The 65752-nt window shown below is 34.1% G+C and overlaps 6 protein-coding genes and 1 long non-coding RNA gene across 15 annotated transcripts; 3 read left to right on the forward strand and 4 right to left on the reverse strand.

The window, feature by feature from the left end:
* Window positions 1-14435: 14435 nt before the first annotated feature.
* On the forward strand, window positions 14436-20135 carry LOC123909787 (putative pentatricopeptide repeat-containing protein At1g12700, mitochondrial). 4 transcript variants are annotated; one of them, XM_045960688.1, is made up of 5 exons: window positions 14436-16692; window positions 17180-17370; window positions 17471-17609; window positions 18743-19190; window positions 19509-20135. In XM_045960688.1, the coding sequence occupies exon 1, from the start codon at window positions 14789-14791 to the stop codon at window positions 16673-16675; it is 1887 nt and encodes a 628-aa protein (XP_045816644.1). In that variant the 5' UTR covers window positions 14436-14788; the 3' UTR covers window positions 16676-16692; window positions 17180-17370; window positions 17471-17609; window positions 18743-19190; window positions 19509-20135. The 4 variants fall into 4 exon arrangements, with proteins under 4 accessions (XP_045816644.1, XP_045816645.1, XP_045816642.1 ...); XM_045960689.1 differs by having other exon boundaries at window positions 18743-18964; XM_045960686.1 differs by having other exon boundaries at window positions 14436-14598; window positions 14762-16692; window positions 18743-20135.
* Window positions 20136-21654: 1519 nt separating this feature from the next.
* Window positions 21655-26983, forward strand: LOC123909142 (protein SEH1). Of its 4 annotated transcripts, none has more exons than XM_045959915.1 (9): window positions 21672-22005; window positions 23279-23390; window positions 23509-23609; window positions 23765-23842; window positions 23946-24101; window positions 24840-24952; window positions 25975-26101; window positions 26213-26379; window positions 26887-26983. In XM_045959915.1, exons 1-8 carry the CDS (start codon window positions 21838-21840, stop codon window positions 26342-26344), a joined length of 987 nt encoding a protein of 328 aa, XP_045815871.1. In that variant the 5' UTR covers window positions 21672-21837; the 3' UTR covers window positions 26345-26379; window positions 26887-26983. The 4 variants fall into 4 exon arrangements, with proteins under 4 accessions (XP_045815869.1, XP_045815872.1, XP_045815871.1 ...); XM_045959914.1 differs by having other exon boundaries at window positions 26808-26946; XM_045959913.1 differs by lacking the exon at window positions 26887-26983 and having other exon boundaries at window positions 21655-22005; window positions 26213-26613.
* Window positions 26966-30185, reverse strand: LOC123909143 (type IV inositol polyphosphate 5-phosphatase 9-like). The gene is made up of 7 exons (XM_045959917.1): window positions 30046-30185; window positions 29823-29930; window positions 28903-29242; window positions 28237-28421; window positions 27593-27701; window positions 27289-27440; window positions 26966-27104 (listed from the first exon to the last, which is right to left on the reverse strand). Exons 1-7 carry the CDS (start codon window positions 30183-30185, stop codon window positions 26966-26968), a joined length of 1173 nt encoding a protein of 390 aa, XP_045815873.1.
* A 6914-nt stretch (window positions 30186-37099) lies between these two features.
* Window positions 37100-40911, reverse strand: LOC123909748 (purple acid phosphatase 17-like). Of its 2 annotated transcripts, none has more exons than XM_045960632.1 (8): window positions 40489-40911; window positions 40033-40278; window positions 39410-39566; window positions 38955-39062; window positions 38729-38856; window positions 38383-38511; window positions 38178-38245; window positions 37100-37714 (listed from the first exon to the last, which is right to left on the reverse strand). In XM_045960632.1, the coding sequence occupies exons 1-8, from the start codon at window positions 40489-40491 to the stop codon at window positions 37498-37500; spliced, it is 1056 nt and encodes a 351-aa protein (XP_045816588.1). In that variant the 5' UTR covers window positions 40492-40911; the 3' UTR covers window positions 37100-37497. The 2 variants fall into 2 exon arrangements, with proteins under 2 accessions (XP_045816588.1, XP_045816589.1); XM_045960633.1 differs by having other exon boundaries at window positions 40562-40739.
* A 1649-nt stretch (window positions 40912-42560) lies between these two features.
* Window positions 42561-45358, reverse strand: LOC123909749. The gene is made up of 4 exons (XR_006810003.1): window positions 45205-45358; window positions 43979-44102; window positions 43639-43747; window positions 42561-42722 (listed from the first exon to the last, which is right to left on the reverse strand). It is a non-coding gene; the product is annotated as an uncharacterized LOC123909749 (long non-coding RNA).
* Window positions 45359-45656: 298 nt separating this feature from the next.
* On the forward strand, window positions 45657-48397 carry LOC123911310 (protein MAINTENANCE OF MERISTEMS-like). Of its 2 annotated transcripts, XM_045962712.1 has the most exons (4): window positions 45657-45751; window positions 46173-46651; window positions 46736-47452; window positions 47532-48397. In XM_045962712.1, the coding sequence occupies exons 2-4, from the start codon at window positions 46175-46177 to the stop codon at window positions 48309-48311; spliced, it is 1974 nt and encodes a 657-aa protein (XP_045818668.1). In that variant the 5' UTR covers window positions 45657-45751; window positions 46173-46174; the 3' UTR covers window positions 48312-48397. The 2 variants fall into 2 exon arrangements, with proteins under 2 accessions (XP_045818668.1, XP_045818669.1); XM_045962713.1 differs by lacking the exon at window positions 45657-45751 and having other exon boundaries at window positions 46116-46651.
* Window positions 48398-49736: 1339 nt separating this feature from the next.
* Window positions 49737-53404, reverse strand: LOC123911311 (PKS-NRPS hybrid synthetase cheA-like). Its single transcript, XM_045962714.1, has 3 exons — window positions 53088-53404; window positions 50955-52804; window positions 49737-50874 (listed from the first exon to the last, which is right to left on the reverse strand). Exons 2-3 carry the CDS (start codon window positions 52800-52802, stop codon window positions 49915-49917), a joined length of 2808 nt encoding a protein of 935 aa, XP_045818670.1. The 5' UTR covers window positions 52803-52804; window positions 53088-53404; the 3' UTR covers window positions 49737-49914.
* Window positions 53405-65752: the final 12348 nt, after the last annotated feature.

Here is a 65752-nt window from a genome sequence, read left to right on the forward strand (position 1 = left end):
CACTGCAATAGAGGAAGCTCAAAATCTCAAGACTCTGAGTCTTGAAGCTCTGATAAGCAATCTCAGAAGCCATGAGATGGTTCTGGATGCTGACTCAGAAACTAAGAAGAAGTCCAAGTCAGTGGCTTTACAGTCAACTAGGACTACTTCTAAGGCTCTTAAGACTCAGCTTCTTGATATTGAAGAAGAATCTTCTGCTGATGGTCAAGAGGATGAGATGAATGAGGATGAGTTTGCTTTATTCACCAAGTTTCAGCAATGGAACAGATTTAACAAAAGAAATTTCAGAGGTAACAGCTCCAGAAATTTTGTCAGCAAAAAGGATGATCAGAAGAACTGCTTCAACTGTAAGAAGTCAGGACACTTTATTGCTGATTGTCCAGAAATGTCTGCTAAAGACAAAAGCAAAAGATACAGCTCAAAGAAGCAACAATTCAAGAGTAAATTGAGAAAGAGTCTGATGGCTACCTTTGAAGAGCTATCATCTGAGGAAGAAGTTGAGGAAGAAGAAGAGGCAAATCTAGCCCTGATGGCTTCAACTGACTCAGATGCAGACTCAGACGATGAATCAGAATCAGATTCAGAAGTAACTGATGAGGTATTTTCTGACTGTTCTAAATCTCAACTTATAATTGCACTTAACAAGGTCATTGAGAAACATCTCAGAGTGTTAAGTAAACAAAAAGTTTTACAAGAAAAGCTTAACACTCTGACTGAACAAGCAGAACATTTTCAAGGTCTATATCAAGAAACTCTGAATAGAGTAAATGACTTTGAAAAGGGTTGTGCTGTTTGTCACAAACCTATTGATGAGCAGGAAATAGCTCTTCAACAGTTTGTGCATCTCAACCTTGGGAAGAGCAAAGCTGCTAATAGAATTTATAATGTTTTGAGACATAGAGGAGAAGGACTTGGCTATGAATATGGTAGAACATATTCAAAGCTGAAGACCTTTGCCAAAAAGGTTGGAAAATCTTGGGTTTATTATGTTGTTCCACCAAGTGAAGAGGGAAAGAATCCTGGTATTGTTGAAAATGACAATGATGATCTGAGTGATTTAGAAGCTGACAGCTCAGAGGAACCCAGTTCCTCAGGATCTGGAAAGAAAAGTTCAGAAGATAGAAGTTGTTCAGAACCTGAGAACATCAGTTCAGAAGTTCTGAAAGCTTCAACATCTGAGACTTCAAATTCTGGATCCAAAGGAACTTCAGTACCTGAAGCTAGTCAATCTAAAAAATCAGAAGTTTTTAAAAGAAAAAATTCTAAATCTCAGATGAAGTACAGGACTCAGATTATTTATGATTCTAGAGTCAGTAGATATAATCAATCAGAACATGGGATTGATGATAAATACAAACCCTGGAATCATAAACAATCCAAATCTTGGAACAATAACAGATTTCAAACAAAGAAAAGATTTCAAAAAAGTTATTATTCCAAACCAAGATCTTTCTCTAACACTAGACAACATAGTAAGCATGTGTGGACTAACAAGCGTGGACCCAGAAGATGGGTACCAAAAGCTGAAATAATGTTTCATTCAGATTTACCAACTAGGAAAGGATATGTCCTACCTAAAGTATGGAAACAAGTCCTATGCAAAGGAAGAAGGGCTTATGTCCTAGACAAATGGTTGACAAGTTCTCAAGTTAACAATCAGAACTTGAAAAATGAAGAGGAAGAATACTGGGACGACTTTATCATTAACCTTGATGAAGAGTTCTATCGCAATGATTAAAGTTGTTTCTCATATAGCCTGCCACTCAAAGAAGTATCATGAATCATTCATGGTATCTGGATAGTGGATGTTCAAGGCATATGACTGGTGACAAACAACTATTTTCTAAGCTGACTATGAAAGAAGGAGGATCTGTTGGCTTTGGAGGTAATCAAAAAGGAAAGATAATAGGTACAGGTACAGTAGGTAATTCTTCTCTATCTATTAATGATGTTTGGTTAGTTGATGGACTTAAGCATAATCTATTGAGCATAAGTCAATTTTGCGACAATGGTTATGTAGTCATTTTTAATAAGGAATCATGTACTGTAACCAAACAATCTGATAATTCCATTATATTCAAAGGTCTTAGAAAGAACAATGTTTATAAAATTAATCTTTCTGATTTGAATGAACAAAAAGTGATGTGTCTTTTGACTTTGAGTGAAGAAAAATGGGTCTGGCATAAGAGGTTAGGCCATGCTAACTGGAGATTAATCTCTAAGCTTAGCAAGCTTGACCTTGTCAGAGGTTTACCAAAAATCAAATATCACTCAAACACACTTTGTGGTTCTTGTCAAAAAGGAAAAATTACAAAATCTTCTTTTAAACCTAAAAACATTGTTTCTACCTCAAGACCATTGGAACTTCTTCACATTGATCTTTTTGGGCCAGTTCACACTGCCTCTATCAATGGAAAGAAGTATGGATTAGTAATTGTTGATGATTACAGTAGATGGACTTGGGTAAAATTCCTAAGAACAAAAGATGAAGCTTATGATGAGTTTAGCATCTTCTGCAAACAAATTCAAAATGAAAAAGGCTACACTATTTTAAAAGTTAGAAGTGATCATGGTGGAGAATTTGAAAATGAACCTTTTGAAAACTTTTGTGAAAAATATGGCATCCTGCATGAATTCTCTTCTCCTAGAACTCCTCAACAAAATGGGGTTGTAGAAAGGAAGAATAGAACTCTGCAAGAAATGGCCAGAACCATGATGCATGAAACTAATGTAGCAAAATTTTTATGGGCAGAAGCTGTAAACACAGCATGTTATGTTCAAAATAGAATCTATATCAGATCTAAATTGAACAAAACTGCTTATGAATTGTTCAAAGGAAGAAAACCTGACATTTCTTATTTTCATCAGTTTGGATGTACATGTTATATCTTAAACAACAAAGTCCATCTAAAGAAATTTGATGCTAGAGGTTATAAGGGTATCTTTATAGGATACTCTGAACGCTCAAAAGCATACAGACTGTATATTTCTGAAACACACACTGTGGAAGAAAGTATGCATGTCAAATTTGATGACAAAGAGCCTGACCAAGTGTCAGAGCTTGTGGAAGGTTTGTCTAGATTTCAGGTATCAGAGGATCAATATTCAGACATTCCAAACTACTCAGAACATCCATTCTCTGAAGAACCTCTGAACATAACAGTTCCTACAGACTCTGAACAACAAAGAGCTGAAGCAACTGCTGAACCTGATGTTGATGAGTCTGAAGATGATGAGCCCCCAAGAAATACCTTCAAATACAAATCATCACATCCAGAGGAACTGATCTTAGGCAACAAAGATAGTCCAAGGAAGACAAGATCTCAACTGAGAAATGAGGAATCTTTAGTTGGTCTTATCTCAATGATGGAACCTTCAAAGATTGATGAAGCTCTGAAGGATGATGCTTGGATTGTAGCAATGCAAGAAGAGCTGAATCAATTTCAAAGGAATGATGTATGGACTCTAGTGCCCAAACCTTCACACAAGAACATTATTGGAACAAAATGGGTATTCAGAAACAAGCTGAATGACCAAGGTGAAGTGGTAAGAAACAAGGCTAGATTGGTTGCACAAGGTTATAGTCAACAAGAGGGGATTGACTATACTGAAACCTTTGCACCAGTTGCTAGACTTGAAGCAATCAGGTTACTTCTATCCTATGCTGTTAATCATGGAATAACCTTGTATCAGATGGATGTTAAAAGTGCCTTCTTAAATGGTTTTATTTCTGAAGAAGTGTATGTTAAGCAACCTCCTGGTTTTGAAGATGTCTCAAACCCAGAACATGTTTTTAAATTGAAGAAATCACTGTATGCTCTGAAACAAGCTCCAAGAGCTTGGTATGATAGACTCAGTAATTTTCTTCTTGAAAAGGGTTTTGAGAAAGGGAAGGTTGACTGCACACTCTTTAGAAAAACAACCAAAGAAGACATTTTAATCATTCAAATTTATGTTGATGATATTATTTTTGGTTCAACTAATGCTTCCTTGTGCAAGAATTTTTCTAAGATAATGCAGGATGAATTTGAAATGAGCATGATGGGAGAATTGAAATTCTTTCTTGGAATTCAAATCAATCAGAAGAAGGAAGGAACTTATGTTCATCAATCAAAATATACCAAGGAACTTCTGAAGAAGTTCAATCTAGATGACTGCAAGATAATGAACACTCCTATGCATTCAACTACCAACATGAGCAAGTCAGATGATGAAGGAAAAGTAGATCAAAAGGTCTACAGAGGTATGATTGGTTCCTTACTCTATCTGACAGCCTCTAGACCAGATATTTTATTCAGTGTATGCTTATGTGCAAGATTCCAGTCAGATCCTAGAGAATCTCATCTTACTGCTGTAAAGAGAATCTTTAGGTATCTGAAAGGAACAACTAATCTTGGACTTCTCTATAAGAAATCCAATGATTATGTGCTAAATGGATTCTGTGATGCTGACTATGCTGGAGATAAAATTGAAAGAAAATCCACAAGTGGCAATTGTCAATTTGTTGGTGAAAACCTTATCTCCTGGGCTAGTAAGAGACAAACTACTATAGCTTTGTCTACAACAGAAGCAGAATACATTTCAGCAGCTAAGTGTTGTACACAACTACTCTGGTTAAAATATCAGTTAGAAGATTATCAGGTAAGCAGTAACAATATTCCTTTATATTGTGACAATACTGCAGCCATTCATTTATCTAAAAATCCTATCCTACACTCTAGAGCCAAACATATTGAAATTAAACACCATTTTATCAGAGATTATGTTCAGAGAGGCATTATAGATATTAAGTTTGTTGATACTGAAAATCAATGGGCTGACATATTTACTAAAGCCTTACCTGTTGAAAGATTTGATTTTATAAAGAAACATCTGAACATGTTTTCAATCTCTGAATAAAATTTTTTTTTGGCTTTTAAAGTGTAAGAGGTTATGTATATCAGAACTTATGATTCAGATCATCTGAAACACAAGCTCTGAAGTACCTAACTCTGATAGAGAATTTTAAATATCTCAGAGGCTCTGAACTATTTAAGTGGGAAACGTTTAGTATTCACTGCTGAACAGTTGTCCATTAAAATAGCAGTTACCGAGTAAATTTCTGCACGTGGTCTACGTGTGTCAGGTAGTGGGTGGTTAATGATGACTTTTGGTATTCAATTTTCTGTCAATTAGCGTAACTTCCCAAATTTGCTATTTTCGTGTTAACTGTGTGCATTTAAATAAAACTTACACAATACACTTGCACACTTCTCACTCTCACAACCTACACTTTCTTTTTCTCTCTAAACCTCCAACAAACTTTCTTTCTCTCTCGTTAGTTTTCAAACCCTATCCTAATCTCCAACAATGGCCGGACCTTCATCTTCTTCGTCAACTAAGATTCCACCATTTTTGTTCAAGAACCTTCAGATTGTTGGGAACGAGATGGAATTCCCAGAATCTGAACTCACGTTTCTGTCAGAGAAGATAGTAGATTTCGACGGCTTGAAAGCTAATGGTTTCGACGTTAAGCCGTACTTTATCACTCAAGGTTGGGATAAGTACTTCGACATGCTTAACGGTCCTATCTACCCAGATTTGCTGAAGAAATTCTGGATGAAAGCAAAGGTGTTTGACAAGCATGAAGCTAAGAAGGAAGAGCTTGCTGCAATAGAAAGGGATCCTAGTCTGAAGGGTAAAACTAGGAAGGAAATGGGTCTGCTGGAATATACAGGTGTACAGATTAGGTCTAACATCTGTGGAATGAATATGAGTCTCTCGCCCATTCATTTCAATGCTCTTCTTGGTCTGCCTAACTCTGGGATAGAGTTAGATGTTTTTGAAAAGGATACAAGATACAGAGATGATCTTCTGCATCTCATCTGCACAGACTTCTCCTTGAAAGGGAAAGTAAAGGGATTGACTGATGAATGTAGAGTTCTCTTCAAAATCATCTTAGCAGCTATCAGTCCAAGAGTTGGTGGGACTGATACAATCTCCTTGACTCATCGTCATCTGCTGTATTTCCTTCTGACAGGAAAGAAGGTAAATCTTGGAGATTATTTCTTTGAAAGGATATGTGAAGCCATTTTTGCAAGTAAATCTCAGAGGAAAACTACTATAGTTTATCCCAGGTTGTTGTCAGACCTTCTGCATCAAGGTCATGTTGTTCAGAACTTAAAGAAATTTCACCCAGAACTTGTAGAGAAGAAGTTCACACCTGAAATTCTACATGCTAGTTTCCTTTCTAAGATGCGTCTTATTGCATCTAAGCCTGTTGCACCTCCACAAGAGCTATCTGCTAAACTTGAAGATCGTCTGTATGTGGATGGATATCCAGTTATTTCAGAAGCTGATGCTGAGCACATCATTCAGGACTATTTGGAAGTGCTCAGAGAAGAAGGATTCGTTGTTGATAGAAGTATGGTTCCTCCTGCTCCTGCAAATTTGTATAATCCTACAAGGAGACCTAAGAGAAAGGCTGTTGCTCAAGCTGATCAACCTAAGCCAGATCTCTTGGCTCAGAAGAGGATTAAGGTGGAGCAAGCTGATGCTGAAAAGAGAACAAAGAAGAAGCATGAAGAAACTGCAACCACGGCTGCTGAAGGAGCTTCCAAAGAGCCTATAGTTGTTGAAGTTGACAGTTCATCTGAGGAATCTGAATCTGAAGATGAGACTGAGTCTGATGAAGAGACACTGGCTGAACGACTTCGTAGAAGACCTGTTCCTGTTCCTAAAGGTAAAGGTAAGTCTTCTAAGTTTGTCTTTAATGAAGCTGAAATTGGGATAGGTTATACCAAACCTCTTAGGACTATACTTCCTGAACCCACTATTATTCCAACCTCTGATAACCCTCTGTCTGAACTAGAAAAACATCTTAGTCCAGACCCTCTGAATAATCAAACCTTCACCCAGAAATCTTCATCACCCCCTAAACCACATTCACCTCAACCCCAATCACAAAAAGAAACACCTACCACTCCATCATCTGAACCAAAATCACATATTCCAATCACTGAACCAACCTCTCCCACAAAACAAACCTCTCCACATAAATCTCCTGAACCAACAGCTGAACATAAATCTCCTGAACCATCCCCTGAACACATTTATCCTGAATCAACCTCTGACATCTCATCATCTGAAGCAACCCCTGAACCCAATCCTAACCCAAGTGCTGAACATGCTTCTCCTGAGCGTATTCACACGTGTGCTCCCAAGCCTTCAGAGGCAGAAGTTGTTATTGACAACCCTGCTACTGAAACACCAAACCTCTCTACCATTCCCAATCCTTCACCCTCATCATCTAACCCTTTTAGTAATCTATCCACTCAGTTTCTTGATGACTTACTTAGATTATCTAAGATAAAGGACAGATTCTTAGTTTGTCCTTCTGATGTGGACCTAGAAGTGTCAAGCATTAAGGCAAGGATTTGCAATGCTTTGGATGATGCTGCTGAAGAGATTAAGGCTGTTGTTGGTAAGAGGGATCTGGATATGATAAGCTTCATGAAGGACAGTTTGGCTAGGGCTGAGTTGAAGAGGTTAACGTCTTTCAATCATGAAGAATCTGAGCGTGCTAAGCTTGCTGCTGTATCTGCTGCTGTGAGGCGTCTGTCTGCCTTCAAGGATTGCTGGGTTGACTCTACACTTTTGCAAAGTCTTGAGGTTCAACGAATTGAGAAGGAACGTCTGGAAGAAGCTGCTGCTAGAGTTGCCCAGTTGGCAAATGAGCTACATCATGAGGATGCCACAGAAGAGGATGTACTGAATGTACTGAACCAGGATGATGTTCTGATGATCGATTATCCAGAGGAAGGTGAACCCTCTGATAAAGGCAAGGCACCTTTGGTTGAAGAACAAGCACCTTTGGTTCAAGATCAAGCTCCTGTTGTTGTTGATCAGTTGCAGATCTTTCAAGAAGCTCTGAGGGAACAGCAGGAAGGTTTGGAAAGGCAAAGAGCTGCTCAACAAACATTGGAAACCAAGGTGGATGGTTTAGTTTCCAATGTGGGATCGCTGAATGACAAATTTGATCAACTCTTAGCTTTCCTTAAGAAACCCTAGGATTTTATGCACTTGTTTTAAGTTTTTGTTTTCTTATTATCTTCTGAACAATTTTATTTTAAGCTGTTTTTTGTTTTCTTGTTATGTGGTTTGTTTATGTTTTGCTTATGCTAATTTTCCTTGATAAATAAGAACATAAGAACACAAGATGTTTTTAAAATGAAAATTTTTATTAATGATCTAACAATGTTGAGTACATTGGTAAAAAGAAAAAGAAAAAGACAACCTAATCCTAATCAGATGGATAATACTCAGAAGAAATCTCCGATTTCTCCTCAGCATCATCTGATGAAATTTCTATGGGATCTGGGTTTTGCTCTTCTTCTTCTTCTTCTTGTTCTTCTTCTGGAACATAGCCAGCCAAGAACTCAACATAGTCAGCATCATCTTCATTCTCTTCAGCTTCAGAATCTGATGAGATGATTATTATCTCAGCATCTTGTGGTTTCTTGTTGTCTTCTTTATCTTTCTCATCTTTTTCGCGTTGTTCGTCTTCTTTCTTTCTCCTAAACTCTGCAATGCGTGAACTAAACCTTCTCATTATTCCTAATCTCTCTTGTTTTACTCGTTTATTCTTGTTTTTACGTGAAGCAGGCATGTTAACTCGTTCACCTTTTATAAACCTTTGAGCGCGTTGGTTTTTTGTTTTTGAAATTAATTCACCTTTGTAACAACCACTCTTCTTCTTTGACTGTCTTGGTTATATAATTTTTTTTTACTTTTTGATAATGACAAAAGGGGGAGTAGTTACGCATTAATTGATAAGTGATACGTTCAAAAACTGAAACCACACTTTTATCTCGCTTTTATCCGTTAAGTTAAAAGTTGTTACTTTTAAGTTGTTTTACGTATTTCAATGCGGAGACTAAGTTAGTTGAAACTAAAATAAATTTCATAAGTAAGGATAAGTTAAGAGTGCAACTTTAACTTAGCCTTATGAGACTTAGGGGGAGAGCTTGCAAACCTCTCACTCTGAAGAAAGATATGAAACTTGTTTTATTTCAAATTATCTTAATCTTATACTAAATTAAAATATCATGGATATAACTTAAAGCTTTGGCTTTAAGGAGTATCAATCTTAGGGGGAGCTTGCAAACCTCATAAATCTAAGAGAAACATGATAAGTTAATTTAACAACAATTGTCAATTAATACTTAGGCCCCTCAAGTTTCACAATTGCTTGATTTTGGCCCCCCACATTTCAATTGCTTGATTTTAACCCTCTAAGTTTCACAATTGCTTGATTTTAGCCCTCCAAGTTTCAATTGCTCGATTTTGGCCCCCCAAGTTTACCCCCTTTTGCATTTGCTAGTCCCCCGTTGATTTTTTTGACTATAAATTGCTTATGTGACATTTGAAAAAAATTAAAAATATGTTTTAATTAAAAAATAATAATATTTGCTTTTATAAAAATGTATTAAAAATTGTTTTTTTTAATAAAAAGTTTAATAATTATTTTTTATTTAAAAAAAAGTTTACAAAGTTTTTAAAAAATAATTCATAAAATGTTTTTTTTACTTTTTTATATAACAAAATTATTTTACAAACTACATATAATAAAAAAAAAATTTATAATTTAGTTTTTAAAAAACAATTCGTAATTTATTTATTTATTTTTAAATACTTATTTAATTTTAAAATGCCACATAACTAATTTTTAATTAAAATATTCAACGGGGCCGGGGGGCTAGCAAATGCAAAAGGGGGTAAACTTGGGGGGCCAAAATCGAGCAATTGAAACTTAGAGGGCTAAAATCAAGCAATTGTGAAACTTAGGGGGTTAAAATCAAGCAATTAAAATGTGGGGGACCAAAATCAAGCAATTGTGAAACTTGGGGGGCCAAAACTGCATTTAAGCCTAATACTTATGTTTGTCATCATCAAAAAGGGGGAGATTGTTGGAACAAAATTGATTTAAGAATGTTAGCCCCTAAATCTATAAAGGTTTTGATGATAACAAAGTATTAATAAACAATTGGAAGGACTAAAAATTTATTTTAAGTGCACAGATATAAGCATCAGATAAGCTCTGAATGAAGCTCAGAGGATGTGTATTCAGAAGTTCACAAGCGCTCAGAAGATGTTGGACTTCAGAAGTTACAACCTTCAGAGGATGAAGTCTTCAGAACTTCTTGAGTGACTAAAGACTCATCAACCTCTGAAGATCTTTTTGATATCTGTGAAGATTCTCTTTGCAAGTCAACTCTTCTACCAATGAAGAAAAGGACCCTTCAAGCCTGATCAGTTCAGCTACCCTCTGTTTGTCTGTCCTCACTTGAGAACGTGGGTCTTCAGACTTGTTAGCTGAATAAGGAAAGTCCACTCTGCACTAGTCAAAGTATCTGAAACTCTTACTCAGTTTAGATACAAACAAACTGCATCAAGACAGACTGCTTGAAGACAAAAGATTATCAACTCCAACGGTTCTTTTTACAACGTCACTTTTTCTAGTGGTATATATACTAGAAGAATCAGCTACAACATATATACAATTATTAAGGATTGAACGTGCGCTGAACAAAACTCTGAATTCTGTGTATACAAGCTCTGAACCTCTTATCAAGTGTTTTTGCACTTTAGTCAAATACTCTGTACTATTTGTATTTGCTCTCTTTAGGTTCATCTAAGAGCATTTGTATATTTTCATATACTTTACTATTACTTGAGGAAACTTAAGCTTGTGTGCTTAAGTGTGAAGTCTTAAGCTTGTGTGCTTGAGCATTGTTGAGAAGTCTCTTGCTTGTGTGCTTGAGCAGGTGTAATCTTGTGTGATTATAGTGAAATCCCTTGGAAGTGCAAGGGGACTGTACTACTCTCGTTTTGTGAGAGGAACCAGTATAAATTGCTTGTGTGATCTCTCTCTCTCTCTTAACTTGTTTATTGTGTTATTTTCCGCTGCCGTTGTAGTTAAGTTAAGAACTTGAAAAAGTTTTAAACTTGACTAAAACACAATTCAACCCCCCCTTCTTGTGTTTTCACACCTTCAGATGCAACTATAACTGCAAAATTATTATTATTATTATATTATACAATTAACCTTCATGATTGTTGGAGTTCCTTTCAATAATTATATATATAAAAAAAACTGTATGTTTTACCACAATGGTCTTTATAAATATTGATACTCACACATCACTACTTGCTCATGGTCTCATATTTTGTAATCTTATTTTTTTCTTTTTTGTGTTTTCTAACCTTCTTTGTAGTAATTTCATCAAGTCATGTCGACTCTTGAGTAAATCAACTACACTATCTTATTGTTTCAAGGAAAAGTGTAATTCTATTTTCAAATGTATTTTCCTCATTGTTTTTGGGATAGGTTCTTTTTTTTTCTTTCAAATATAGCAATGAAATGTATATTCAAGAATAACATTGCGACAATGAAATATATATATAACTGCAATTTCTTAACCTTTTTTTTAGTGGTACTTGGTTTTAATAGAGAAGATTTAGAAATGTAATACAAGTTGGTCGTATGAAGCAAATTTGGAAGAATTTAATCTCTACTTGGTTAGAGGTGTTTTCATATGCTTAATCATCTTGGTTATGATTCAAATTAGTGGATTGGGCTGGTACGAAGGTTTTCAAGTTTGCAATTGAGCTAAGTTGTATTTTAATTTCTTTATTACTTTTAGAATAAACTCATTTAAGTCACTAAGAAAAATCGTAAGATTCCATTTAGTTTCTAAGACAAATATTAAAAGTATCTCACTATCTACCTTAAATTTTGTTTGATTGATGAAGGAAAAGTGGCGTAGCAATTTAGTCACTACTTTACAATTTATACTTTTTTATTACACCAACATTTTAACTACTAATTTTGATATTCCATTGCTTAAAAAGACACATAAAATTAAAGATGCAAACAAATTAAAGAGAGGATAGTGGCATAAACCTCACTAAGAAAAATAAAATTAAACCAAAATAGAAAAGAAAAAGAATTAAGCATATGGTGAAAATGATAAACGAAACCACTAGCTAAATAATTCTGACAAATAAAAGGCAAAGAAATCTTAATAAGTAATATAAAATGTTATATTATATTTATCTATTTTATTATTTAAATTACTCTCTAAGCATAATAGTATTTAGGAGATAAGATATTATAGTTATGAGTGAGTACATAGTGAGATAGTCTTAAGAATAAGATGACATGTTGAATGTTAAATTCTTATAATATCATGCAAACTAAAAAAAGAAGAATAGCATTTCTTAATCTTTGTACTATCGAACAAGTGGAGGGTGTTGAAAAAACTGTTATACTAAAAAAATGACCAACCAAAAAAAATGTAAAAAAACGATAGACTAAAAAAATTGGGAATAATAAAGTCTGGATAAAATTCCACCAAGTCAATATGTGAGAAGAAACTTCAAAAGAACGAGAGAGAAGTAAGTAGAAAAGCTACTTGATACCTTGAATTGCATAGAAGGAAATAAACAGTTACGCTATTCGATATGTAATTTTCAAAAAACGAGATCACGCGTTAAATAAAAGTATTTATATATGCATGCCTCCAACTCTATTGAAATAAAAGTATTTATATTCGCGAGGCATTTTTATTTAATTTATTTTTTATATTGTTCTAATTGTTTAAAGAATTTATTTATGAATAAAAAAACAAATAGAATACATGACTTATTTCAAACAAAAATTATTGTACTATACCATAATATAAAAGGAGAATACCAAATTAAACTATAGATTTTAGTTGAATATACCTTTTCAACAAAGTTGTTCTTAAATATGAAAATTATGAAGCCGAAACAAAAAAATTAAACGGTTAAAAAAGTTTTCAGTCGTCATAAATACCTTAAATTTCATTTTAGTTCATATAAAAAATTTCAGTAAGTTTTGGTCCTTCGAATAATTTTCGTCACGATTTTTAGTCCATACTCTTAAGTCAACTCATATGTATTATTGAATATTTTGAAATTTTTTTCCGCTATCATATTTCAACATGTTATAAAAAATTATAAATTTTTGTGAGTGAATAAATTTTGAAATGTTTATAAGGACCAAAACTTGTTGAAATATTTTATAGAGACTAAAAATAAAATTTAAAATATTTATAGGGACTACTAAGAACTTATTTAACCCTAAATTAAATTAAAATGAACAAAAAAATATTATACAATAAAAATCATATATTTTTATTTATTTTGTTCATATTATAGAAAAAAGATTCTAATAGTATATTTTATTTCTTACAAGTAATAAATTTTAATTTTATTACAAATATAATAAATACATTTTTAGCTTTATACGAAAAAAATGCTTATTTCATTTTTTGTAAATATAAATTTTACGTTATTTTTTTTGTTGGGCCTCATGTTAAAATCCGCTTTAGGCCCCACATTATGTTGGGCCGGCTCTGACACATATACTAATATAATCATATTTTTAATTAGTATCTATCATTTAACTATATAGGACTATATTATACTTATCATAATTGCACGGTGTTTATCCCTAGTATCATATTAAACAAAACCATGTCACGCTTGAAACCAAGGTTTTAAATTGCGGACCGCATCAGGTGATGCGGTCGCAATATTGCGGATGCGGTAGGCACTGCAACCGCATCGGACCGCAATTGCGGTGTGAACTCAAATCACACGTGATGCCGCAACGCAACCGCAACGCAACAGCATTTTACCGCAACGACCGCAACGGTTCTATCCAATATTCCTTTTCGTAAAAATTCAGAGAATCTCACCTTTATTTTTTCCTGTATGTCATTTCATTTTAGAGTTTCTGTCTTCTTATGTCTCAATGAGTTGTCGAGGAGATGACTAGATGTGTTGTTGTGTGAGTTCAATTAGTTGTTTCACCGAATATCAATATTCATCAATTTCAGCTTCCTTTGATCTTTTCTCTTTGCATCATTGTGCTCTGCTGCTCTATGCTAATGTATGTATTATGTAACTCTTCCCTTCCCTTCACTCATATTGTGCTTCGCTATGTGAAGATGAAAATGGGGTAGAAAGTTGGGATCTAGATCAACAAGAAGGTATTGCTACATAAATTCTAAGAACTTAAAACAGGGGAAAGAAGAAGATTTGTGAATCTTGGCTAAGAACATAAATTCTATAACAATTATAAATGTTATATATGTTAATGTTTCTTCCATTGGAGTCAAAGTTATATTATTCATAAACATGATACCATGTCTTAAAAATGAATTAAAATTTATATAGAATTATAAGTAAAAGATATATAAGGAATTACAATAATTATAGTATTTTTTCTGTGTTTATGTGGATAAAAAATTATTTCACGCCGCAACGGCCGCAGTTGCATCGCAGTGTCCGCGTTAGCCGCAATCGCAACATCTGCAACCGCAACCGCATCCACGACCGCAACCGCAATTTAAAACCTTGCTTGAAACTACTTGCTGTGCACCGCCGTCCTGCATCCCTACGTGGTTCTGCTGCAAGTTCACTTTTGATATGAAAATAGTGATGCAATAGCAACCAGAAACAGAGAATTCCAAAAACTGGAAAATTTAATTTGAGCTGCTTGCTTCTTCCATATCTTCTTCTCTGCAGGTAAGAAGTAAAACCACACCATAGCGAATCGAAGAGAAACAACACGTAACTGTTTCTGATTCATAATCTGCATTACATCCAAAACCTCTTTTACTGGATTGTTATATTAAACTTTTCTTGCATCCTCTCACTAATCTCAAATATTGGATTCCCATAATTACAGAAACCTCAATTTCTTGCACCACAAAGCATGAAGAGAATGTTGTTACGTCATACAAAAACAATCTTCACTCATCATCATTCCCCTAAATTTACCACCTCCGCAATAACATCTCCATTCAAACGTTGCCTCACCTATTCATCGTCCCCGGCACACATACATTTCAACAAACACCTTACGTTCCTTGCAAAAAAGAAAAAACACTCAACCGCCATTTATCTTTTCAACCAAATTGAGTTCAATAGATTCATTACTCCTTGTATCATCACTCTTACTATCATTATCACGTGTTTTTGTCAAATGGGTCGTGTCTCTTTAGGTTTTTCAGTTTTTGGGAAGATTATGAAACATGGGTATCATGTAGATACTGTGACATTGAATGTGCTTATGAAAGGTTTGTGTGTTAGTGGTAATGTTTCGAAGGCGTTGGAGTTTCATGAAGAGGTTGTTAGTAAAGGGTTTAGATGGAATGAGGTTAGTTATAGGATTTTGATTAATGGGTTGTGTAAAGATGGGTATGTTAATTGGGCTATTCATATGTTGAGAATGATGGAGAAAGGTTGTTTTTGTGTGAAGGGTGATGTTGTTATGTATAGTACTGTTATTGATTGTTTGTGTAGAAATGGATTTGTGAATGAGGCTTGTGTTTTTTATCGTGAAATGGTGGGGAATGGTGTTTGTCCGAATGGGTTTACGTATGGATCGTTGATTCATGGATTGTGCGGTGTGGGGAGGGTTTGGGAAGGTTTTGAATTGTTGGAATGGATGGTTAGGAAGGGTTTATATGTAAGTGTTCATTTGTTTACTGTTTTGATTAATGGGTTGTGTAAAAAAGGTATGTTATATGAAGCACAGGGGGTATTCGATGAAATGGTTAAGAGAGGGCATAAACCTAATATTGTTACTTGTACTGTTTTGATGGGTGGGTATTGTTTGAATGGTAATGTGGATGTGGCAAGGGAGTTGTTTGATGCGGTTGTTAATTGGGGTTTTGCGCGTGACGTTTGGACTTATAACATCTTGATTCATGGATATTGTAAGGTTAAGAGATTGGATGATGCTATGAGAGTTTTTAATGAAATGCATCGTGAGGGTTTGGTTCCGAACCTTGTTACATACAATTCTCTGATTGATTGCTATTGCAAAGCTGGTGATGTCTGGCGTGCTTCGGAGGTTTTTGAGACAATGCATTATAGTGGTTTGACACCTGATATTGTTACGTGTTGTATTATTTTAGATGCTTTGTGCAAAAGGCAGGATCTTAAACATGCAATTTTTTTGTTTAATCAACTGGTTGAAAAGGGTTTGGAACCTGATGTTTGGAGTTATACCATTTTGATTAATGGGTGTTGCACGAATCAAAGGATGGGTGAGGCCATGAATCTAGAGAAAGAAATGCGTCTTAAGAATTTGGTTCCTCATACTGTAACTTACACTAGTCTTATTGATGGCTTGTGCAGATGTGGGAGAATCTCATGTGCATGGAATCTTCTTAAAGAGATGCATGCTAATGGTCCTCCCCCAGATAATATAACGTATAGTATCTTGTTAAATGCTTTATGCAAAAACCAATATCTTGACGAGGCAATTTTTTTATTTAACCAAATGATTAAAAGTGGTTTGGAACCTGACGTTTTCTGTTATACTATCATGATTGGTGGATATTGCAAGAGTAAAAGGATAGACGAAGCAACAAATCTTTTCAAAGAAATGCTTATGAAAAATGTGGTTCCTGATATTGCAACTTGCACAATACTTTTTGATGGCTTGTTCCAATCTGGGAAAATCTCGTATGCATGGCAGCTTGTTAATATGATTCGTGACACTGATCCACCTCCTGATGTTCTCAATTACCTGGATGCACTTTTCACAAGTGAGCATGATGACAACAAGTGCTTTGCTTCAGCCTATTGTTAGCAGGGGAAATTGTTATTGTGAGTACAGTTAACTAAACTTACTGATTGTTTGTATGAAGCTGGAATAAATAGTGCTCAAGATTTTCCATGCATCTTTTCATTAAAGGATGTTATCATACTATATTCCATAATGAGATTTTCCATACATGCTAAATTTAGTTATTTAGTTAACAAAACGTGTAAAGGCACATAAATTTATTCCAGTTATAGTTGATGTCAAATGACATGTAATGTACCTGTCAATTGTAGAGTTTAATTATAAGTCCCTCCTTTGCATTTGATTATTTTTTTTGTAATAATACTATACATTTCATGATAGGATCCAATGACTTCTGTTTTATGATGTTTAAGCTACATGCTATTTTCTTTGCATGCGGACCCTTCCTTTTTTCTTAAATAATTTTTTATATATTAATTTGGCTCTATCACTCCTTTTCTGGTATGATTCAAGCATCCTGCTTTTCTGCTATGTTCAATTCTGAGAGCAACCTGTTGTCAAATGTAGGTGATTCTTCCAGCTCTAGATAAATGTGTGACGAATGCAACACAGAATGAACACAAGGGAAAACATAAAATTTTTTATCATCTATTTGAGCTGTTAAAGTCTTCCATTTTTAAATGATGAAAGTTTTCCGAAGGAGTTAGCATCCTGTGCAGGAGCTCTGCAGACGTCAGTTAGTCAACACATGGCTTGGGGTTCGATAGACTACATCTAATTTCAGATCGCCATTTCTTTTGAGAACTCTTAATCTTTTATGATGGCTTGTATTTCTAATTATTTGTTGGACAATTGCAGAAAAGCAACAATGGAAATGATGTACAAGCACTGCTTGGCTATTGAGCCAATTGGGCTTATATGGATATCACCTTAATGTAATGGACTTTCAATGGCATAGTACTAGTGCAACACATCCAAAAAAAATTGTCAATGAAAGGTACTTTTTGGTTCTTACTTTAGAGTTCAAAATATTTAGTATTAAAACTGTTGTTTCCTTTTCCTTTTATTATGTAAGAAGTCTTATAGATCTAGGAAGAGGGAATGGCATTGGCAGGGATATAATCGATGATATTCAAGCATAGTAGCATATTATGGTAAATACCATGTTTGGTGAGCTATCAGCCCCATGGCTGCTATTTCCTTCTTTCGGTAATGAGATCATGTAAATGAAAGTTTATGATATATTTCAGTTTCTTCTTACTATGCTCATATACCTGTGTCTGAAGATCTGAGTCTCACTTTACGCTAAATTATGGTCAATCTATAGTGTTGAATCCACCATTCAAACGGACAAAGTTAGGTGATATAAGTATAATAATATTGACAAAAGCAGTTGTCAGTGTATAATAATAATGACAATTGGTGTCAATGGATCTGTCGGTGGACCGTGTGTGTGTCTTGTGTTCTGGAGGAACTAGGATGTTTATAAATTCCTGACTCTGTCCAAAAATATGCCACCACAGCCAATGGTCTTTGTGAGAAGAGAGATTGTTTGATGAAGCAATTTGCATGCTTTAAAAGGTGAAAAAAAATGTCTGCTTCTGAAATGCTAATAAATTTTGAAAAATTGTTTTGTTTTCAATTACATCTTGTTTTGATTTCAATTGTAGTTATTAATGTTGAATGTTTGGAAAATGCTTTTTTTTTTTTTTCTGTCTGTCAGAGAAATTGGATTGCAATGGATTTGATATTGTTAAAGTGTCTTTTTGACTTTTTGTTTTTATTGACGGTTAACATTTTTATTCCCACCTTGACACAGCTTTGATCCTTCTTCATTTGCAGTGTTACTGTCACTGACTTTTAGTTTTAACTCTACGGTATAAAAGAAATAGGAAAAGATCATATAAAACTTTTTTAAATTTAAAAAGGATCGGTACACCAAGTCTACAAATCTATTCTAACTATAAAGTGTTTTTGCAATCTGAATAGGGTGTAATTAACCTTATGTTAGTTTAGTCCAATAAAATAATTAATTAATAATGCAACAGGCCTAGTAGAAATTGACACTGTATGTCATCTTTGCCCTATTCTTTTTTCATGTTATCTAATGTTTACACATTTTACTACCAGGAAATATGTTAATCGCAGATATATCTTGATTGCACACTCGGAGAAATTGTTCCCCCTGATAAAAGTATCCAACATAACCAAGTATAATCTGTTCTCTTGCTACTCTGCGAGATTCAATTCTTAACTGATGACTGGCTATGTACCCCAAGACCCTCCAATGATGATTTGTCCAAGCAGTTTGAGCCACAATGCCTGGGAAGAGGCTGAAATGCAGTGAGACAGGTCCATCATTTCAGCTTTTGACCCCTGATTCCTGATCGTGGTTTTGGAACAAAATTAGGTCCATTTGGCAGGCAACCAGAAGAAAGCTATTAAAATTGTCAAAATGCAAGGACCATCTACCTTCTTTCCTACAGAAATGACAAGTGTTTTGGAGTGAAAGAGATGTCGATAATCCTATAATGCTTGGTTGATCTCTGTTTTATTCATATGCTTATTCATCGTGATTGTATGTTTAAAGTTTGAACTGCAGTGGATTAATTTTCTGATTCTCTTTATATTTTGTTTCATGCCTATATAAGTGGTGTTTGAGGAAGTGTATTTTGTTTGCATGGTCACTGCTATTCTCTAGAATTTCTTCTTCATGTGCACACATAACACATTTCAAAGTCCACTTCAGCTTAAACATTAGGCATATCGACTATAGCCCGTTAGATGTCAGTGTCTGCTGTCAAATTTGTGAATCAATGGATTTTTTTTGCTTTCTTATGCAAGTCTTTTTTTCTGTTTTTCCTTCTGACTTCAATCTTCTCAATTTGATTTGCAGAATTGAAAAATTTATGGACTATCCTATTCCCTGAGGAGACTCAGATTCTGCTTTTCGCGGGGGAACTTCACTTTTCACATTTTTCTTCAAAGGCGAGTCACAATTGATATTGCTAAGATTGTGAATATAGTTCGTAGTCTTTTCTAAGTAAGGGGACCTATCTCAAGATTTTGGAAGAAAAATTGTCTTCTCGTGATGGCTAACAGTATCTTATTGTTCTCATGGTCATTCTGGTATAACTGGCAAAAGCTATAGATTCAGCAACTTTGTCAATTTTGGGCTTTTATAAAGTTTGTAGCACAGAGTTGCATTTGAGGAACATCTAAGCATGTAACTTGTGAATTGTGATTTTCCTCACAATTTATTAAGGCAATGGGCTGTTTGAATATTGAGCATGATTATTTGCGCACAGTTGTTTCTTTCGTCTGATAGTATAATTCCAGACATGTGTGACTTTTTTTAGAAATCTGGAGGTAGGAAAATAAGCTCTCCGTTGTTTCTATGTATCAGTGAACATGCACTCAATAACTCGATGAAGTAGATTTTGATACCATAATTTATGGAATCGTTATCGTGGCTTAATAATGATCTCCCCCGTACGAAGTGTTGTAGAATGTTAGTTTCATTTTCATGGCTTAAAGAATTAGTTCGTCTCTTTTGATTTTCTTTCTTGCACTTTAAGGCTGTACCATAAAGATAGGCTTTTGTTTTGATTCTATATGATTTCATTTGAATTTGGTCTTATGCGTGTGCTAACTTAGCTGTAAGATATAATTAGATAATTAACTGTCATACAAGCCAACTTTAGGGTCCGTTTGGCCCAACTTTTTTTAGAGCTTATGCAAATAGCTTATACAGTATAAATTATGTTTTATGCTATTTTATAAGTTCACACTGGTGAAAATTGTAATTTTATAAGCTATTTTATTATAAACTACCTTGACAAACTTATAATAATATATAAAAATTGCATAAGCTGTTTGTATAAGCTCTAAAAAAGTGGGCCAAACGAGCCCTTAATGTCATTAATGGTTTAACATATTTTTCTTTGACAGTTTGGTTTAACACACTTTCAATCATGATATCGTGTCTTGTGTGATTTGATCACTTAACTAACAATCTACCATCTACTATGAAACCACATAGAAGAATTCCTAATGTATTTTTATCACAGGCTAACGAGATTGTCCCATATTTTGGCATAAACTGAGCCTTAATTAAAAAACACGACCTAACACAACCATATTTATTTGAGTAGCACCATATTTATTTGAGTGCTCTTCCCCTGCCCCCCATCATTCTTAAAAACAAAATCCCATCTAAATTTATCTATTTGAGTTGGGAAAAAAACATTATGTTTTTAATCAGAATGGTAAATATTACATAAAATTTACACACACAAATAATATTACATAAAACACCGTTTCAATCTGTCTGGACCGGGCCGAACAATTGAATTTAAAAAACAAGAGCGAATTTTTTTCCACACCTCCTGAATTTTCTAAAATACCTTGATTGAGTTCCCCTTTTAGGATGCGAATACCCCTATATATAAAATTTTAGAATTTTACACGTTCACTTTTTAAGAAATTAAGATGCAAACATCAATAACGATGTAAACACCCCTTATACATGAACTTTTAGGATTTTAAATGTTCCCCTTCTAGAAGGTGAAATCTGTTTTTGATTTTAAAACTTGAAACATTTTTTTTTACCGAAACAAATCTTTTTTTTTTTAAAGTTGTTTACGTTTTTAGATATTGATGTTCCTCATGATTCTTCCACTAATGAGAAGTCAGACATTGCATCAAAAGTTGTGGATGCTCACACTGGCGTGAAGTCAAACATTGCAATAATCCAATCATCGGGATGCTCCACAATTTTATGTGCAATGTTTGACTTCACATCTTCTTCAGAATCTTTTTTTTTTGTAGAGATAAAATCCTTATATTTCATATATAAGAGGTGTTCACATCCTAAAAGATGAACGAGCATCCTAAAAGGTGAATGTATAAAATCACAGATTTTGTATTTTTTTTTCAACTCTCACTTTCTAGAATGCAAAGGGGATATTTTTGGAAAATTGGAGGTGTACGAAAAGAAATTCACAAAACAGAAACAAATTGGTCTGGCCCATTTCTGTCCTACTTTTGTCAAATCTTGCCAACAAAAATTCAAACTAAAAAACCTAACTCAGAAAAATCACCACCGCAAAACAACCTCTGCAACCGCCACTACCACCCTAATTTTCTCTGAAAAATCTAATCCCAGAAATGTGTTCCAATTAACTTTATTTCAAAATTCTTTTTCTTCACTGAGAAAGAGTTCAATGGCGAAGGAATTGTTGAGCCTTGATAATGGCACAATCTGTTCTTCATGGAATTACTCTGACACAAGACTCGCTACAGGTTCCATCGATGGCACTCTTTCGATATTCGATTTGAGAGATTCAACTTCTTCTACTTCTAACTCTCTTCGCTCTACTTTCAAAACCAAGGTAGTCAATTTAATATTCAAATTGAATTTTTTTATATTTATTTTTGATAAAATTATCTTGCTTATCAATGCATTGATACTAGTGATTTTGAGACTGAGTTCATTTTAAGGGCCTGTTTGGATTTACATGTGTAATGTGTTTCTCTACTACCATAACCACTTGTGAGTTTGTTTAGGAGAGAGGAAACTACTTATGACATATCTATAAGTTGTTTTTTGCTTATTTAAGTTTCTATAAGCTCTGCCGGATAGTTTATGAAATTTTTTAGAGCTTATATGAAAATAGACTTTATTTTATGTTTTGTTATAGAAATAGCTTACATAAGTACTTAGGCCCTGTTTGGATTGGTTTATATGAGTTTATCTAATATAATATCCACTAGCATAAGCACTTATTAGACTATTTGGGGGAGTTTATGAAAACAACTTATGAAAGTCCATATCATAAACTCTTAAGGATAGTTTGTGAAAACAACTTATGTAAAAATAGTTTGATTTTAGTTTTTCTTTGTTTTAAAACTAGCCTATACATTATGATAAGCATTTATGCTATAAGCCCTTGATTAAGTTCTTTATCCAAACAGACCCTTGTATGATAAGCGCTTATGCTATAAGTGTTTAATTAAGTTGTTTGTTTATACAAACAATGCCTAAGTCTTTATCTGAGTTGCTCAGCTAGTGTTTCTCTAAGTGATTTTCTACAGTTATGTTCCTACCCCAGAAACTCTAAAAGTTCATGAAGGAAACCTTAGCCATGTTTACATTGTGAAAACGTTTTCTATTTTCATTTCTTAAAATATGTGTTCATTTTAACTTTACTAATAAGATGCGAGACTCTAGAATTGAATCACTGTGATGAAGAGAAGATGAAATGGTAGATAGCCTTGAGAGATTATGCATTTCTGGAAATAATGAAATTTTTTATTTTTTTTTGAGTATTCATTGTTTTCCTAAAATGCACAAAACTGTTCACTTCAAGAGTCTCTTAACTTCTTGGTAGCAAGTAAAAATAACACAAACTTTAATTTTTACAAAACTAACATAGAAAATAGTAAACTTGGCATTATAGTTTATATAAGAACAATTTGATTTATTTATGTTTTGTTATAGAAATTGCTTACATAAGTACTCATATGACAAACACATATGCTATAAGTGCTTAGGTAATCTGTTTAACGAAACACGGTCCAAGAATTTATTTAAGTTGCTCAGCTCTTGTGCTTCTCGTGGTGTATTTTAAATTTGTGTTTTCTATCCCCCCTGAAAATGTGAAGGTTCGTGAAGGAAACATTGTGAAGATAGTATGGCTTCTGCCGGAGTATGGTGATGCGGTTGCATGTATTTCCGCCGATGGAATTGTTTCTTTGTTGGAAGAGATTGTTGAAGGTATCATTGATTCGGTTTCTTCATTCTTGTCTTATTTTGTCACGTGTTTTACATTTTCTTCATAAATTTAAGTTAAAAGCTCCCAGCTTTTCATACGTTTTATAAATTGTCTATATAGATTCAAAGCCTCTTCAGTGGAAGCTATGCAAAACCTTCGGAAGCAGTGCGAGTAAAGTCCTTGATGTTCAATTTGGAATCTCTTTGTCTCGTTTGAAAATGGTTAGTTTTCTAAGTTTTAAAAAAACTGAATTTCAAGTCGCCATTAGTAATAACTGATTTGATTTATCGAAACATTTTATATCTATGTGCATGTTTTTCACTTGAAAGTAAATTCTATTGATTTACACCGTTTTACATTTTTATGAACACCAAAGGTTGCTGCATATTCAGATGGTCATGTGAGAGTTTTTGAGCTCTTGGATCCCTTGGAACTGACTAACTGGCAGCTTCAGGTGAAACTAGCTTGTTCCATCTTCTCTTGTTCATGAAATGTGATACTTAATATTTTTCTTACAATAAACCAACCTAAATTTTTATTCTGTTCTTTCTTTGTAGGCTGAATTTCAAAATGTTATTGAATCAGTGTCTTCGTTTGGAAAGGCGTTGTCCCTCTCTGCGTCGATATCTTTGAATCCACAAAAGGGCGGAAGCCAGGAATCCAGCTTCCTTGTAGGTTTCAATTCAAATACACCAGAGCTTAATTCTTCCAAGGTAACTAAATCTAGTCCAAATTCTCTCCCTGTTATTTCATTTTAATTTGAGCTGCATTGTCTTAAATTTCCATGTTATGGTTATTGTCTTCTAGAATTGTATCTCTGTATATGTTAAGTATGAGTGTATATAGCCTTGCAAATGTTACAGTCTGATATAATAGGGAAGACTTCAGTGTTTTAACACCCAAAAAATGTCCTTTACATATTTCTCATTTTGGGTTTTGGCGATTCTACACTATGTAGCACTGACATATCAGTTTGAAGGTGTGTTTTGTGCACGGCACATGTGGTTACATTCAATTTTCTATTATTATCAGTGTCGACGTTTCAGTTTCACGTTCGTCGCCGGGGTCTGTATCGGTGCTTCATAGATGATAGAAATCAACTTAGTATCTATGGAAATGAAGTAAGAAAAATATACTGATGTAGGTAGAAAACACTGTTATATTGAATATGTCATAGAATCAAGGTGATTCTATGGTGGAATTACAGTGTATAGAAGGAAAGTACAATGCAGAAAACTATAAAGGTGAATAGGCACTTCGAGAAGCCTATAGTTTCCCAGGAAATAACTAACCAAATTCAAGTCTGACCACTACACACACACATGCTTCTCTTTCATATACTATCAGATCTACATTCTCTCTCTTTGCACTACTACTATTTCTCTGTTTCCTCACATACAGCCTACCATAACTATCAATAGATTCTATAAAATTGCTGACTTTGTGTGCAGGTATGGGAGTTTGACCAGGCTCATCAAAGATGGCTTCCCGTGGCAGAATTAGCATTATCTGAAGACAAGGGTGATCAGGTGTATGCTGTCGCATGGGCACCAAATATTGGCAGGTAATATTTGCATAATTTTAGAAACATTTCCATCACATCTATTAGTTTTAATTCCTTGTGTAGTACTATTTTCTGCCAATGAAATGCAGTTATGCACTGCATAGGTTGTAATTAACTCTAGCACTATTTTCTTATGTAGTCAAAGAAATGTGATTTGTTACTTAGTGTCTGTTTGGTTAGGCGTTTGCAACCAACAGACGCACGTTTTTAGCTCTAAACGTGATTTTTCACTTTTTGAATATGTTTGGCTTTCTGTTTTCAAATTGATTCTGTGCTCCAAAATCAATTCTAGGAGAAGCTCCAAATCCTAGCTTCTGGAAATCGCGTCTCCACCACATGTATTACGTCACCGTTAATTTATAAATTTTGCCTCTTTTGCCCTTTTGAAGTCCATCGGTGATGGAAGAGAAAATAAGAGGCTGTTCACCCAAGATCAATAGATTTACTGAGAAGGATGAAACGACAAGGCAGAGGAGAGGGTGCTTGCGGCAAGGCGGCGATATTGTAACTTGAAATTAGAGAATTGTGAGAGTGAAAATGGTAATTTATTGAGAAAATTCATTGATTTGGAAAGGAGATTGAGGGTTTGTGGTGAAGAAAAAAGAAGTTGAGAAATTAATCATCGTTGAAGAATAGTTGTTTGATGAGAGTAATATTTTGTGATGGTGAGATATGAACAGAAGAATACTGAGAGATGAAGGAAGAAGAGAATGGAAATGGTAAAGGGAACGTTCTAGAGAAATGGAGATGGAGTATTTTTTATTTTTCATAATTATTTAATTGTGGTTTTTAACTATTAGTTGTCAGTTAAATTAAAACCCATTTTGGTAATTAGCCACCCCAAAAGTAATTTTGATCTAAACTATCCAAACAATATAAATTGGTGAAAATCACTTTTAGTAAATGTATCCAAACATAAATCAATTATGTTCAACTCACTTTTAGCCAAAATCAATTCTCTCAAACTCAATTCTCTTCGCCGCCAAACCAAACACACACTTAATAGTATGAAATTCTTGTAGACCATATGAGATCATTGCCGTTGCAACACACAAGGGACTTTCAATATGGCACCTAGGATTGAATCCAGATCATACTGGGAGACTTTCAGTAGAAAGAGTTGCACTGTTATCTGGTCATGAAGGCGCGGTATGATTCTGTCTCTATTTTTTAGTTTAGGTCTGCTTCCCATGTTGTCTTCTTTCAAACATCATGTAGAATGTTGATGCTTGAATTGAAGTTTTGTTAAATGTTGTGTAGGTGTGGCAAATGGAGTGGGATATGAGTGGAATGACGTTGGCTACTACTGGTGACGATGGAATGGTCCGATTATGGCAGTCTAATCTCAACGGCGTTTGGCATCAACAAGCTGCATTTGAACCTACTTCTTAGCCACATACTCTTGTTACATGCAGCCGTCGTATGTTGTAAGTAGTAAGCTGGCATGGATTTTCCCCACCACCAGTATTAATTATTGAATAGGACAACTTGTATTTTGTTGTAGGTTAGATAGACAACATTATCCTGTTATATGAAAGATATGATGATGATAACTTTTCAATGGTTGTGATTGTCGATAATTGCAAACCCTTACCATTCACACAAATCATACTTTCACTTTTTTAATGACATGCTAAGATTCACGCTTTGCTATGGCAACAGAAGGGAGCTATTGATATGGATCCATCTTATGTTCTGTGTATGGTGTCTAAATGTGCTAGCTCATCCTTCAGTTTAGCCAATTTTACGCTAATGCATACATATCTCATTTATAATGACTTCTAATAATCATATATTAAACATAGGTATATTGAATTTTATTGTTCTGATAACAGAACTTACATTTGAATACTAGGGAAGGATATTAAATTTGATGAAAGGCAAAAGAATCACATCTCTCAAAGATTTAAGCTACCATATGTATGCCTTTGTAGGATCCTAAAGCCTCTTTCAAGAGCGGTATACAATGAGAACTAAAATCTCTTGGATGAAATGCCTTTGTAAAGTTTTGAATCATTTACAATTTGTTGCTGCCACCTTGATATTAGCTGTGAACATTGCTTGTACTGGTCTATGATCAGAAAGTTTTGATTCACTCCTGTTGTATTGGATTTGATTCATTCCCTTTCCAAACCATATTATTCGATCACACCTGAAATACTTTCTTGTGGTTAGAGTATACACTTTTCAAATTAAAGCATTTAAAGTAAGAATTTGTTCGTTATGTGTGTGTGTGTGTGTTTGGTTTTGTGGTGGAGGGTAATAGATTTTACTTCTCCTTGGTTAATATATTCATAAGCAATACAAAATCCTTGGAAGTATGTTATTATGATTACCATGCCGGGGAACGTCTCTTTTTGCTCATGTCCTCGTCAACGCAACCTATGTAATCATCAGAATTTGGCAGGTATTTGTATGTAGGTGGAAACTCTACATCTCCTTCATGCCAACCTTCAAATACATGGCCCTCTTTCAACTCCATCTTCAGCTATATAATTTGGACACAGGTTTTAAATCACGAACTCAAGAATTATGGTAAATAAATAAATAAAAAATTAATTGCATTTTAGCCCCTCGTGCAATTTTTTAAAAATCGGACCACATATCGAATTAGTGAGACCTCTAGATTATGAATCTTACTTGATCATGTTTCAACAAGGTTTTCCATTCCTTTCTCTTGATCAATGATCGTGTTGCAGAGTATGGCATATCTATCCTGTAGTTCAAGTCTCCTAGCCACACAACTCGGCTGCAAGTTCCCAAGTACACATTTCATGTGAAGTTCTATGATCGTGTTGCAGAGTATGGCATATCTATCCTGTAGTTCAAGTCTCCTAGCCACACAACTCGGCTGCAAGTTCCCAAGTACACATTTCATGTGAAGTTCTATGAAATATTAAAATAAATAATTTATTAAATTTGTATAATGGTTTAAGCACATATTTTAATTGTCGCTGAGTTTAATAAAATCTCAACATCATGATTTTGTTGAACTCTAAAGTGAGTTTTATCAAAATTACAGCGACAAACTGTGATTTGGCTAAATTTACCTTACCATCAATAAGAATATTTACTGAGTATTATAATTTCATTGTTACCTAACAAGTGTCTTCTAAAGTGGAAAAGGAATGTCTATGCTGTCATATGATATGATGCCTCTGCATTCTATAGCTATTTTTGTTTATATGATATTTTCAAATGTTGCATAATCCAGTATATCAAACTGTGCATGATTTCAGTTCTACTTATAATTCAAATTGTTTTTATGATATGATGCCCCTTACTCATGGTCAATAATTTTTTGAGGCATATCATGCAGAGGACCAGCAGGGAAGCTTGTTTGGGACAAAATATCAGCTGCATTAATATTTCTTTGTCTCTTGTCTTCTTCTTTCCAACCTGAAGCTAGATGGCTACATATAAAGCAGAATCTTGTTTCTTGCAAGAAAAATCTAATTGATATTGAACCCTGTATTTTAAAATCAACAAAAGAAAATTAAAATTCATTTCAAATTTTAAAACTAACATCTAATTTTTCAAACATCTATTTGTTATAAAAAACTAAAAATTAGTTTTTTTAAAAAAATTATAAATATGTTTTCTATTTCTCTCAATGTTAAAATGCTTTAAAATGTTCAAACCAATGCCTAAAAACTTGGACTGAAAATTGAACCGGGATGTCAAGATCATGGTTCAATTGGTTGCGATATGGCTAATAAATAAATAAATAAAAATAGGTTGAACCGTGGTTGCACCCGGTTTGATCCGGTTCGATTTGGTTTTGTTAGACTAAGGACCATCGTGGTGGTCAAACCAGTTTTGAAAACATTGGTTCAAATTAGGATGAAATCACAAGCAAACTAATTAAATAACTAACTATAAACAGTGTCGGTTCATGATATAACCATTTAATCATCTGGTTCGGTTTTTAAAACATTGATTTAACTGACCTTGTTTGCCAAGCAACCCATAACTCCACAGCCAACAGATGAGACATTCAAGTGCTTGATAGATTGATAAAGGTCACATCTTGCCCAAATAGTAATGAACATACCCCCCATTTGTTTACTTATGATGCATTGGAAATCATCAACATTTTCAACCTCTTCATAAATTCTTTCCTTCAATGGATATATCTTTTGATGTTCTGCCTTTTTATTTTCTTCAACTACCTTCATAGGTCTTTTATTGTTAAGGGTTTCCCCAATAAGGGAGTTCCACTTCATGGAAATTTTCTTGTTCAGAGGTCCTAATACATTTGTTGCATTTAGAGGTACAATTTCTTGGAACCTGATATAGAAGTTTAGCACATCAAATACTACTAAGCTAGTCAATGAATTTGGATTTGTTTCGGCCACAAATTTAATTTCATGCATTCATGCCGTCAGCATATCCGTGACCGTTAGATCAAACTTCGATGGTATGGAAAATAAATAGATTTAGATTTTTTTTAACTCAACATTATGGAACTTGAATTATGGATATCCAATCTTGATCCAACAATCACCGATATACTGGTGGTGTGAATGCATGAGATTTGGGATTGCAGCAAATCCAAAATCTCTGGTCAATAATTTTAGTTAAAAAGATTGACTTTGATCCTTTCCGTCCCTCCAACCAAATCTCAATACTTAGATGAATCTAACAGCGAAGATTTATTGGAATCGGTTGAGTGTGCTGATCTCTCAACTTTTTCCTGTTAGTCCAATTGCTTAAGCAGTTAGATTAATCTAACAGTTGAGATTTGGTCAGAGAGACGAAAGTAGTTGTGGAGGATCCGATTGCCAAAAAAAATCCAAATTCTAACAATTATGTCCCTATGAAGTTGATTCTTAAACATAATCTAAAAAGTAATAGAAAAAGATTTTACCCCAAAACATAAATATCTGCAGAATCATTTTGTGTGTGAAGCCAATCTTCAATGTTCAAATTCTGAGGTGGTGCAATGCCTCCAATATTCCAGGAACCAACTAAGATCCTAATTCAAAATCATATCCATATCCGAGTTACTTTCATGGTAGTAAAAATATATTAGACAAAGCTACATAAAAAATTGTTCAAAAGAATGTATATACTATTATATGGTCTCTTACTTTTTGGTTTGGTGATAGAATTGTCTTGTTGAATTTTCAGATGCTTGATTCAAACTAGTAGGTTCCTGATTTTTCTCTGATGAATTCTTGCTTAATATCTTCCTTAGGATCTTGCTCTCTCTTAACTTGAAGCCCTGCATGATCTTTGAACAAAATATGCTCTCATGATGACCCATATATATAATAATGTTTTAAAAACCTGATTACAAAATGAACCAGAAATACTTTTGGTTCAATCGGTTTAACCAAAGTTGAACCAACTGAAATTAAAGAAAAATATCAAAAATTTTATATATACATAAGATAATTACACTTAAATGGAAAGCAAACAGACAACCAGCTGCGCCGCTACACCTGGTTCGGTTCAATCAGAATGCATATAACCAGGATCAAACAAACCGTGGAATTTGGCGGTTCTCAGTTCAACTTTCTTGTTTGTGCCGGATTTTAAAACATTGATTATTAAGAACATAAATAGAAAATGGAAGAAACTAACACTAAAAAGACGGATTTTGATCTTCTCCCACAATGCAACGGTACACCATTTTTGTTTTACATCGCTGCACCGTTAGAGAGGATCTAAGTAAAAAAAAAAAAAAAAAAACTACCTCAATGACACAGATAGAAGAAAAGAAATACCTACTTGTAATTGTTCCAAATTGCAATGTTTTCTTCTTGATCAAAAGTTTACTAGTATAGTACTAATAATTTCATATACCAAATTATAAAGAATGGCTAGGAAGAAAGTGACTTGCACAAGATATCAAGAGGAATGGATCATTGGAGGAGTAAAGGGATTTATAGGCATATGCAACTGAGGGTCATGATTGAATTTGAATTGACAATATTTTAAGGACAAGTTATAGGTTTCTAGCTATCTAGCTAGGGGACAACAGAAAAAACCTGAGGTGTCTTTCAGATGCTTGTTTTGTCTATGGATGAAGATTTTTCTCACGCCTCTTGTCTTGAATATTTCTTGTGTAAAATTATTTTACACCAGGATGCTTTTATCAAAGTGAAATAATTATGACGTGAGAGTATTGTATTTGTGGCATGACAAAAATGTTATTCGTCCGGTACTAAATATAAGAAAAAAAATATTTTTAGATTCATTGAGAATCTAATATATTTGGTCCATAATATAAGCCAAATACATTAGATTCTCAATGAATCCAAAAAGCAAATTTTCTCTTATATTTAGGCCTGGAATGAGTATTATTTAAGGGTTATTGGAATGGGATTAAGTTACTTAAATATAATAATCACTGCTCTTGTTTATACATCTTATTCTTGGACTATCAACAATGGTTTACAATTATTATTTTTTTTGACAAAACAATGGTTCACAATTTAAACTCCAATTTTTTCACTTCATCCACATCATTTTTTCTCTCTTTCACATAACAATTAAACTATTATTCAACTAGTTAGCATGACCCTAAACCAAATACTCTCTCTTCCAACTCACTTTCATATACCCCACATTCTTTATTCTTTATTTATATTATTTAATTTTGTATAATAATTATTATTAGTTATATTTTTTTTGAAATAATGAATATTTTTATTTTTATATATTTAATATTTAAAATTATTATTCTTCCTTAATTTATCAACTAAATATGACAATAATTTTTTATTATTATTAACTCAATTAAGATACGCAAAAACAATTCGATTATAGTAAAAATTATTACATACAAAGTACAATTAGTAAAAAACACAATACAAGTAACTCAACATATGAAATAACCAAACTCACAATACAAGATCAACCTTCAACCAGTGATGTGAACTTGGATCACGTAACTCAGATATTGAACGAACATGATTATGAAACGAGGGCTATGAACTTTGGTTATGAAATAGATAATTATTCGTGTTTTGGTTATTAAACGAGTAATTATTTTGATCCATTGCACAAAGAAAAACTAGAGAAAGAAGTATAAAAATGAGTTTTTTTTTTTTTTTTATGTTGAAAGTATATCAAATCATACCTCTATTTATAGAGTTTTTAAAATTATGAATTTTGGTATTAAAAAATAATTGAAAAAATTATGATATGCAATAATTGCTCTGAAAGTATTAGAATAAATAAAAATATACACATCCAATCAAAATATGACACATATATATACATTTTAAAAAAAATCAAAAAATCAAGACCCACCTCCCTCGTGAGCAAGTGCACCACACTTGCTGAAGGTGGCCTCTCAGCTTGCGCCACGTGTCTTATCACTCTCTCAACTTCTCACTTTCCCACTCTCTCACTTTCTCTCTTTCCCACTTTTTCTCTCCATTCAACCGTTGAAATTTTTCATCTCCTCTCCCCTCCACATCATTCAACTCCAATATTAAACTTTACCATTGTACCTATTCAACCTTTGTTTTTGGGATTAAACCTCACCATTGTATATGATCTTATATTTAGATGTTGCGTGCCAGTAAATTTTATGAATGGTTTAATTATTCTTGTTAACCAATTGCTTAAATATAAGTTCTTCTAGTTGATATCAAGTTGTGTATGATTCTCAAACCCGTTGATGTCGTACAATTGGTTACAATGAGAATTAAGGTTGTCGGAATTTAATTTTTACGTCAACTTGTTTTGGCTAAGGGAAATTGAAACATAGATTCAAATCGTAAACTCGTAGTTTATCTCATATTATAATAAACATATATAATAATATATATATTTTAACTTGTTTAATTTTGAACGTAATCTAAAATTAATAATTTTATTTTTATTTAGAAATTTAAGTATTTGAATAATAATTAAAGAAAATATGACAAAATTAATATATTATTAAATTTAAATTAAAAGTAAATTTTAAATATTAGATAATTTATCTCAATTGTGTCAAAAAAAATAAATTAGATAATTCATACTTAATTGATTTTTCTCTCCTTCTCATTAGGTATTGATGACAGCCAATTATATGATGTTTTTAGTAGTAGATTAGTATAGTTTTCATAGTAAATAAAGACCAAAAACAAGGAAATATCAGGAAAAGTGAAGACACAAGGACCAGAAGCAAGAAAAATGGAAAAAGCAGTAAAAAGGGGCAAAAATGGAATAAAGAAAGCGCACAATCGTACCCACGATGAACTTGGACGTGGCGCGATGAGAAGAAGGATAAAATTGATAAAAAAAACCACACAACCTATGGGCTATGCACTTCCGTGTACTGTAGAGTCGGGTCTCAAGAGTGTGCTCATGCTGGTTTATACATTTGTTGAACATCGTTAATTTTGGTTAATACGATTGAGAAAACAAATATTTTCTTTAAAGGTTTATACATTTGTTGAACACCGTTAATTTTGACGGGTCTTAATAATATATCAAATGATTTTAGAATTTTTTAAAATTTACAAGAATGATCTATACGATACAAAATTTAAATTCAACCACAAATTTGATAATAGTATGAAATTAGATCAAAAGAGAAAACCACCATACGATATAAATGCAGTGAAAATTTAATGAAGTTAGAAGAATTTAACACCAAAGTCACGTTTCCCACACATTCAAAATCGTTTCTATTTATAATCAAATTTGACATGAGGGAGAAACACATAGTTTACGCAAAGTTAGTGACTTGTCTACTCAAGAACTCCTCAACCCTCAATTTTAAAATATAGAGCACACTAATTCCAACTCCAATTGCAATAACATGCTGTAGGGAAAAGTCTTTATATGGTCTTCATTCGTGTCATACTATTATAATTTTGAGGTATATTATTTTCTTTATTTTTGGATTTATAAAATTGGAATGGGAAAGTTTATGTTATTTGAACATAAAAAACATTGACGTTTTGACAATTATTTCGGATTGGACTAAAGTCATGCAATACGCATGCATATTCATGCAAGATTGACCTATAAATACACATAAACCTTTAAATATCCAAAATGTTTGATATTTTTTATTTATAATTACTATGGATTATTCTTAGTTGTCATTTAATGTTATTTATAGATAAATCCATATGTGTTGACTTTGGTCCTTGGAGTATGCTCATCTCAAAGTTTTAGGTTCAATTCTCCATGGTGCCAATTTCGGTGAGCTAAGTCCATACAGAGAAAAAAAACTAGCTTTAAATGGGACCCCCACAAGTGGGCGGTGAGATTGATTCCCTTGAATTAGTCGGTCTTAGAGTCGGATACCAAGTTTTAAAAAAATGTTATTTATACATACTAAAAGAATCAGTAAATTCATGTATATATTGTTTTTGTCATTTTTATGAAATTATTTTTTTTTAATAATATTTTTAACTAATTATTTTACTCTATATACCTACCTATAATAATTATTTAGAGATAATTTTAATAACAAGAATAAATATTTTTTCACTCCTTTTCATATGAGACATAATTAGCAAATGCATATTTGATCTATATTATAATTATTCAACTTTTGAAAAAAAAAACTAAAGGCAGTATTATTTTAAACTTTGAAATTGACACATAAAAAACAAACATAAAAATTTAAAAAATGACACTAAAAAAACAGAGGGAGTAGTATGAACTATGTACATATGCAAGTGTCACCACATCTTATAATTTTTTATGTTATAGTAGTCTATAGTTATAGCCTATAGGCTTCATCTTAATTGGAAAGATTCTTCTTCAAGGGAAGTTCTGTACATATGGAGAGTCTCATCTTCGATTTGATAAATGATCACTACAACAACACAACCATATAATTGTCATTTCTGCCATTATTTTAAATCATGTTACTCATTCCATGCAATTCTAGATCTCATATGAGAAAGAAATCGCACAATTCAATTCAAAGTATAATTTGTTGTTACATTAGTCTTTAAATGTATAAAATTTTTAAATAAATCTCTAGTGTCTTTTTTATCAGGTATCTTATCAACTAAAATGACCAATAAAAACATATTTGAGGACTAAATTAACTATTTAAAAATAAATTTAAGAACCAAAATGACTAAAAAATAGACACTTATAGGCCTAATTGTAATTTTAGTACATTCAATGAAGAATGTAACGGCGAAATATACTTTTAAGAACCATAATTATGGTTTTTCCAAAAAAAAAAAACACTTGTGTGAAAGAGTGTCAATTTAAAAAATGCCTTGAAAGAACGAAAAAAAATTTGTGTGAGATTACTAATTTGGGGAACTTCTCAAATTTTTTTCTTTTCAATTTTGATTAAATTGATACTTCCTTAAGTGTGGTTTGAGAATTGTGCGCATTATTCATATAACATACTTTGACCATATTTTTTTATTGATAAATATGTCTCGACGACTATTTTCAAAATATAACTTTTTAAAATTTTTTAAATACATAATTAAAAATAGGCTTAAATGCAGTTTTACCCCCTATTTTGGATAAATCGGAATTTTACCCCCCTATTTTAAAATCCGGAATTTTACCACCCCTGTTTTATAATTTTTTGGATTTTGCCCCCTCAAAATTCTGCTTCTGAGCTTCAACTTCAAAGCTTCTCACAGAACTCAATTTGGATCAATAATTCACCAAACTAGTACCGAAATGACCGTAATCGAGTTATCTTTCCACAGAATCAAACCCCACTAAATTTGGAGTTATAGAGGGAGAGTATTTATCGATTTAGTGCAGACCTATCCAATTACTAATTCTGCAGAAATCTGCTTCCGACCTTCAAATTCGATGAAATTGAAATTCCAACAAGGGTGATTTCATTAGCTTTCCAGACATGTAAATACTATTCAAAACAGAGCTACAGGGTGAAAGACATGACAAAAATACCAGTAGTAGGTCCATACGATAATTAATTTGGATAGACCTTCACTAAAACGGTAATTAATCTTTCTCTGTATCTCCAAATTTAGTGGAGTTTGATTCTGTAGAAAGCTAACTCGATTACGGTTATTTCAGTACCCGTTTGGTGAATTATTGATCCAAATTGAGTTATGTGTGAAGCTTTGAAGTTGAGACTCATAAGTAGATTTTGTGCAGAATTTTTTATTTATTTTTTTTGGGGGGGGGGGGGGGGGGGCAAAATCAAAAAAATTATAAAATGAGGGGGAAGGGGGGTAAAATTCCGATTTATTCAAAATAGGAGGGATAAAACTGCATTTAACCCTTAAAAATATTAGTGGTCAAAGATGGGCATTATCATATGTGCAGTGGGTAACTATGACACTTAAAAAGAAACATAAGGAGTAATATTCATTTGTATAGTAAAAAAGTAATATTCTTTATGGGTTGAAATTAATACTAGTATCTCCTAAACTTAATATTGCAATCACATTTTTTCCAAAAGTTAATATCGCAAGTCAACTTAACCATTTTTCTTCAATTCAAATATAGATTACTAGGATCTACTCTCATGGAAAAAAAACTATAGAGTTAATAAAAAATGTTAAAACTCTTGAATGAGGGTATTGCAACTCAAGTGATCCTACTCAACTCAAATAATTTGTATGTTTTATTATTAGGAAAACTTAAGACCTAAATATACTAAAAAGTATTTTATATGTTTAATCTTCAAGAAAACGTGTTCTTGAATGAGAGTATTTTGTTTTCTGTAAAGAAACTTGAGTTTTCTTCTTCTAAATGCAAAAAAAGAAAGAAAAAAAAAAAGGAATGACATAATCCGGCTAACCATACTGATCTTTCAATTTGGGCCAAGAGTTAATTTAGAGATAAACTTTTCACACCCCCTATATATCTCCTCATATATACATCTGAATAAATGTATATTTTTTTCGAACTAATATTATTAATTTACATGGCATATATACTAAAAAGTATTTTATAAAAGTATTTTTCCAAAAAACCAAAAAATATACATCTGAAAGTACACTTTAGAGTATTTTCAAACTAAGATTATTAATTTACATGGCATATATACTAAAAAGTATTTTATAAAAGTATTTTTCCAAAACATATACATCTGAAAGTACACTTTAGAGTATTTTCAAACTAAGATTATTAATTTACATGGCATATATACTAAAAAGTATTTTATAAATGTTTTATCTATATATAAATTGACCATAATCAATTTGATTCAAAATGTGGCAATTCTAAACTCCATAATAAAACATATGAACTTCTATTAAAAGTCATAAATTCAACGATTACAAAATTAAATACACCAGAATAGAAATTCAAGATTTAAAATTAGGAAAATCGTAAACAATAAAAATATACCTATATGTCCTGTAATTACAGCTTAGTTGGTAGCTGTGAGGACGTTGATATGCAATGGACCTAAATTCGAATCTAGAATTTCTCACTTCTCCACACTTAAGGTGTGTGAGTGTAGCCATTTGGCGCAGACAACTTGTCAAAAAAAAAATATAAAATTATTTCTACAACTTCAAGTAATACATTCAAGAATTGGTGACTTGAATTTGAAAACCAATCCAGCAAGTCCCCAAAACCTTGTTAGTTACACTCATTTTCTCTCTATTTCATACTTGTTCTAAACTTTAAATGGAAGAATGTAGCTCCTTTTTTGATGAATTGGTTTTGTGCAGAACATGTCCATGAACATCATAGAAAACAATGTCTGCTTCTGTCTGAGTCAATTGAACGGACATGAAACCTTGTCCATCATAGAAAAAATGTACATCATTTCCATTTATTTGTTGAACATCTCCTCTCCATGCCTTTGATCCTGCCCCACTAACCAGGAATTGAATTGGACTGCAAACAAAATAACTTCCTCTATTAGGCAGGTATATAAATTTTTTATTTAAGGATATGCTAATTGACTTATTTGAACTTATTAACCGACATAAATATTTGTGAGACTGTTGGAGAGAGTTTATGGAAACAATTTTTTTAGGCAAATGTTAGTGGTTATGTTATTTTCCACTTCCAAGATTTGAACACCGGACCTTAACTCATCATATCTCCGTAAACTGTTTTCAGCTTATTTTGATAAGCTCTTCAAGACAACTTATAGCTTTATATTGAATCAATTTGACTTGATTTTATATTTTCTAGTAGAAATAGCTTATATATATAAGAACTTATATCATAAATGTTTATTCTATAAGCGTTTAAGTAAGTTGTTTATCTAAATAGTCAATGTAATTGGTTGACAATGTAAACTATTTTATATCGACAATACATCAAAATATATGATTTAGTTTTTAATGTTTACCTGGCTTTGTCACTGATATGTTCAAGACAGTGATCATGTCCATTCACGTAAAAATCAACATTATTTGCCTGAAATTGGATAGTAAAATCATCAGTATTGAAAAGAAGAAAATTGGATAGTAAAATCATCAGTATTGAAAAGAAGAAGAAAGAAAGGGAAGATCATGCTATACATTCAAATTAATTGTCCTAAGTTTTATCTATACCTGAAGAATTGGTAGGAGATGGCTTTTGAGTTCTGGAGTATCACCATGATGACCAATACTTCTAATTGCATGGTGACCAACAACAAACTTCCATTTTGCTGTTGATTGCCTTAATGCAATATCAAGATCCTGGAACATAATAATCCATAATATTGTTATCTATACAATTTAATGTAACTATGTAAGTTCTAATTATTTAGCACCGATATATATATCAGTGTGCAACACTGACACAATACTGACAGTGATGTGCATGATAACCCTGTTTGCGCCCGTGCTTCATATTCTACCACTAATGACAGATGAATTGTAATAAAATTTGCTCAATTAGAGTTATGCTTCATACCTTTAGCATAGCACTAATATAAGTCTTTGGTGGATAAACTTCCCTCCAATCATAAGTGTGTCCTTCTGAAACAGTAAAGTAATCTCTAACAAAAGGTGTTGTGTCAACAAAGAAAATCTCAGCCAGCTCTACACAAGAACAAAAAACATACATTAGTTTTAAGCATTTTATTAACTTCGAAGATAACACAAAACCAGGAAAATATTGACTAAGAGTAAGAAAATACCTGAATCTACAATAAAAGACCTTAAACAAATCCATCTCTTATCAATTATTCTAAGAAATGGACTCAATTGAGCCTCTACATCACCCCTATAGTCATGGTTTCCCAGCACTGCATGCAATCATCAAAACATGTTATATACCATGTGTAAATTATAACAATTAAAAAATAGTTCTAAATTGCGGTCAGCAATTCCGGAAAGGGGCAACAGTGTAAAGATTTTGAAAACTTTTGCAATCATAATTGCAGCCACATTTTTTCACATTTGTCCTCACTCCTCAATATCAAAGATTACTGCTTAACTGCAGTTTATGTAGCATCAACACTTCTAATTGAAGGCATGTCAAATATCCGACACATGTTAGTGTCATTGTCATGTCTGGTGTCTTTGATACATAGATTGCCACCGTTATTTAGAATCTATTATCATGAATGATGAGTTTAATTTAGGAACTTACCACTGTACCACCGCTTTTGTAGACTTTTTGCAGTGTAGATTTTGGTGAATGAATCCTCAAAATTAGGATCATGTTCACTAGTTAAGCCATCATCATAGAAATTGTCACCAGTTGAAATTACAAAATCAATGTCAAGCTTCTCTCCAACATCCCCCATCTGTGACCAAAACAAGTTCAGTTTGTAAGTTTTTTTTTTAACAAAAAAGTACTTATTAAATGAATAAGTAGTTAAGCTGTTTCTCCAACACCATAATTCATATCAATGTTGTCAAATGCAGAACCCAAAAAATAACGATTTGTTCAAACTCTGCTACGTGGAACAATATCTTGTACTAAATAACATATCGTAGAACAATAACGATTTGTTCAATTCTGCTACGCAATAACGAAATAGTGCTACTATAGCTGCTATTCATATCATCGTTTAAAATTGCAGTTGCGCTGCAAACATCTTTTTATTGGAAAAAACAAAATGCATTTACCACATGCGGCAACTTCAAAATCCTTTACAATGCAGTGGTAATTGCGGTTGCTGACCGCAATTTAAAACCATAATACTCAGTTTAATTTTCATACACACAACTATATAAATTAAACCATAGATACGAAAAAACAAATCAAACCTGTAAGGCAACATCAGATTGATTGTATTCACCTCTCCTTCCCCAATCACCAACAACCAAGAAACTAAGAGAACCATCAGCTTTTGGTGTGTGTGTAAATTTTTGCAATTCTGCAGTTGCATGAAGAAATCCTAATCCAAAGATAATTGTGAAGAGAATGTACACATTCATGGATTTTTCACTGAAACTTGCCATTGCTCTAGTTGATGTTGATAGCACTTGATTCAAGATTGTTTGGTGTGTCTCCTATGATCAATAAGACAATGTATATATAGTAAATGTATGTAGAATAATAATGATTATTAAAATGAAATTGTGTAAAAAAATTGATATAGAATTTAAAATTATAGTTTAACACTTTAACTACTTGTGTTGTAAGTAAATTATATATTTTAAAAACTGAATGAGACTTATAAATCATAATTCAATCATAAAATAAAAATGATTTGAACTAACCATAGTTACAATGCAACTGAAGATCAAATCAACAAATGACACACTGACCCGATTTTTGAAACATTTGTATTACCTTTAAAATTTATGAGATGAGATTTGAATGATATAATTAATATATTCATATGTTTTTTTTGTGGGTGTCAGGAATTTTTGCAATTGGGTGAATTATGTCAGAAATGAAAGAGAAATGGTGATGGGTTAATGGAATATCTGTTTCACAAACAAAGTAACAACAAATGAAAACTAGTGGCTGTGGCTATGATGGATTTAGTTGGTATATGCTAAATACGGTAGAATATGCTTTTTTTAGGAATGCCAAATTTAAATAAAGGAATAATTATAAGAATATTCCAATACTATTGAACAATACAACAAATTTACAATTATGACTTATAACTTATGTTACATACAACATGTTCTTCTGTCCTGCAAATTGCAATGTTCTACTTCTACATTTTGGTTTATTCCAGCCAAATTAAAAGTATAAATAAAAGGCAATATCTATGCTACATTAAATCTTGAAATTAATAATTTATTGAGTGCTTTTTTAAATGATTTTTTTAAAATTATAATAACTAAATATTATTTATGAAATCGGTCAGCAAAATAATTTTTTTTTTGAAGTTTTATTACTCATATTAGTGAAAGTTAATAATTGTTTAAGAAAATAAAATAAAAAATTAGTATAATGATTATAAACAATCAATTTTTTTTCTTATGAAATCATTTTTTCTAAAATACAATAATCATCGACAAATAGCTTTTTAATTTATTCAATTAAACAATACACTTCAATTCATCAATGTATAGCTCTAAAGATATTTTCCCTTTATTTCCAGCTCTTTTCAATTGGGATATATAAAATAAATTATTAAAATGTACTGATTCATTATTGAGTTGCACCACAGAACCAGATCAACAATTCTGATATATTGGTGTCAAATGATTGTCCAAAATTGAGGAGGGAAAAATTATAATATGTGCATGCACATGGTTCATATTTCGGTATAAGAAACAATTTCTACGTTAAGAAAGAATTGACTTTAACTAAGATATTGGACTCAGGTGGCTAATGAGCTCCCTTAGAACAGATTGTTTGGGAGAACCCAAGTTCAATTTCTGATGGGAGCAATTCTTGGTCAGACTTTACTTATCTCGCAGTGGAACTCTGGATTACCGGAACCCCTTCTCTTGGAACTAGACGATAATATAAAAAAGAAAAAAAAGAAATGACTTCTGTCAGTCTTAAATATTAGAAAATGTTTGCTAAACAAAATTTGATATATTTAATCTAAAACAGATGCTAATATGTGCCATAAGGGCACAGAGAGTTTACTGTTTCTTGCTGCGTTTTTTAGTTGTTTCTAGTTTGTATCAGGAGGTTTTCTGGTTTTTGGTGGGGGTGTGTACCTGTTTCTGTTTCTCTTGGGCTTTTTGCTGTGTTTGTTCTGGTTTTTGGGCCTGGCTGTTTATGCCTGTTTTTATGTTTTTGCTGGTTATATTTGTACTTTTGGGATTTTTTGGTACACCTTGTACTAAACTACTAATTCCCTTTATAATATTAACTTTGCTAGATAAATGACAGAAAATTATATAATTTGTATTGTTAGTGTTATACTGGGATTAGAAGGTTAGGAACAATGTTATCTTTTTTTCTAATGAACCGGTGGTGGTTTTTGGAACAGACGACAATGTTTTGCTGACGCATTGAATCAAGCTTTTGTTGCGACATGCTATGTTTTCTCCCCCATTGCTAGTAGGTTGATGGGTCGCACGAGGTAATTGAAGTTATTAAAATCATCTCTTAGAAATGGTTTCTTGCTTAAAAGACAAGGAATATTTGTATTTTTTATGAATGATTCATAAATCCTATCAATTGTCTAAGTAGATAGACAGGTTCATTTACTTTTTTTCCAGTTTTGCATTTGCTTGATTTTGTATTCATTCATTGTACTTATTTCACTCTTATTCTAATATATTTGATTTGTTGTTAAAAAAATGCCTATAAAGCATTCAAACACACAAAAAATAGTTTTTATTGTGTAGATAAAAGGCAAATTTCATCATTGGAATCAAATTGACCATAAAGAAAATGTAGAGTTTATATATTGAAGGTAAGACAAAGATGAAAAAATGGAAGTACCTTTGGAAATTAAAATGTCTTTATACAATTCTCAGCATTGAAGAAAGGTGGGATCAACAAGCCATCATTTGTAATCTTGAATGTATATCATCTTGCAAAAAATAGTTGATATTGTTTTATATAGGATCAATAATATGAAATTGAAGGCAAAATGGGATGAGAAAATGAACCTTTATAGAACATGATGTTTTAAGAAGGGATCCATTGATTTGGTCAAAAATAATAAGAATAAGGGGTCCAATATTGATGGAGATTTACAAGACATTTACTATAATAACAAAATATGATAATCACAGAAATAAAGAGAGTGAGAGAAATTTTTGTGATTTGAATTAGAGGCAGTGCAAGGAAGGAGGAAACATAGAAGACTAATAATCTATAGGTAATTCTATTGTTGTTACTGTCCATTTTTCGAACGGGTAATATGAAGCATATATGCAAGTTTGTCAAGAGTGAACTTAGACCCGTAAAAAAAAATAAAAATTCATACTCCCTCCATCCCAAATCTTTGACCCTTTTAGAGTTTTGTACATAGATTATACCTTGGTTTCTTAAAGAACCAAGGTTTTAAGACTTTAGTAAAAGATTAAAAGGACCAAATTTTTGGGACGGAGGGAGTACAAAGAAAAGAAAAGGGTGGTATATTGATGTGAGGTAGGATGTTTTGTTTGGATTACAGTTCAACCCATATAATTTGATGAATATTAATATTCTTTCCATACATGTGTTAATTACCTTGATTTAGCTTCTTCAAAAAAATTACCTTGATTTAAAAATCAGTTCGGTACTCGATCAGTTCCATAAAGTCATGGACTACTGATTGAACTGTATAATTGAACTGGATTAAACTGTTTGACTTTGTCATATAATTTGGTTTCCATAATAAATTTGTATAAGTTTTGCTTAAAATTTAAAAATGTAGTGATTAAGGGCATATATTGTTGTGTCTAAGCTTACTAGAACAACAAAGATTAAGCAACTGAATTATTAATCCAACGATTTCTTACCCAATTATCAAAATATCCATATTTTTCTCCAGTAATGAGATGCAATCAACTTAGACTGAACCAATTTTCTTTGTAGATTTGCGACAATTTGAGTGGCATCTTTTCTGACCTGCAAAAAACGCCATATTTATGACTTTCAATAATTGCAAATACTGAACAATCAATGCAGCATAAAAAATAAAATATCCATGTGTGATTCAAACAATCACCTGAGGATGCAATAATGCCAACATCTTAACAAGAAGGCATGTAATTCTAACAGTATTTACAAAATCACATAAGTATTAAAAAGATATGTTTATTGAACTGCAAATATCTTGGTCTCAAATTTCCTTAATACCTCTAAATATAATTTTGAACTACATTTGATAAGCAGTCGCAACATGACCTCCATAAAGAACTCCCGAGTCAACTGCGCACAAGCTTCCGAGACCAATTCAGATTAAAGGATTAACTTTAGCTCCCTGATATTTTTACAAAGCTTGGTCATTTTCTATGAGATGCATCACATAAACATAGTAAACATGAAATAAGAATGAGTGGCTTTGCTGCCATATGCAGCCATTTCTTACACTTTTTTTTACCACCAGTATCCAACCCATTGGACCCGCCTAATCTAGTTAGGGGTCAGTTCTGGAATCAAGTGGTTCCACCCCTCCCGATAGCAGTTGCAGAGGATCGTGGTCCTCCCTACCAAGTCCAGTGTCAATCAGCACTGAACCAACTAACGATTGGTACACAAATTTTTATCTCTTACAAAAGCACAATACATTTAACACTGATATGCATACAAGTTTCTCTTGGAAAATTGAAATACTAAAACAAAATTTGCACCAAACATACAGTATTTTGCGACGGGAAAATATGATCATTAACCACCAACAATTGAAGTATTTGAAACAAATCATTGGCAACTACATCTACCATGTGCTCGTTGCAAAATTGGTGATAAAATTATGCATACAAAATTGGATAAAACCATAGAGGTAGGGTTTATTGGGATTTAAAGGAAGTAATTTTTAGGGTTTTGTTAACACAAATGTATGAATATAACGACTATGAGTGTCTTTAGGGGTGTTGAGAGATAGGCATGACAATAAACCTTATACCCGCGGGTACCCACCCAAACCATACCACTTTAACGGGGAAATCCCGAGTTGATTGGGTTTGGGTTCGGGTTTGGGTTTTCCCCGATTTCAAAATATGGGATTGGGGCGGGTAATGGGTACGTTCATATATTTATTTTTTATTTTAATTTGAGTATTAAACAAACAATTTTCTCTATTATTTTTTTCTTTATTCAAAAAAATATTGTCTAGAAAAAATAATTTTGGACATTTAACTTTTTTTTTAGTAAAAAAATACTGCGTAATGGGGATACGGATACCCGATCCCCGTCGTTGGGTATGGGTTTGGGTTATCATTTTTATCCCCACTCGAATTTGGGGAAACCCAAACTTTATGGGTTTGGGTTTGGGAGGGCAAAACCCGTCCCCGCCCCACCTCATTGCCATGCCTATTAAAATGGGGAAGAATGGAAAAGGAACGACTTTGAGTAACACTTACCGTTTCAATGAAGATGGAGAAGAAACGACTTTGAGGTGTCTTGCACGGAGGTCGGTCGTCCATCATCATGGTGGTCTAGCGTGGCGCCTTCTGTTCTTCACAGAGAGCTTCGCAAAATGGAATTTTGGGAAAGTGAACCATTTGAATTTTTTGAGGGAAATCATCAGGGTTACTTTACTCTTAGAAATTTGTGGTATGTAGTATTAGAGCGGTACAAATGAAAATTTCTCTTCGCACCCACCCATTTTCTCGCGCACCCCCCAAACTTCCAAAATTGCCCCTGCAATGTTGACTTCGGGGACTACGACTCGAATTTTTTCTTGTTCGGAAAATGTTTTCCGCTCGCTCTTTTTTCGGAAAACGTTTTCCGCTCGCTCGTTTTTCGGAAAACGTTTTCCGAACAACTGGGTTTTATACCAGAACGTTAAGAACTCTTGTCAGTTTCTATTTTCTTCCATTTTCTGCGAAAGGTTAGGGTTGCAAAGGGAGAAAAGGAACGCATAGCTTGCATCTGCATCAACAAATATCATCAACCTCTGATCAATTAGTATGTTACTGTTATCTCGAATTCTTATTAATTGTCATCCAATTTTCCTCAACCAATTTCATCCAATTTTCATCAATTTTCATTTGCATCGAAATTTTGTTGTTATCCATTGTTCATATGAAAATTCATTCGTTATTAAGTGATTAAATTGTTGATAATTCGTTTTTTTAAGACAAGTGTTTGGCTGACTTGTAGCATAAACTCAAGCATATGTTGTAGATTTGGATTTCGTACTCTATGTGTTTGTAAAAATGTGTGAATGAAGATTGGTAATGCATATGCTTGAAATTGTGTGCAATATAATTCGTGAAAACTACTGAATTGGAATGAAATGCATAATGTATATGTTTGAGTTTGGAAATAACCAAATATTGTTGAATTATTTATCATGGTGTTTTGTTTTGTTTTTATTTTTGTTTAGATATGGAACACAATATTGGAAGAAGCAGGCTTGGTAGACCGAGTCAGGCACATTCTTCTGCTCGACGAGAGGCTGCTGCCGGCAATCCTCCTGCTAAAAGAGGTCGTCGTAGACAAGGACAACCTCCGTCTCAAGGAACACATGATAATGAAGCGGGGGGGTCAGGTGCGACACGATCACGTTCAAGGCGACAACAAGTTGATGATGTTGACGTAGATGCAGCTGAGGATGGGAATGTAAATGTTGGTCAATATTTGGCCGATGATGCAGACTGGCTCGATGAAGATGAAGATGAAGAACCACGGGAACAACAAATGCAACAACAACCACCACATGAAGCACCACATCAACCACCACATGCACCCAATTTGCAACCAGAGGATGGCTATCCGGGAGGACCTAGTAATTTTTCCTTATTAACGGAATACCACAAGCATAGGGCAATTCCGATATGGAATGCAGAGCCTGGTGATGAAAAGGTATATAAATTATTAATTGCATATGATTTATTAAATAATTATTTGTTTTTATATCTTGATATAAATTTATGTATTAATTTTCAGATTTTGAAGAAAAGTATGCGGGCCATTACCAACGGGAAGAGGGTTATCAACCTTCCAAAAATGGATCGGAATGTGGACTGGTTTTGGAGAGCCATAGAAGCAACCGGCTTAGAGCCGCTAACGAGGACCAATTACAGCATAATAGACCACGGGGTTCTCACTGCATTTGCCGAAAGATGGCATTCGGAGACTAGCACCTTTCACATACCAATAGGTGAGGTTGGCATCACATTGGATGACGTCCAATGTCTGTTACATCTACCGATCGAGGGAAAGCTGTTGAACCACAGAAAGATATCAAGAGCTGAAGGAGTTGAACTTGTGAATACATATCTTGGAGTGCCTGAATCCAAATGTTGGGAATTTTTTATTGATACACACGGTCCGCATATAACTTATGGAGATCTAGCATTTGTGTATACTACAAGATGGGAGGAAATTGACAAAGCTGTGAGTGAAAACCGACCGATGCATGAAATTACGGTGTTGAGGCAGCAGTGTATTAGGGCTTTTTTGCTGTTTTTGGTGTGCACTACCATTTTCAGCAACAAAAGCCAATTCTACGTCGACGTAGTTTATTTGAGCTACTTTCAGGATTTGTCGGATGTGAATCAGTGGAATTGGGGTGTGGCTGCTTTAACATATCTGCAGCACTATTTGGATGATTCGTGCAAGGCCGGTGGTATGCAAGTAGCCGGATACTTGTCCTTTTATCAGGTAATTAGTATTTTGGTTGTTATCTATTTTCATAATTATACTTTTCGAAATAATTTAATTTTATTGTTTTTGTTTGTAGGGATGGATAATGATGCACTTTCCAAAAATGACTGTGTGGCGTAGAGATCCGAACTACAGAGAGGAGATGCCACGTAATGCCACCTTCAGCACTGGACAAGGACATAGGGATCCTGTCCTGTATAGGCAATTTTTGGATAACATGCAGGTTTCTGATTTTGAATTTTGTCCATACGATGGTCACCGTCATGTGAGACCCTTGATTGATGTTTGCTGGTTTTCTGGTTGGTTGAGGTGCGGGTCATTGAAGGCAAAACATTTACCTGAACGTGTGCTGCGACAATTTGGTCATGTTCAAGGCATTCCAAGAGACCCTGCTGCGGGTGCTCCAGCTGGGATGAGTTTGTTGCAGATTGATCGAGTGTTTATGGAAGAGGTTGAGATGAGAATGATTGACGAAGAAATGAGAGGACCGACTGTTGTGAGAGCATGGGATCATGTACCTGGCTATATATCATGGTTCTACAAAGTCTCCCATCCGATTATGCGTCCGATCGCTGCCCCGGAAGCACCACCTAGACCAGCAAACTTAGAGGTGCTGATAGAGGAACAAGAATCGCAGTCAGTTCCTGATACTTTGGATATATGCCGCAATGTCAGAACTGAGCTACGACGCGCACTTGAAGCAAATGAGGCATTGCCAGGAACTCCGATTTATGAAACTGTGAACAGGGTGCTTGGGTTTGTCGAACCAGCATTTTTGTACCGATCAAGGCGCAGACTACCGGGTAGAGGAAGATTTGACCCACATGATGCTGCAAGACGCTTTAATACTCAGTGATAACTAGTTTGTGTGTATTTGAATTTTAATTTGTTTACTTTTAAATTTTGTAATGTGTTAAGTCACTTTGATTGGATTGTAATATGTTTGGGACATGTAACTTTGATATATATAATTTCGTTTGCATCATGTTTTGCGTTTAAACCTGTGTATCACAATTTATGTTTGATTATTGGATGGATTATTGAAGTTTTACAGGTTTTTGAATTAAGTTATATAACATAACTTGGTTATAACATAAGTCAGAATGTTCTGATCATGTGTGCCCAGAATTCGGAAAATGTTTTCCGAACTTTTTGGCTTCCCAAAAAAAAAAAGGTTCTGCGTTCCGAACGGTTAACACATTTGTTCGGATTATAGTTTCCGAATTACTGGGAGTTTTAAAACAAAAGAAGAAGCAAACGAAATTTTTAATAATTGCGGTAATTTTTAACAATTCCAAAATACACATCTATAAACTACACTGACAAAATTTAATCTCGAACTTTTTATTATTTAACACATTACGATACAGAAAAAACCATACGACATTGATTATATTAAAACGCGAATACATTAAAACTAAACGTCAATACATTAAGGAAATAAACTTATACAATAGAAATAAACCCATACAAATAAAACATGTTCAACGGGATGTGCATCATTTTGCAACTATTAATGTAGCATACATACGGGGAAATTTTGGATCAATCTCTATGCAGTTGAACATTTCTTCCACATCTTCATCATTCTTCAACTCATGCCACTCGTATTTCCGTGGTGCATCATCGTATCCTCCAACATGGTCCGATGCCAGATCGATGTATGACTCCGAATACGCTAGTTTATCGATTTTGATCTGCCTTGCATATTTATAATGATACATGACTTCAATCCTGTGTTTGAGAGAGCGAAGAGTTGTTAAAGTGTTATTCAATTCAATGTAAAACGGCTCGTCATTGCCGCGAAACTTGACAGAAAACTGATGCGCTTTTGGTACAGAATTAGGAATTGGACGAGTTGAAACATTCATTTTGTAAACATGTATTTTTTTAGAACTGAATATGCATAGACGTATTTATATTAAACCTTGGTTAAAAGTGTCGGAGGGATCTCGACCGTTAAAAGTGTCGGTGCGATCTCGACCGTTAAAAGTGTCGGTGCGATCTCGACGGTAAAATATAACTATAATTAGGAGAAAAAACTCTGCATTTCGTATAACAGGTAAATTCGGAACGCAGAAACTGAATTTTTAGGAGTAGTGTTCGGATTATATTTTCCGAATTACTGGGACTTTTATTCATAAAAACCAGTTGCTGGACAGAACCAAGTAGTGGAGTACCTACTACTCTGAATATTGCATTTCTCGCAAATAACCTGTTTAAGCCACATTTATAATCATCAAAATCAGACGTACACCAACACAAATAAATATTTCGACAATCTAATCGAACATCGAATATTACATAATGTGTTCAAAATGTCCAATGTTCACCTACTTTACAAAAGTTGTTCAAAATGTGTTCACTTACAAAATGAGTCTAGAGTGACATCCTAAAGTGACATTCTACGCCGCAATCGCGCTAAATCAAAAAACATTAATTAAGTTAAATAACATAAACTACAAGCAATCGATTGGACATTCTTTAGAGTCTCCCTTTTGAAGTTTACGTCTCGGAACAACAGCGCCTTTTTCATTATCCATCAATGCCACGAAATCCGCTTGTCTATCCACGAAACTACTCTGCCACGAAGAAGCTTCCTGCGTACAATACTTAGTCCACGTCTTACAGGTCGGAGGTAATGGACAATGTTGCTTCAACTTAACATAGACAAAATGATCTGGAACCCCTCCGATACATAAAATCTTAGAATCCGGGTCTTGTGGAGGAGTGCCTCGCAATGGAAAAAAAGTTTCACTAGCTCCAGACCTTTCACTCTTAGTCAGCAACACTACTACCTTGTTGAAGTATGAGGCAATGATGTGCCCCATGTCTGGAAACGTTAGCCACTTTTCTCTAGGTGCCATGCGCCGACTAGACCTTCTCGTCGGTGGAAAGAAAGCGTCATATAGATATTGATAACGCTCCATAGAACCAAATATCGTCAAATATTCGTCCTTGTGCTTACTTAGCTCCTTTTGCAAGTTTAGTCTAATTAGCTCATAATCAGCTTGATTGTTGCGAGTATCCAAAGCAATAACACGAAATCCGCAGAAACCATCACCATCGACATCAACTATATCCTCAATATGCGAATGCATGAACAATGGCATTGCATCAAGAAATGGAATATGTCGATCTTCGATTGGATTAACTTTACCGGTACGTGCACCCTTTTGTTTGGAAGATGATGGTGTTGCTTGTGATGATTGGCTAGGCGGAAATTGCACCTCCACATGCTCCCAATAGGAAGGAGACCGAGTCATCGAACTTTCCCCGCAAGCACCCTTTCTTTTTACCCCTTTATTCTTTCCAACCACAACCGGAGGTTTCAATGACGTAGACTGTGGGAATGCAATCTGTCGCAGCTGTTCTCTAATTTGTATTTTCATGGGGACATCGACTGTTCTCAAACGCTCCTAAAAAAAAAATATAAGTAATTATCATTCTAACACATTATATAAATACTTATTGATAATTTTATTAGTTGTAGACGAACCTGAATAGCGTTCCACTCCGCCAAGCAAGAATAGTCATCAACTTGTTGTTCAACATCCTCCCGGTCATTGAAAACCAACTTCTTCCAATGGTTGTTAATCTCATCCAGCCTAATAGGTCGGTTGTGGCGAATTTTTTTAGCAATAACACAAGCACACGGCAATCCATGGGTGCGTTGTAACACACAACCACACTTTTTGCTATCCATGCCAACTTCCTCAGCCCTCTTGGCTTCTTCATGAATGTAACCCAATGCAGTTCTTGAAACCTTATAAACCACTAAATTGTACATCGGCTTATCATCATATCTGTGCTCTTGTAACGACAAACTGATCCCAAAAGTTGCTTGAATCTCAGTGTGTTGGTTAACCAACATATCATGTATTGCTCCCCAAACCTTGACAAAATCACCATTTGTATCTAACAAGTATTTTTTTAGCACAGCATGTGATGACTCAGCTCGGTTTGTTGTAGTATTACCAAAATGCATTACACGGTTTGTCCACGCGCTCACAACTTTCTTTTCATCAGTGTCTAGAACCGTTTTTTTGACATAGTTATAAAATCTAGGCCACCTTTCGCATACGGTTCTAAACTTTAAGACCGCTTCAGCATATGCTTCCTCGGTTGGAGAATTCAACACTTCGTAAAACTGAGACATTATGTTTTTAACAACGTCCCCTTGCTTCTCCTCCTCACCATGTTTGATCTTACAAAGCACGCTGCACCTAGCTGAGACATTTTTCTTAACATGAAAGCGACAAACTAGCGGTGTTGCATTTGGAAATACATCGGGAATAGCACTCATCAATGCGGCATCCCGGTCAGTCACAATAACCTTCGGTGCACAGTTTTCGTCCACTAAAAGTTGTTGCACTTGTTGTAGAGCCCAAACAAAATTGTCATGTTTTTCATTACTTAGAAAAGCAAAACCAAGTCCAAATGTCTTATTAGTCGATGTGCAGCCAACAATCTCAAACAATGGCATTTTGTACCGGTTGGTTTTATATGTGGAATCCATAAGCAAAACATCGCTAAAAGTATTGAACAGTTCGATAGATTTACGATGTGCAAAAAAAAGGTCTTGAATAGTGTCAGACTCACAAGCTGTTCGAACTTTGAAATAATAGTTGTTCTCCTCCAGACATTTCAAAAGTTGTTGCATTTCACTCCTTGGCCCCCGAGCTGCAAGTTTCAATCTATGCTTGGCATTGTACAATTGCTTGATGCTTGTCGCACTATCTGGATTTCTCTTTTTCAATGTAGACATGATGTTTCTAGGTGGGATTTGATTTCCGGTCATTTCGACAACCGTCTCCTTCTCTTCGGGTTTCAAACGCCCCGCAACTAGGTGACCTTGTAAAGCTTTATCCAACACATGGTTGTGAATGCCGGACACAATTGTAAGATTCCACTCCTTTGATTTCGGCAAATAACCACGGAGTCTAAACGGACAACCAATTTTCCTCGATCCCCTCTCTTCGATTGATACCTTTTTCTTTGCCTTGTAGTTCGATGGTCTGTACGCACCTCCCCTTTCACAACCCAACACAAAACTTGGCTTCCCACTTACCAATCCTTGGTCCGATCTTACAGTTACAACTGTAAAATGTAACTTTTCAGCTTGACCCTTAACCCACTTAATCAACTCATCTCGATCCTTATATGTTTCTTCCGGCACAAAATGCTCACTTGTATCAATGTGAATAGCTGGTGCTTCACACTCAGTAGCTTCATATTTGACTGGAATTGCACAGTTGATGGGTTCGGCATCTTCCACCGGATCTTGTTTACGTAAGCCAAGTACAACCTCCCTCGACTTTTTTGGAAGCTCGTGATCATCATCCATATCTACACATAACACATTTATATCTTGTTATTATGAATAACACAAATAGGCATTCCATTATGAATTGTTAGATTAATGTGGAAATAAAAAATGATCATATAAAATAGTACAGTAGCTGCAAATTTGAAAATTCAAACTCCCAGTAATTCGGAAAACACGTTCCGACCGTTTTTGAGGTATGTTCGGAAAACGTTTTCCGAGCGATTTTGTCAGAAAAGGGTTACGAATGACAGTCTACATATAGCATGGATATCAAAAAAAACAACGGTTCAAACTAAAATTTACCTGGATTTGGAGCCTCCACGAGTATTGAAACGTCTAGGCAAGGTTGCAATCTTGATTTTGAGCCAAAATTCGAAGGAAACAAAAATTTTGTTGGGTGAGAGTTTTAGATGGAGTGATTAGGTGAATGAGAGAAAGCTGTAACGTTCTGGTATAAAACCCAGTCGTTCGGAAAACGTTTTCCGAAAAAAGAGCGAGCGGAAAACGTTTTCCGAACAAGAAAAAATTCGAGTCGTAGTCCCCGAAGTCAACATTGCAGGGGCAATTTTGGAAGTTTGGGGGGTGCGCGAGAAAATGGGTGGGTGCGAAGAGAAATTTTCGGTACAAATGAGTCGGCTATCGTGCTGGCCCATAGCCATATATTTTTACACGGGCTGGTTTCAAAAAGAGTGTTGGGCCTTATCAGACTGGGCTAAGAAGGTTGGGCTTTTCCATGGGTTGTTATGGGCTGGATTCTTGGGCTTTTGGGCCAACTCCTTAAAGAATTTTTAAAAAATATTAAAATAAATTATATAATCTTTTTATTGTTATATTTTGTTACTATGCATAGATTCGTATATAATGTTTTTTATTATTTTTGTGGTTTTATATTTATTATTTCTATTTTATTCCTATATATAATTTGTTTTATTTCTATTTTTAAGCATATCATCTTTTTATTGTATTTATCTGATATTTTTTCTATTTTTTTTTTAAATTTTTTTAGTGAAATTACAATGAAGGATATAAAACTTGGAACATGGTTATTTTAAACATATCATCTTTTTATTGTATTTATTTTATATTCTTTCTATATTCTTTTTATATTTTTTTAGTTAAATTACAATGAAAAATATAAAACTTGGAATATGGTTAAACCTACTAAGGATAAATCAATAATTTTGGTAGTAATTGATTTTATTATAATAGAAGTAGATATAAAATACTCACATACGAGATGGAAATAATAATAATAATAATAATAATAATAATAATAATTAAATATAATAATAATAATATGACAAAAAACTTATTGGATTAGGATGAGATTATTTGTTAGAGATTTGTTTGATGAGGATAAAGAGGAAGATATTGTTGTTTGAGAGATTATGTGAGAAAATATAGGGATACGAATTACCGGAGATGTAGTTGAGAAATATAACATAAATTTAGTTCAATATGTTTTTTTATTTTTATTTTTAAAAGATATACTATGAAAATTAGTCGGGCCGGCCCGATGAGTTGGGCCATGAAGTTTAATGTGTCGTACCAGGCCGGCCCCTTTATATGACCTGCCCCCAGGCTGGGTCGGCCCCTTTGACATCTCTAAGTATGTACGGTAGAAGCTCCCTTTTATTAACCCCCAAATTATGAATGGGTAGTTTAGAAAAAACTTTTTTTCTTTGTATTAACCCTTTGATTTTTAAGGGAAGAAACTCTGATAATTCAGAGTTTGACTGCGAGATAATTAAAGTCCGGCAAAAAATTGTTCCCTTGAGAAATCAAACTAGGTTCTCTCGAACGATTTGAGGCTAAGAAAAACATAAAAGGGATGGTTGAACTGTGTTGGTTTTTTAAAGCTTTTCAAACCTAAGTGTTTGACACACGTCAGATTCTAAAAAAAATAAAAAATACTCCTTCCGTCCTAAAATAGAACTCATTGACCACTGCAGTATGTCAATACATATTTTAATTATGAATATCTTTAATTGTCAATTAATACAAATTATAAAAATTTAATATTTTGAAAATATTCGTCGAAACAAATCAAATAAGATCTTATACGATACTAATAATATTTACATTTATATACTTTTAGAAAAATACGGTCAAAACAAGACACATGAATAGTACATTTAGTTAAAACTTAAAATAGTTCTTATAAAATGGGATGGAGGGAGTAACTTTCAAGCTCATGAGTAGGGATGACAAAAATATCCATACCCACAAATATTCGTGGATATCCGTCATGGATACATGACGGATAATTTAATGGATATCCATAGATGAAATAAATGGATATTTTAATTACCCGATACTTAATGAATATTGATACGGATATAATGGTATCCACGCCCGTGGATATCCACACCCGCTATTAAATAAGAAAATTACTTAAATATCCTTAATTATTAAATATAAAAGAGGCTTTTATATTTCGCATAACTTTATGATGAATTTTATAGTTAGAAATGTATGTAGTTAAAAGAGAAAATAAATGGATATTATATTAAGTTTTGGTAAAAAGAAGAAAAATGAATGTGGTGACATTGTTGTAAATTGAAAGTGAAATGTATGAATATTATTATGTGTTAATATTTTTTTTTTTTGCTTCTTTTAAGAAATTTTAGGTATAATTAGAAAAATATATTATTTTTTAAAAAAATTATCATCCATGGATATCTGTTAATATCCGCGGATACCACAAAACCCACGGATTACCCGTTTAGTGGATACCCGCATGGATATGGAGCGGATACGAATATCATATTTATCTGATGGACTGGACACGAATATCATATTATCTGCACCCATGGATATCCATTCACATCCATACTCATGAGTAAATTATTTTATCGCGAGGAAACAAAGAGGAAAGGTATAAATGACATCATTAAAACCATGAAATATAAAAGGCTTAACTACATATTTGATCCCTTACGTTTATTTTAGGTTTCAATTTGGTCCCTTACGTTTAAAAAGTATCAATTTGGTCCCTTACGTTTATTTTAGGTTTCAAGTTAGTCCTTTCCGTTAGTTTTGTCACTTTCAACGTTTGAACAGTACACGTGTCACTGTGTCCAAGTGCCACGTGTCAGTCCACATATGCAAATTGACTGTCACATGTGACAAAATTGACGGAAATGACTAACTTGAAACCTAAAATAAACGTAAGGGACCAAATTGAAACCTAAAATAAACGTAAGGGACCAAATGTGTAGTTAAGCCAATATAAAATAAAGAGTGTAGTTACTTAGGGTCCGTTTGATCTGCAAAATATAAATACTGGACAGAACATTACAAGACAGAACAACACAAGACAAACGTTTAAGGTATTGAACAAACTTTGTGTTGTACAATGTTTGGTGGACAAAAGGTTATTTTGGTATTTTAGACAATTTGTGTTGAGGACAAAAAGTTGTCCCGTGGTTCTGTGGGGGACAAGAATTTCAAGTTTTGTTCTGTTCCTTGGCCCCCAGTTTGTCCAGTACCAGGAACAGTTTTAAAATCAAACACAGTACATCAGGAGTTGTCCTGTCCAGTCCCTTATTTTTTAGCAGATCAAACGCACCCTTAGTGTGTTTAACCCAATTTGTTTGGACTTTGGAAGATAAGTTCCACTTAGTGTGTTTAGGAAAATGTCTTCCAATTAGCTTAAAATATAGGCTTTGTTTAACATGAAAGACTTGATACAATCTTTTATGGTGTGCAAATCTTCAATATTAGTCTAACGAATATGAATTTCATAAAATTCACCGTTAGATTGAAAGTTTATATTATATAAATCATCCATAAATTTTTAAAAATTTGTTAAAAATCATTTAACATGTTATTGACACCGACGCACACCCCCCCCCCCCCCCCCCCCCCCCCCAAAAAAAAAAAGAGGCTTTAGTGAAGGGTAGTAATAAGGGTGAAGAAGAGTATTGGTTAGAAGGTAAAAAGGGGAAAGAGAATGCAGAGAAGGATGTTGCATGAAGAATGACGGTGAGAGAAAGAGAGTTGATGATAATGGTGAGTTTTGGGAAGAGAATTCATGGCTAAAGGTTGCACACCACTTCAAATTGTAACTTTCAAAAGTGTTCGATTTCGGATCCTATAATCCAAAACATTTTTAGGGGCTAATTTGGTCATAACGGAGGGCATGAAAGCAATACGGGGGGCTAAAAGAGCAATTTTCCTTGCTTTGACAATCCATTCCGCCCAACAATTATTTTGGGTTGCAGCAAGTCTCATTATTTCGGATAAAAGATGTGAAAAATGTTATTAATACTTTCATAAGATGCGTATTGGAGTGTTCACCTCTAAAATATGCTCCCTTTTAGAGAAATTGGATCCCACATTGCCATGGGATAAAAAACATTCATGCATTTGGAACATAGTGATTGTTTGGTCAAGGTTTGGATGGACAAAACAAATGTAAATTTTAATTATTTTTATATAACTTTTTTGACATATTTTTTTAAAAAAATTTAAAATATCGATCTTAGCATTAAAAAGGTTGGACGACCCAATTTCAATCTCGATGAAGGATAAAATATTAATCTAATAACTAATTACTAACATTAATTGTTTCAATAAAAAAAAAATACTCAATTAGGTATTACAACGAGGAGACAAAACCTACAACCGCAAGGAGACTATTCTCAGCATCTATTGTATATATTTAATGTTATTATTTACATTTTGTATAGAGGATTGTCCTATATGTTTTTTTTTTTTAAGAAACCAAAATGATGTATATATTAACAAAAAAAATGGCCTACCTAGCACAAGAGGATTGTCCTATATTATAGACTAAATATATTAATTGTACAATGAATCTAAAAATGTGATATTAGCTTATATAGTGTTATGAAGGGAGTACCATTTCATCAGTTTTATAGTTTAGGGTGAACACTCCAGTATACATCTTATTTGGACATGTACAGAGTATACTATTGAGGTGGACAATTTTAATAGGTCCACAAGTAGTGTTTAATGAAGAAACATTAATAAGCACTATTTTTAAACCAATCACAATTGTCCACCTCAATAAGTGTATCGGTACATGTTGCAAATTGCCTTGAAAACGTGAAGAAAAACACACTGGTCTGCTGTTTTCCGCCCCGGGCGGAAAAACCTGTGTTCCGGGCGGAATTTTGAAGCAGGAAAAGGGGTGCTCACTGTTTTGCCGCCCCAGGCGGAAATACTGGTGTTTCAGGCGGAAGTTTCCGCCCCAGGCGGAAAAAGCTGTGTTTTAGGCGGAAATCGCTGCAGAGTATTTAAAGGGTCACGTTTTCTGTTTTTCATAACAAGTTTTTAGGGTTTCTGAGGCCAACATACAAACTAGGGTTAGAAGAGTAACATCTTGGGAACACTCTAGGGTTGGGTAATCATTCTATCACCTTGGGAAAACACTTTCATTGAAATCTCTTGGTCACGGGAAGAGATTTGGGAAAAGGGTAGAAATAGGATAACTCTATTTTCTTGCAACTCTTTTGAGAATCTCATTGTAATCAAGGAACAAAGTTTGATAGTGGAACGGAGAGCTGCTCTCTCCCCCAGAGTAGGTCACATTGACTGAACTGGGTAAACAATTCATTGTGTCCTTTTCTTTTCTCGCCGTTTATCATTACTTGTGATTATTATTGCCGTTCGCTTATTTTGATTGCTTAATCGTATTTGCTCCACACATCAAGATTATTATTGGTGTGATTTTATCGAATTCACAACAATTGGCGCCCACCGTGGGGCAAAGGATCAAACGAATTAAGTATCATGGGTTCTAAGTGGGACATCGAGAAGTTCACCGGGAGTAACGACTTTGGGTTGTGGAAGGTGAAGATGAGGGCAATATTAACTCAACAGAAGTGTGATGAGGCGCTTCTAGGAGAGGCACACATGCCTGCTACTTTGACACCAGCAGAAAAGACCGAGATGAATAATAAAGCACTGAGTGCGATTATTTTGTGCCTTGGGGATAAGGTGTTGAGAGAAGTAGCAAAAGAAAAAACAGCTGTGGCTATGTGGACCAAGCTTGATGCGTTGTATATGACGAAGTCTTTGGCACATAAGCAGTGTTTGAAAGAACGGTTGTTTTTCTTTCGTATGGTGGAGAATAAGTCGGTAATGGAACAACTATCGGAGTTCAATAAAATTATTGACGATTTGGCGAACATTGATGTGAACCTGGAAGATGAGGACAAAGCGTTTCACCTGTTGTGTGCTTTTCCCAAGTCTCTTGACAATCTCAAGGATGCATTGCTATATGGCAAAGAAGGCACTATCACCTTGGATGAAGTCCAATCGGCCTTGAGAACCAAGGAGTTGACTAAACTCAGAGATATGAAAATTGATGATAGTGGAGAAGGCTTGAATATTGCAAGGGGGAGAAGTGAAAACAAAGGGAGAGGAAAAGGGAAGAAACACAGGTCCAAGTCTAGGGCAAAGGGTGATGGTGGTGGCAAGTTCAAATGTTACCATTGTCATGAACCAGGTCACTTCAAGAAGGACTGTCCCGAGAGAAGGGGTGGTGGTAGTTCGTCAGTTCAAATTGCCGCTAGTGAGGAGGAAGGTTATGAGAGTGCAGGAGCACTAACAGTTACAAGTTGGGAACCTGAGAAAAGCTGGGTCATGGACTCAGGGTGCTCATATCACATTTGTCCAAGAAAGGAGTACTTTGAAACCTTGGAATTTAAAGAAGGTGGAGTTGTTCGTCTCGGTAACAATAAGGCGTGCAAGGTTCAAGGTATGGGTACTATCCGTCTCAAAATGTTTGATGACCGTGATTTCCTTTTGAAGAATGTGAGGTATATTCCCGAACTTAAGAGAAATTTGATTTCCATAAGCATGTTTGATAGTCTAGGGTATTGTACTAGAATTGAACGTGGGGTAATGAGGATTTCAAATGGTGCATTAGTAATTGCTAAAGGGTCTAAAATTAATGGTCTTTATATTTTAGAAGGTTCCACCGTTATTTCTAATGCATTAGTAACTAGTGTAGAGGCTGCAGATATAACCAAACTATGGCATTTGAGGTTAGGGCATGTCAGTGAAAGGGGTTTAGTTGAACTAGCTAAACAAGGTTTGCTAGGACAAGAAAAATTGAACAAACTAGAATTTTGTGATAACTGCACATTAGGCAAACAACACAAGGTGAAGTTTGGGGTGGGAGTGCATAATTCTAGTAGACCATTTGAGTATGTTCACTCGGACCTTTGGGGTCCAGCGTCTGTTTCCACTCATGGGGGAGGTTCATATTTTCTTACTATGATTGATGATTATTCTAGAAGGGTATGGGTTCACATAATAAAGAACAAAAGTGACACCTTTGAAAAATTTAAGGAATGGCATACCTTAATAGAAAATCAAACAGGAACTAAACTGAAAGTGTTGAGAACTGACAATGGCCTGGAGTTTGTTTCAGAGCAATTTAATGAGTTTTGCAGGAAACTAGGTATAAAGAGGCATAGAACCGTTGCATACACAGCGCAGCAGAATGGTCTGGCTGAAAGGATGAACAGGACCTTGTTGGAGCGCGTGAGATGTATGCTGTTGGGAGCTGGATTACCCAAAAGTTTCTGGGGAGAGGCAGTTAACACTGCTGCATATTTGATCAACAGATGTCCGTCAACAGGAATCGATCTAAAGACACCTATGGAGGTTTGGAGTGGCAAGCCGGCAGACTACTCTAACTTGAAAGTCTTTGGAGCTTTAGCATTTGCACATGTCAGGCAAGATAAGCTTGATGCTAGGGCTGTGAAGTGTGTCTTCATTGGTTATCCCGAGGGTGTGAAAGGTTACAAGCTGTGGAAGATGGAGCCTGGAGGATCAAAGTTTATCATAAGCAGGGATGTCACTTTTGATGAGACCCGGATGGGGATGAAGTGCAAAGACCTGGAGAAAAGACCAGAAACGGGGATGGAGAGAATTCAGTTTGAGGTGGAGCCTTCCATTGATGAGAGGGAAAAGGAGGATGAGACTCAAGTACCTGATGAGAATGGAAGTGATGAAACAACTGTTCCTGACTATCAGCTAGCAAGAGATAGGGAGAGGAGAGTTATTCGTCCACCTAATAGACTCGGTTATGCTGACCTTATTTGTTATGCTTTGAATGCAGCTGAAGAAGTGCAAGACTCTGAACCAAAGAACTTCAGGGAAGCATCAGAAAGCATATATAGTAAAGACTGGCTGGAGGCAATGAATGAGGAAATGCTTTCATTGGAGAAAAACCAGACTTGGAAGCTTGTGCCATTACCTAAAAATAAAAGGGTAGTTGGTAGCAAGTGGGTGTTCAAAAGGAAAGAAGGTATACCAGGGGTCGAAGCACCAAGGTATAAGGCGAGACTTGTAGCAAAGGGTTTTACTCAGGTAGAGGGGATTGATTACAATGAAATCTTCTCACCGGTGGTGAAACATTGTTCTATAAGGGTACTTATGGCTATTGTCAACATGTATGATCTTGAGTTAGAACAGATGGATGTGAAGACCGCATTCTTACATGGAGAGTTAGAAGAAACTATCTACATGCAACAACCTGAAGGTTTCGTGGAAGACAATTCTAAAGTATGTCTGTTGAAGAAATCTTTGTATGGGTTGAAGCAGAGTCCGAGGCAGTGGTATCGTCGGTTTGATGATTTCTTATTGAAGACTGGATTTGTGAGAAGCAACTATGACAGTTGTGTGTACATGATGAAGAGGAATGAGAAAGTCATTCTCTACCTCCTTCTTTATGTAGATGATATTCTTATGGCAAGTTCTGACAAGCATGAGATTCAAAAGCTCAAGGAGAAATTAAATGGTGAATTTGAGATGAAGGATCTTGGAAATGCGAAGAGGATACTTGGTATGGATATCTTGAGAGACCGGAGTAAAGGTGAGTTGTTCTTATCTCAGCATGATTATTTGAAGAAAGTGGTGGAGCGGTTTAGAATGACAGATTCTAAGGTAGTGAATACACCACTTGGTCACCATTCAAAGTTGTCGATAAAACAGTGTCCTCAATCCGAGGATGAGAGAAAGGAGATGGAGAGTACTCCCTATGCAAGTGGGGTTGGAAGCATCATGTATGGCATGGTTTGTAGTAGGCCTGATTTATCATATGCAATAAGTGTGGTAAGTCGGTTTATGGCAAATCCGGGCCAAGTTCATTGGCAAGCTTTGAAGTGGGTTCTGAGGTATTTGAATGGTTCTTTGAAGGGTGGTCTGAAGTACACAAGAACTGATCCAGGAAGAGATGCTTTGGAGGGATATGTGGATGCGGACTATGCAGGTAATATTGACACTAGAAAATCCTTATCGGGTTTTGTGTTTACATTGTTCGGTACAGCGGTAACGTGGAAGGCAAATCAACAATCTGTTGTAGCCTTGTCAACAACTCAAGCAGAATACATAGCTCTTGTTGAAGGGGTCAAGGAAGCCATATGGTTGAAGGGTATGATTGGAGAAATGGGGATTAGTCAAGGGTGTGTGAAGATACATTGTGACAGTCAGAGTGCCATTCATTTGGCAAATCACCAGGTGTATCATGAAAGGACAAAGCACATTGACATCCGGTTGCACTTTGTAAGAGACATGATTGAAACAAAAGAGATCATGGTACAGAAAATTGCATCAGAGGAGAATCCAGCTGACATGTTCACCAAATCGTTACCTAGAGCTAAGTTCAAGCATTGCTTGGACTTAATTAACTTCGTTGAAGAGTAGACGGAGGTTGGAGAGAGCAGCACGGTGGTTGATGGGAAGTTGACATCACCATCGTTTTAAAGGCAAGGTGGAGATTTGTTGCAAATTGCCTTGAAAACGTGAAGAAAAACACACTGGTCTGCTGTTTTCCGCCCCGGGCGGAAAAACCTGTGTTCCGGGCGGAATTTTGAAGCAGGAAAAGGGGTGCTCACTGTTTTGCCGCCCCAGGCGGAAATACTGGTGTTTCAGGCGGAAGTTTCCGCCCCAGGCGGAAAAAGCTGTGTTTTAGGCGGAAATCGCTGCAGAGTATTTAAAGGGTCACGTTTTCTGTTTTTCATAACAAGTTTTTAGGGTTTCTGAGGCCAACATACAAACTAGGGTTAGAAGAGTAACATCTTGGGAACACTCTAGGGTTGGGTAATCATTCTATCACCTTGGGAAAACACTTTCATTGAAATCTCTTGGTCACGGGAAGAGATTTGGGAAAAGGGTAGAAATAGGATAACTCTATTTTCTTGCAACTCTTTTGAGAATCTCATTGTAATCAAGGAACAAAGTTTGATAGTGGAACGGAGAGCTGCTCTCTCCCCCAGAGTAGGTCACATTGACTGAACTGGGTAAACAATTCATTGTGTCCTTTTCTTTTCTCGCCGTTTATCATTACTTGTGATTATTATTGCCGTTCGCTTATTTTGATTGCTTAATCGTATTTGCTCCACACATCAAGATTATTATTGGTGTGATTTTATCGAATTCACAACAGTACATATTTAAATAAACATGTACCGAAAAATTCACCTTTAGTTTATTATTCTGTATGGACCTTTTAAGTGGACTCTTGTTCTACCACAGAAAATAAGAGAATTTTTTTTTCCTACCCCAACAATTATACAAATATATTTTTTTTTCAATTTTATCCTTTACTTTTTTTGTTAGAATAATTTTACTCATTATTATTTGAGTTTAAAATAAATTTGACTTATAGTGACAAACAAACCTGTCACTAAAAGTAAAAAATTTGTAAATAGATCTCGTTTTCACCTTTACCGGAACACCTTCTTTCGAATTTCCGGTATACTTATTTAAATACAAACAATTTGACTTATAGTGACAGACACAACTGTCACTAAACGTCAAAAATTTGTAGATAGATCTCGTTTTCACCTATGCTGGAATTCTTTTTCAAAATAATTCGGTTCACTATCTTTTACCGGAACACCTTATTTCTCAAAGTAATCCGGTTCATTATTTCGAAGTAAATTTAACTTTTAGTGACAGTTTTGTCTGTCATTATAAGTCAAATTTCTTATATTTAAACAAAAGACAGGAAATTTTAAAGAAGATGTTCTGGTAAAAGATATTAAACCGGAATACTTTGAAAAAGAATTATGGTATAAGTGAAAACGAGTTCTATCTACAGATTTTTGAGTTTTCGTGACAGTTTTGTCTGTCACTATAAGTCAAAATTTTTGTATTTAAATAAGTACACCGAAAATTCTAAAGCAGGTGTTCCGATAAGAAATAATGAATTGGATTACTTTGAAAAAGTATTTCGGCAGAGGTGAAAACAAGATCAATCTACAAATTTTTTACTTTTAGTGATAAGTGTGTCTGCCACTATAAGTCAAATTTATTCTAAACTCAAATAATAAAGAGTAAAATTATTCTAAAAAAAAAAAAAAGGGTGAAATTGGAAAAAGAATTGATCTGTAGGGCTGGAGATATAAATTTTGGGGAAGGAAAAAAAATCAAAATAAGAATGATGCTAGTTAGAAAATTGCTTCATTCATTGACAGGAAACAAGTTTTGTTTCCTTAATCAAATTTTTTTGTTTAATGAAAGATTTTTAAAAAAAAAAATGGGGAAGAGAGAAATCATTATTAATTAAAATGATTTTTTTGACAGAAATTAATTAAAATGATGTTAATCCATTTTAACTTTGTCACTCAAAATTACAAAATCAATGTTTTACCAGTAAACTGACACCTCATCGACAATTGGACAAAAAATCAATTAAGACAGAAAATAATTACAAAAAGTATGAAGGATCAAAAGCTAATGTAAACATCATATAGGAAAGAATAAAAAAAAAAAGAAGATGATTAATTAAAGGCCAAGTCATTTTCAAGCAAGGCCTTTCTATGTAATGATTGAAATCTAGGGAGAATTATGTTTAACTTGTGCTAGTATAATATTCCATTGCTTCAATAACTTACACGCAAGAGTTATGATCATGTAAAAGAGTTATTGATAGGCCAAATTTATAAGATATTACACTTACACTAGATGCCTTTTGAATGGATAAATTGTCAAATTGACATAGTAAGTAGCATTCATATTTAGCAATTTCCACAATTTAATTGCGAGGTAGGCTAAGTTCTTTTATCCTCAAGCATGTATTTTCATCAGAATCTATGTTAGATCAAGCATTAGAAAGTTGACACCAATCACAAGCTCATACCCTTCCTCTACAGGTTCAAAGAAAAGAGTTCCTAGTGTAGCAAGTTACACCAGAAATGAGTATTATAAAGCATCGACAAAATACCTTCAAGAAGTTAATATGAATTAAGCTAAGTCTGACATTAAATAGAAAATTAAACGTTGATCAATAATATATAAATGAGAAGACTCATACTTATTTTTAAGATTTTGAGTGAAATTTTTTAGACTCAGACAATACCGATAAAGGTCCACACCCGCGCAACATATTTGTGTGTATATGTGTTAGTATGAATGTATATAGAATCTTTGTGGGTTTGAAGTCTAATAAAAGGTTATTCCCATCACATATGGTTTTCTTGTAAACAAATACAAAGTTGATGAATAACATTTTAGTCATCCAAAAGTTGAGTTACATTATCTACTTCCTTCACACCTTTCCCCCATTTACTAATAATTGTAAAAAAAAAAAAAAAAAATAGAAACTAATAATTGTATTTGATATCAAACATGACACATTTGCTCTTCCTTTTTGACTTTAATAAGATGCCCTGTTATTTCAGGAATATAGTCACTGGTTGTGTCTAATGTATACTCCTTTTTGGTTTGAGCTAAGTTCTTATTCTCATGATTGTATTCATCTTTTTATTTCTATTTTTTTAACTGATGGTGTGAATGACAGATATTGAAGCTAACCTCTAATAATGTATATGAAAATAGTTCCATGGATCTATTAATTTTATCCTATGGATTAATAAGAAGTACAATGAAAACTCTTAAGAATATATAGTCACAAAAGGAAACTTTTTACGATGATTTCATGTATACCTAAATTCGTTTAAATTGTGGAGAGTTTCACGTGT

This window comes from Trifolium pratense, linkage group LG2 (genome assembly GCF_020283565.1).
Source record: "Trifolium pratense cultivar HEN17-A07 linkage group LG2, ARS_RC_1.1, whole genome shotgun sequence".
Lineage (NCBI taxonomy): Eukaryota > Viridiplantae > Streptophyta > Magnoliopsida > Fabales > Fabaceae > Trifolium > Trifolium pratense.

Coding starts and splice junctions, on each gene's coding strand:
- LOC123909787 (XM_045960688.1), top strand. CDS start 14,789: ATGAAGAGAATGTTGTTACGTCATACAAAAACAATCTTCACTCATCAT.
- LOC123909142 (XM_045959913.1), top strand. CDS start 21,838: ATGGCGAAGGAATTGTTGAGCCTTGATAATGGCACAATCTGTTCTTCA. Junction 23,610..23,764: donor CTTTGTCTCGTTTGAAAATG/GTTAGTTTTCTA, acceptor TGAACACCAAAG/GTTGCTGCATATTCAGATGG. Junction 24,102..24,839: donor CAGAGCTTAATTCTTCCAAG/GTAACTAAATCT, acceptor CTTTGTGTGCAG/GTATGGGAGTTTGACCAGGC.
- LOC123909143 (XM_045959917.1), bottom strand. CDS start 30,185: ATGCAGGGCTTCAAGTTAAGAGAGAGCAAGATCCTAAGGAAGATATTA. Junction 27,702..28,236: donor CAAAAAATTATTGACCATGA/GTAAGGGGCATC, acceptor GGGAACTTGCAG/CCGAGTTGTGTGGCTAGGAG. Junction 27,441..27,592: donor CCTTGTTGAAACATGATCAA/GTAAGATTCATA, acceptor CAAATTATATAG/CTGAAGATGGAGTTGAAAGA.
- LOC123909748 (XM_045960632.1), bottom strand. Junction 38,246..38,382: donor ATCTCCTACCAATTCTTCAG/GTATAGATAAAA, acceptor ATCCAATTTCAG/GCAAATAATGTTGATTTTTA. Junction 37,715..38,177: donor CATATCAGTGACAAAGCCAG/GTAAACATTAAA, acceptor TTTTGTTTGCAG/TCCAATTCAATTCCTGGTTA.
- LOC123911310 (XM_045962712.1), top strand. CDS start 46,175: ATGGAACACAATATTGGAAGAAGCAGGCTTGGTAGACCGAGTCAGGCA. Junction 46,652..46,735: donor CAGAGCCTGGTGATGAAAAG/GTATATAAATTA, acceptor ATTAATTTTCAG/ATTTTGAAGAAAAGTATGCG. Junction 47,453..47,531: donor GATACTTGTCCTTTTATCAG/GTAATTAGTATT, acceptor TTTTGTTTGTAG/GGATGGATAATGATGCACTT.
- LOC123911311 (XM_045962714.1), bottom strand. CDS start 52,802: ATGGATGATGATCACGAGCTTCCAAAAAAGTCGAGGGAGGTTGTACTT. Junction 50,875..50,954: donor CGGAGTGGAACGCTATTCAG/GTTCGTCTACAA, acceptor TTTTTTTTTTAG/GAGCGTTTGAGAACAGTCGA.